Source organism: Helianthus annuus, chromosome 2 (assembly GCF_002127325.2).
Source record: "Helianthus annuus cultivar XRQ/B chromosome 2, HanXRQr2.0-SUNRISE, whole genome shotgun sequence".
Taxonomy (NCBI): Eukaryota; Viridiplantae; Streptophyta; class Magnoliopsida; order Asterales; family Asteraceae; genus Helianthus; species Helianthus annuus.
Window position 1 is genome coordinate 55,216,022 of NC_035434.2, and position 72,089 is coordinate 55,288,110.

The 72,089-nt window shown below is 35.6% G+C and overlaps 1 protein-coding gene and 2 long non-coding RNA genes across 3 annotated transcripts; 2 read left to right on the forward strand and 1 right to left on the reverse strand.

Annotated features, from left to right (window-relative positions):
* The first annotated feature begins 2,866 nt into the window (after window positions 1-2,866).
* LOC110914980 (3-ketoacyl-CoA synthase 4) lies at window positions 2,867-6,768 on the forward strand. Its single transcript, XM_022159597.2, has 2 exons — window positions 2,867-3,572; window positions 5,714-6,768. Exons 1-2 carry the CDS (start codon window positions 2,937-2,939, stop codon window positions 6,698-6,700), a joined length of 1,623 nt encoding a protein of 540 aa, XP_022015289.1. The 5' UTR covers window positions 2,867-2,936; the 3' UTR covers window positions 6,701-6,768.
* A 5,977-nt stretch (window positions 6,769-12,745) lies between these two features.
* LOC118489346 lies at window positions 12,746-13,088 on the reverse strand. The gene is made up of 3 exons (XR_004887355.1): window positions 13,013-13,088; window positions 12,851-12,916; window positions 12,746-12,772 (listed from the first exon to the last, which is right to left on the reverse strand). It is a non-coding gene; the product is annotated as an uncharacterized LOC118489346 (long non-coding RNA).
* An 8,880-nt stretch (window positions 13,089-21,968) lies between these two features.
* LOC110903614 lies at window positions 21,969-23,500 on the forward strand. Its single transcript, XR_002572081.2, has 2 exons — window positions 21,969-22,068; window positions 23,034-23,500. It is a non-coding gene; the product is annotated as an uncharacterized LOC110903614 (long non-coding RNA).
* Window positions 23,501-72,089: the final 48,589 nt, after the last annotated feature.

Consider the following 72,089-nt stretch of genomic DNA (forward strand, 5'->3'; position numbering starts at 1 on the left):
TTCAAGAGGTGGAACACTCGAATAACTTCAAGTGCTTAAAACACTAATCTCGTATCTCGGAACAGTTGAAGTTTGTGTGAAAATTTAAGTGGATCAGTATACTGACAATCTAAGTGAATCATTTAGAACTTAAAATGTTTAAAGCTTAACGGTGTTAGTGATTTGTCTCACAAACTGATATGATCCTCTTACACAAACTCACAAAAATATTGTATGTAAATATTTCTTTGCTGTTTTTATTTCATTAAAATCAAAAATCCAAAAAGATTTTCAGTGTGTTTTAGCATAAAGTTTTGAAAATACAAAAAGATTTTCGACAACTGATGTTGGAAAGCTGACTTTCAAAATTCCGAGTGCTAAACATGATAAACAGGTTTGGGAAAGTTGTTTTTGAAAAGAAAGAGATGTTATTCTTACATCATCAGAGATTAAATCATTCTGAACGATACCTGCAATGTGGTTTCTAAATTTGTAAAATTTTAAATTTGAGAAATTTATTGTGAGATAGAGAATGTGCAGGAATGAAGCTTGAAAAGAGCCAGGTCCGATTCCTGAGGATCCTGTGGTTACAAAGAGCAAGACTGTGATCCCAGCTTACCGAAAGGGGGAGTCTGAAGACAGTCAAGAGGGAGTGGTTAGAGCCAGTGTTTGATTCTGGATCTGTATCCACGCAAACTGATGATGCTGAAGAACTTAAGGAATCAAGAGATCTGATCAAGAGAGTTAAAAAGCTCAAGAGCTAGATCAACATCCAAAGGGAAGATTAGCTGATAAAGAAGAAATAAGAGAAGAGAAAGTTTGAGTTTGATTGAGGACGCTTACAATGGAGAATCTTTGGAGAGAGCGAGAAGACTGATAAAGATTGAAGATTTCGAAGACTCGACACTGAAGACTTCGTCAACATCCAAGGGGGAGTCTGTTGGTGCATATGTCTGTCGACTTCGTATTGTATCGAGTCTTGTATTAGTCTAGATAGATCATGGCACGAAAAACGAGAAAAGTGAAATATATATAGGAAACATCCATTTCGCATGAAATGGGAAGTAAGCCATTTCGTGCGAAATGGCAAGTCCATTTCATTTGGACCGTTTCGTGCGGAATGGTGGTGCCTATAAATACTAGATCGTCCCATTTCGTTTGTAACTTGATATTCCGGTAGCGAAGCTTTGCCGAAGTGTCTCCAGCATTGTAAAACGATCTGATATCAATACAAAGACATTTTAAAGTGATTTTTTGTGCATTTCAGCTGAAATAATTCTGATACCAGGGCCGGCCTTTGGGTAAGTAAAGTGAAGCCCAAGCTTTGGGCACCACTTTTGAAGGGCCCCAATTATCTGTTTTACTCTTTTTTAGGCTTAGTCTGGAAACGAAGATAGAAGCTTAGAAATTGGGTTTCTAAATTGAAAAGGGTAGGAAATCTAAGCGTTCATCATCTTGAACATTGAAAGGTCGGAGATTGAAATCGCAACTGATAATCCTTCAAATAAACTTTGATTGCTATCAAGGTAAACAGAAGGCCAGAATCAAACATGTTCTTGCCTTTTGATATCGATAAACAAATTATGCTCTCTTGTTTTGTTCTTCAATCGAAGTGTGAAATTGAAATCTAAGCTGCTATTAATACGTAATTTGTAGCGAATGTTCTGTCTAAGTTGTTCATTCTTAAGACATAAAGGCACTTTTTTTTTTAATTTTACCCCATTCTGTTTGGTGGTTGTTCTTCCAAGTTTGTTGATGTAATATAGAACAAAAATTTATAATCTAATCTGTTAGTTGTTAGTTGTTAGTTGTTAGTTGAGCATGTCATAATCAATTGTCTGTTCAAAATTTCTCCCAGCTTTGTTAATTCAAATTAATATATGTACATTTGTAAATATTTATTTGTTATTAAAGTATGCATAATTCTGTAAAAAATGAATTGTGTCGGTGTAATTCGATTGCAATTGCCAGGTGAGTTACTCCATCATTTAGGATCCTTGTAGCAACATTTTTTTAAGGTTCGGATACTAACATTTCTCTTTTAGATAACGTTTGATTAAGGTACTCAATTAGCCAAGATGTTTGACCTAAAAATGAATAGGTTATAACACGCCACGGTTAGCACAAACATGATCTAAATATCTAGACTGGTCGAATTGAAGATTCAAATAGGTCAACTAGGTTGAGCGGTCTATCTAGCGTGAAATTTAAAAAAGGGCCCCAAATTTTTATTTTGCTTTGGGCCACCAAAATGGTTGAGCCGGCCCTGTCTGATACGTTTGTTTCCGCCACTCGTATTAGACGAGATCTCTTCTGAACGACTCGTTTGGGTCCGCAAAACGATCCTACATATAAATCGTAAACAAATAAACTACTAACCACATATGTTATTTTTTTTAGTTGGTTGTACCACATGCTTTATCATTTGCACTTCTATCATTTTTTACTTTTAACCCCTATACCTTTTTCAAATTTGTCAAAAAAAAACATTTTTCATTTTTAACCCTAATACTTTTTCGTTTTCAACTTTAGTCCCCTATTCTTTTCATCTTTTTGAGATTTTTTATTTCACATTTCGGTCTAAATGTTGTGAATCAGCACGCTGCAACCGGCGTGTGTGGTTCAACGTTTTTACGTCTTTTTCCCTGTTTAACGACTCGGTCACAACGCGTGTCTCCTAGGTCGACTTAATTATTCTTTTATATATTCTACATTTCACCCTAATTTGTGCGCGTCAACACACCACAACGAGCACACGTGATTCAACGTTTTTATGTTTACTTTTTGTTCGATTTAATAGTCGGCACGAGAACTAAATACTAGTTTTATATAACTTTACATCTAGATCACAAACATGATGACAAACACTTCAAAAAGGAAAACCCAAAAAAACACATGTAAAGCAAAAAAAAATATATAAAAGTGGGCCATTCCTTAGATTATGTTTTCCTCCATTCATGTACACCACACTCCCAATCCTCCACACATTTTCCACCATTATTATTTATAAATCTTGCCACACACTTTTGACTTCTCTCAAACCCCAACCCCTCACCATGGCCACCGGAGAACTCACCACCACCACCACCGTCCAAATCCACCACCGCCGCCTCCCCGACTTCCTCCAAACCATCAACCTTAAACACGTCAAACTAGGCTACCACTACCTAATCTCACACATACTAACCCTATGTTCAATCCCCATAATAATCATAACAATAATGGAGTCATATGATATGAGCCTTAACGACCAGCTGCATGACTTATGGCAAGATTTGCAATACAATGTTGTGAGTGTGGTGATATGTTCGGCTGTTTTGGTGTTCGGGTCGACTGTCTACATTATGAGGAGACCGAAACATGTTTATCTTGTTGATTACGCGTGTTATGGTCCTCCAAATGAATTAAAAGTTCCTTATGAACGGTTCATGAAGCATTCTAGATTGACTGGTGATTTTGATGAGTCGTCGTTGGAGTTTCAGAGGAAGATTCTGGAACGATCTGGACTCGGTCAAGAAACGTATTTTCCGGAAGCGATGCATACTATTCCTCCAACTCCCTCCATGGCTGCCGCTAGGGTTGAAGCTCAGCAGGTAATTACTATATTCTTTACTTTAAATTTAAATAAAAGATAAAATACAAATACTCTTGTCATACAAAATACAAAATGTACGAATATGGTGAAAATGTAAAAAAAACGCGGTGATATTTTCGTAATTATTTGCTCGTTGGGTAATTATCAAAATTACTCTACAAATGATCTTGTAGAGTAATTCTGGTCTTGTAGGGTAATTTTGTAAAATGTTATTGTAGGGTAATTTTGATCTTGTACAGTAATTTTGTAGAGTATTATAATTACTCTACAAATGATCTTGTATGATAATTTGATCTTGTAGGGTATCATAATTACTTTACAAGTTTCAAAATTACCATAGAAGATCAAAATTACCCTACAAGATCATTTGTAGAGTAGTTTTGATAATTACCCTACGAGCAAATAATTATGAAAAATGGCCATTGCGTTTTTTCTTCTTTTTTTTCATGCCTTTCGTACGATAAGGTTGTTTGTACGTGAATTTAACTCTAAATATATAATATGTTTTACGTTTTAAGTTATTATATTTGTTTGGAGATGATTATTATTACTCTAGGGTCAAAATGAGCCGATCCAACAAGCTTAGCTCGAGTTCGGCTTGTTTCAAACTGATCAGACTCGTTGATACTCATTAATTATTTATATATATTTATAGTTATTTTTACACATACATTTTAATTATATTTTAACATTATTTCATTATATATTTAAGTTATTTTTATCATAGTTTTGACATGTAATAAGGATGGATCAAGATCAAGAGAAAACCCTTTCGAGTTGTGAAAACTTAGAGAACTCGGTCTTCCCGTGCGAGCTTTGCCCCCATTTTTTTCACACCCCTAGATTAAAATGTTAGAAAAGACTGCCGTAAAAAAAATTAAAAAAAATATTTCGAAATGGTGTTTTTCAACCCCTTACAGCACTTGTAAAAAGTTGATGACATAAGCATGACATCACTTTTTACAGTATTTACGGCTGCCGTAAATAAAAAAAAACTAGTTTTTTTTTGGTAAAGTTATTTTTTTTTAGGATTTTTGGTAAAAAAAAACTTTTGAAAAAACCTTTCGTAGGACGAGTTCTCTATTTTCTCATAACTCGTATAAGTTTTCATTTTACCCTAACCCTTAATGTTAAATAAAAATACATAAATAATAGGCCTGTTTAGGTTAACTAGCCGGCTCAAGCTTAATACATGAAGATGGGGCTCAGACTTGTCTATTAAACAAGCTTAATGTTAGCCATTGAGGCTTTAGCCCCGTGGTAGAAGGAAAACCCTCTAGGTATTTGGTTTCAACTCTTGCGAAGTGCAATATTTAGCTGTTCAAAAAATTTTAAGTTACGTACATATATAAATATTTGTGTATATACATTTTAATTTTATTTTTTTATAGATAACATATTAAATATTTCTAATTATTTTCGTAATTTTATATATAATATTAATTTTTATAATTACATGGTTACAAATTTAATATATTAAATACAAAAAATAAAACTAATATGCGTATTTAGCTCGTGCAATAATGAAGCACATGCTCGTTCTTGAAACAAGCTTATTTTTAGACTCGAGATCAAACTCATTAAGCTAAGCTCAATTCGAACTTTTACCAAACGAATCTCGAGTAACTCATGAGCTAGAGCTAAGCTAGTTCTTGTATATACCCATAACAATAATTAGTTTCCATGGTTACAATTTAGACTATGTGTAGTGGTAAGGGTGAATAATGCCCCTACCTTGGGCATTTTCCGTCATGTGGCAGTACAGTCAGTAAGAGGTATTATTGGGTGTTTTTCTAAAATGAGTGTAGTGGGGATGTGGGCATTATGTTGAAAGGGTGTAGAGAATTAAATAAAAATAAAAAAAAACCAACCAAAAAAGCTATTGGCCAAAAAAATGAAGCTTCAATGTCAAAATTTCGCCCCAACAGCGTGATTTTAAACACGCCAAACCAAAAAAATCGGTCAAACACGCCCGGGGGGCGGTGTATGGGCGTGATCGGGCGTTTTTTTGGGCAAATTTTGGAAAAACTACGCCCACTACAGGTGGTCTTATAATAATGATGTTCATCATTCATTTAATATTGCAAGAAATATTGTTCATCAATAATGTTTCAACTCTCTCTTTAAATTGTATCACAGGTTATGTTTGGTGCATTAGACACACTGTTTTCTACCACTGGAATCAAACCAAAAGACATAGGAATTCTAGTGGTGAACTGCAGTTTATTCAATCCAACACCATCATTATCCTCCATGATTGTTAACAAGTACAAACTAAGGGGCAACATTAAAAGCTTCAATCTAGGAGGAATGGGCTGCAGCGCGGGTGTAATCGCGATCGATCTAGCAAAAGATATGCTACAAGTTCAACGAAACACATACGCTGTTGTGGTCAGCACCGAAAACATCACTCAAAACTGGTATTTCGGGAACAAGAAGTCAATGTTGATCCCCAATTGCCTGTTCAGAGTTGGTGGATCCGCGGTTCTGTTATCGAACAAATCTGTTGATAGATCACGAGCCAAGTACCAGCTCGTTCATGTGGTCCGAACGCATAGAGGATCGGATGATAAGGCATTTCGTTGTGTGTATCAAGAACAAGACGATAATGGGAAGACAGGTGTTTCGTTATCGAAAGATTTGATGGCGATCGCTGGTGGAGCGTTGAAAACGAACATTACGACGTTGGGTCCGCTTGTTCTTCCTATCAGCGAACAGTTGTTGTTCTTTTGTACGTTGATCGCGAAGAAATTGTTCAAGAAGAGTATTAAACCGTATATTCCGGATTTTAAACTTGCATTTGATCATTTTTGTATACACGCGGGTGGTAGAGGTGTGATCGACGAGCTGGAGAAGAATCTCCAGCTATCGCCGACGCATGTTGAGGCGTCACGAATGACGCTTCATAGATTTGGGAACACGTCGTCGAGTTCGATTTGGTATGAGTTGGCTTACATTGAAGGGAAAGAAAGGGTTAGAAAGGGTCATAGAGTTTGGCAGATTGCATTTGGGAGTGGGTTTAAGTGTAATAGTGCTGTTTGGAAGGCGTTACGGACCGTAAAACCAGCTGCCCATAGTCCTTGGTCGGATTGTATCGATAAGTATCCTGTCGAATTGGTTATGTAAGGTTTATGGTTTAGGGTTTAATCGAGTTATTGTTTCCCAATCGTCGGTTATAGTATGCGATTTGATTATCGAAGTTGAATATGGTTTTCAATCTTGTGTTTGTTTACGATTGCCAAATTCTTGTATGTAAACGGGTCGGAAATCTCTCGTGCTACATTGGACAAGAGATCAAATACAAAGTATCTTATCGTACAAAACGTACAATGAAGTGGAAAAGTAAAAAAGACGCGGTGACATTTTCATAATTATTTTACTCGTAGGGTAATTATCAAAATTACTCTATAAATGAGCGTAATTAACATATAGTTATGATATTTAATCAATAAACTCTTTTGGTTGTGAAACTATGACCCACACTTTTACCCAAATTCATTACACATCTAAACGGCTCGTAACTAAACAATACCTGTACCAAAAACCGATTAAACAAAAACTGAACGGTTAACATTATCTGATAATTAAAACTTTTGATTTAGACTTATAAAAAACTCAAAACCGAACCGAATCATCTAAGACTATGTGTAGCCGAATAACGCCCAACCCCACATGAAATTTTTTAATTGGCCAGTAAAATAAGTCCACACGCATATCCACACATACATGACTAGTGCTTTTTACCACACTCATGCCACAATAGCGCCCAGGGCCGGCTCTTGGGCCAGCCAACCCGTGCCGTCGTTCGAGGCTCAAAATTTTAAAGGGCCAAAAATGTTTTTATAAGCTTTTATATACATAGTAAATTATATATTTAATATATACATTCATAGGGTAAGGATCCTGTAAAAAGTGCCTAAAGTGTGAGAAGTGTATTATAACACTATATATAATACTACTAGTCTAAGTTCCCGTGTGTTACACTGGTGGCTAATAAGAAAAATAACTACTTTAACATTGTTGACATAAATATTTTAATTATATATACGTTGAAATATTAACGAAAATGATAAAGAGTACACCAAATAATTGAAATACATGAATAGAAACAAAATAAATATTAAGGGGGTGTTTGGGAGTGTTTATTTTAGTGACTTGTTAGTTTATTGACTTTTTAAAAAGTTAAAAAGTGTTTGGATGAAACTATTTTGTGAGAGGAAAAGTCAATAAGTTATTGTGACTTATTAACTTTTCCAAAAAGTTATAAGTTGTTTTGAAAAGCTAAGCCAAACATGGCCTAATATCATAAATATATTAATACTGAATTGATACGGATTTGTTGATGCATCGTTTAACACCTAGCATTACCAAAAGGAAAAATGGAAACACGCAAGAGCACTGAATTCAATGACCATAGAAACTTTATCACATCAACCTACCTTTGACTCTTTGACTACTACATACCCGACTACACACTGAATTCAATGACCATAGAAACAAAACCTTTTGTATTTCAATAACCTTAAAAAGTAAGAATTTAAAAGCACAACCACAAAGACACCATTATCATGATTGCAACCCCAAACCCATATTATAGTTGTTGCAAGTTTTCAATAAAAGAAAGTCAAAGTACACTAAAAGGAAGTAAAACTTTAAGATGTAAAAACATAAATACAATAACAAAAGCTTTTCTTGCTACTGTTGTCGCTGATGGTGGTGGTAGAAGAGCTTATTCCCATTGATGCCATCATACTCACCACCAGGTCCTTACTCTTTGCAAATCAATCCTTGGTCTACAAAATAGCCATAACAAACTCAGTTTCCAGTAAATAAAATACAAATATAATCTAAAAACATGTTGACAACCCTTTGAATGAGGTGAATCATGTGAGTCGTAAACATTGATCCTTTAGCCTGTTTAGTGACATATGTTGGCTGCACATCTGGAAGCTCCTTATGCACATCTTGCACAAATCGTATGCCTATGGGTTCTTTTCAAAGATATTTTTTTTCATTTTTATGTTTCCAGGTAAAGTTATTTTATACAGGAACGACTTTAAGGTCCCTCAGTTATGAGTTTTTAACTTCTCGCTATGCAAATTACACATGAACTAAATGCAAAGTTAGATATTACTATTAATAATGTTGTTTTTATGATTATACTTACAACATCAAATATTTATAATTTCAAAATTAATGAATTGATCATACCTTGTCTTTCCTAATGAGCTTGCATCCTTCAAGAGCACCAGTGTTGAAATATTTGTAGAAGTAGGGGTTCAGTTACCTGAGGGCTGTTTCTGGTACAGGACAGAAAGTGATTTCTAGCAAGCATAGAGAAATATATATTTGAAAGAAACGCCAAATTTATGGCAAAAGTTAAGGATTATTAACACTTTATTTATATATAAGTATTTATAAAGAAGAGATAAAAAGCATTTGTGGGTCAACCTAACCCGGTACTAAAAATGAATCCTCTAAACCTGAACTCGATTTGACCGACGACCCATTAGCCAACCCACCCAACAATGGGTAAATAAGCCATTTTAACCGGTTTTCAAAGATCCAAATGTACATGTAACATTAGAACTAACTCAAAACTCTTGTATAAGCACAAACGAAAAGAAACAAATGATAAGAAGTAGCACATATTTTATTAGAATTAACCAGTTTTGAACGGTGATTAAGAAAGACACTGGAGGTAATAATTTTGACCCATTACGTATGAATGGTGGATTTGGGTTGTTTTCTATCCGAAGCAGGTCAAATAAAAAAGATAAAACTTAAAAGTTCATTTAGCAAGCATCACCAACATCAGGAGTCTACAATGTTATAATCCATATTTAAATATAACTTTATTGGTAAATATGTGAAGAAGTATTTAGTGTCAAACCGGCTCATACTGACCCATAGCTAAATATAAACAAAAAAAAAAAAAATTCTAAGCAACCCATCCATTTTACTGTGTGTCGAGATATAGATTTCGTACATGCACATCATCAAGAACATTGCTTAATATTGTTAAAAAAAAAAGACGAATCGTATGTTCACCATGGAGTCATTTGGTAAGAAATTCAAACTCTAATCGACCCATTTGAGTATTCACTAAATAGAGCCCCCTATAGTAGATGAGAGAATTTATAGCTCCACTACCATGGTATTTTGCCTCCAGATATTTTGTAAGGACACAAGGTATTATTTGTCAATGAAATGATCAGTTGAGTTAATGAGGAATATTTTGTAATCACTTGTCTATTGGGAATAATGGAATATAAAAAGGGCAAACTGCTTGAAAAAAAAAAGTTTAAATTCTTCTGATTTCAGCAACCAGCTATATATTAAGCACAAAAAAAAAAAAAAAAAAAAAAACTGACTTGAAACCTACCTTGTTTTGATAGATTTACTAAATTCTTTATGTGGAAAGGCTGAACGAAGTCGAAGCACCGATTGTCCTTCATTCCTCAAATGACGAACAACGAACAGAAACTCAATGGATCGAAGCTAATTGTCCTTCATTCCTTGCTTTTTGGCTGACATCAAAAATTAAAAAAAAAAATAGATCAATCGACACTCATGCTTTTCAAACTTATATAGCAATGACAGAAATGCAATTAACAGAAAGAATGCAAACCTTTCTCGACGGGCACATCAACCTTTAGCTCTGTTTCTTTGTCCACCCAAACAAACACGTAATTCGAAAGCTTACATGTTGCCGAATCCCTATGCATCTACAGCCAGATTCACCATTTCGGTTGAAAACCAATTAAAACCAAGCTAATCCACATGTTCCAGTTAAAAAAACTGAAGTTCACGTTTATGTTATTTGACTATGATATACAACTATACCATATCTCAACCTCAAATTATAATTACACCCATGAAAGAATTCATAATAAGTTAGGAATGGGTCAAGCATATGATTTATATCAGAGGAACTTCTTTGCAAGCAGTGCAAAACAACTTCAACTATGGCCTTTTCATTTGCTAATTGGTGCAACTTTGATGCAAAGCAAATAAGCTACAAAGTGATGATGTTAACATAACTTAATATCGGATACAAAAAGTATAAGTTTTGAACAAAAATGGTAACTAAATGGTGGTTTGAATTAGGATAAAAAGATATTTTTCTCGGAGTGTAATTATAAACATCACAAAATTCAAATTAAAATAGTGAATACGCATACAATAAACATCATACCAGAATTGAAACATTACAGAACCTTTGCCGGAAAAAAATATGGAGGCTTCAGTTCTCTTAGATTACCTCCGCCACTTGCCACTCTGGCTGCCAAAGGAGCACCTCCGCCACCACTCTGCAATACAACTTCTATCTCCCCCTTTGACACCACCCTGCAACGCCAGCAACTCACACCACCCTTTCGGTGACACCACCGCCACACTACCTACCACCAACTCTTGGTGGTTTTGCTACATCTCTAGATTGAATTTTCATAACAGGCAACTACTGATCCTTAATAATCATATTTCAGCAAAACAAAAATTAATTAGTTCTATTTATCCACTCATTGGTGTAATTTAATCATTTAAGTTTCAAAATAAACGAAAAAAGCCTACTTAGAAGGGTTGCCAGTTGTTGTTTGACTTCTGATATCATAATCAGATGCCAACGGGCTAGGTTGGCTCGAGTCAGGTGGATCATCACTATCACTACAACATTTACTAAATACAGAAGCAGAAGTAGTTGAGCCTAAGGTCTTTCTTGAAAACTTTGACATCTAGCCACATGTGTGTTCTGAATGCAAAAGGTTCGTATTTTGGAATACTAAACAAAAGATAAGTCAATTAGCTAATATGAAGATACGGCCAAAAGATAAATTACATACTTTTTTAAACATTTTCTGCAAAATGTAAGTCCAAGAAAACTTGAAATAAAAGTTCAATAGAAAAATGACAAAAAATGAATGTTCGATAGTATTGCTAACGATTAGAATTTTGACTTAAACATATTATGGGCCTCTAGTGTATTTCTTGTTTCCAAGTGGTAGTATAAGTGTTTGACCATTTGTTAATTACTTTCTCAAAACCATATTCCAGGTACAAATGAATCGTGAGACCGTTGCTTAAACAGATCCATTGCTTATATTGTTGTCCATTTAAGGTATAAATTGTGACCTCTTCTATCAGTAACATAAGATGCCTAACAATCTTTTCAGTTTCACACGGCATTTCATCGAGCAGTTGGTGTGCATTTATCAAAAACATTATAGAAATCCAATATTTGATTCACTTGAGCCCCATAATAATAAGTTTAAATAAGAATCATCCTAATATGAAACATTCATTGATTTAATTTAAACATTTTATTGTAAGATCGAAAATAATTAGAACCTGCAAGGATGATAGTCATTCAATTCTTTGAGTGTAGCAGGTATATCAGACGACACTTCTCCACCATTAGCATCTTCTTTCAACATCTCTGTTATGCATATCAAAATCAAATTAAGAAAATTAACTACTTTAACAATTTCTTCATTATCAAAGTTTTTATTTTTTTTCTTGAATCTTGTTTTGATACATTTTAATGCCTACCAATAACCAAAACCCAAAAAAAAAATCACATTTTTATAACTACCCTTGTAACCAATCATCAAAAAACACATTAAAAAACATGCAACTCCTCCATCATCAAACCATTTCAACTTAAAACTTGTAACAATACCTTAAGGAAATGCGGTTTAAGTCACAACTGGAGTTGTGTGTTAATTGAACACCCTACCTACACATCACATTGATTGTTTAAGAAGACCGGAAGAAAATGAAAAAGAACACCAAAAACACATCACATTGATTGTGTAGCGAATCACAATGTAAGTGTAATCAGCCATAAAAAGAGCTGAATTGGAGGCAACTGATCAAACACCAGGTAGGCAACCACTTTCTTAGACAGTTCTGACCCATTTAAGAGGCAACTTAGACCCTGGATTTGACATAAACACATAAGCAACTTCAAAACACAATATATGAAATAATACATATAAAATGGGAGGCAATTGATCAAACACCTGGTAGGCAGCCACTTTCTAAGACAATTCTGACCCGTTTAAGAGGCAACCTAGACCCTGAATCTGAAATAAACACAAAATCAACTTCAACTTCAAAACACAATATCTGAAATAATACCTATAAAATGGGAAGCAATTGATCAAACACCTGGTAGGCAGCCATTTTTTGAACCCACTGCAAAAACACAGAAACTTTTTTTGTTATTTAAATATATAATATAACATCATATGAAACATTAAAGAATTTTGTTACTTGTCCAATTTTCACTTGACCAGAGCATTTGTGTTGATGTGAGAGGGATCATCTCTCTTAATATGACTACAAACATATCAAACAAATTTCACAGAATCATCGGCTATTGTTTGAAATTAATCACTCAAACGTTACGAAAGAGATTAGGTCACTGATTCTTACCAGATTTAGCGAGAGAAGAATAGACAGAAGCAATCAATTTGGAAGATAATGATCTCAATCCGGTGTTGAATGCCATTAAAGAAACAATGAAGATTAACCAAAAATAAGATATCTAAAAAAATCAATTATGAAGGCAATTAAACATGGAAATATGTGAAAGAATGGCATTTTCTAAAAATACTGCCAATCAGATTACATATCCATAAATAGCTTAATTTAAACATTCATAAAGATTAGCATATAATAAATAAAATTCAAAAATTAAAAGTATAAAAAGAGAAAACAACTTACATATTATTTGCAACTGAATATAAATGAAATTGATCTCTATGATTTCACGTATCAACATAAGACTTTTTTCTCGGCATTTATCCGATGCTGTAAAATGCATATGGAATGTATTGCGGAAATATTAAATCTCAATAACATCTTCACATCGGAATCCTGCAACTACTATCATATAAAAGTTAAGGTTAAAACATAAAAAGTTAAGAATATTAAAGGATTCTGAATAAAAATGTTATAAACTATACAACAGTATTCTGCTAATTTTTTCTTTAGTAAACAAATCATCTGGACAAAAAGAGGGGATATTACATCAATGGATGTAGTAAAGGTTTTCCGATTGTTAAATTCAGGAATGACCTATAACATCGATAACAAAAAAATTAAGAAAGTTAGTTTTAATATCAAATTAGAACAACAAAAATACTTTAAGATAGATAAAAGTAGTTAATATTAAAATTTAATTGTTCGAAACAAATGATAAAGAAGGAAAAACCAAAGGAACAAACAATAAACGATTCAAGTTGATTAAATCATAACATGACAGATGGTATAAAATAACAGAATAATCATAAAAATTAAAAATAAATTCACAAATTACACCAAAAAAAAGATACCTTGATGAAGAAGATATAGGCATATTGCAAACCTACAGAAAAAAGTTTGAATGACAGCAAAATAATTCAGGATTAATAATGGAAGTCATGCGTAATGTTAATACTCAAAAAGCAACAGATCTTGAATGACAATCAGATACAGGCTTAATATAAAATAAGAATGATCAATAAACCATACCAATCAAACACATTTAAAAATAAAACATTCAAATGAACACAAACTATTTTATGAACAAATAGGGTTCATAGAATACAGATTCAATCAAAATTAAACAATTTTTAAATGAAAATCAGATATGGAATTTGCATAAAAATATTTTATTATAACAAAATTATTTGAAATAACACTTTTTAAACATTAAAATCGGATTCATGACTATGAGTAAACATCAAATTCAATAACAATAACATAATGTTAATAAACATAAAATACAGATCTGGAATTACAATCAGACTTAGGGTTTCAATAACATAACAATATTTCTTCAAAAAATTTATCAAAAAACAGAAGAAAAGTGATTATACACACATATATGGATAGATAACATTAACATACGAAATAAAAGATATTATACATTACAATCGATTTAGGGCTATGAGTAAACATCAAAATCTATAACAAAAACATAAAGATAATAAACATAAACAACAAATCTATAATGACAATCAGAGCTAGGGTTTCTTGAACAGAAGAATAGTTTTTCAAAAAGTAAATCAAATTCCGAACAAAAAAAGAATGATTAAACTAAGAAATTAACAATCTACACTTACAGCTTTCGATATGGATCAAAGAACAATTTCAGAATTGAAGAAGATGAAGAAAAGGACGAAGTATATGTTGAAGAGAGAAGGCGGTGGTATTCGAGAGAATTGAAGAGAGAAGGCGGTGAAGGTTTTTGTGTATTTAATAGCTTTGAAGGAAATTGAAGGAAATAGGTAGAATATGAGAATGACGCCCAATTTCACAATTCTCTGGCCAAAGAGAATAGCCACATCAAAGTCAAAAAGTCAACCATTATTTTGCTTTAGTATAATAGATAGATATAACACCATATAAACACCGTATAACAATATGTAACACCATATAATACCATATAACACTATGTAACACTATATAACATTATATAACAAATATAGCACTATACATCTATCATAGACATGCTATCAGACAAACTATAGTGTTATATTTGTTATATAATGATATATAGTGTTACATAGTGTTATATGGTATTACATATTGTTATACGATGTTTATATGGTGTTATATATTATTATATATAGTGTTATAATACACTTCTCACACTTTGGGCACTTTTTACAGGATCCTCTACCTACATTGGGTTACCTACATTCATATATTATAAATAAAATTCTTGGTGGTGGAGTGAAAAAGTCACCTCAAAATATTGTCTAGGTCTCAAGTTCAAGTCTTGCCTCAATCACAAAGGTCTTATTTTTTTTTTAACTCATAACCTTTTACCATAATTTTGGGCCCGGTTTTTTTATTCGCCAGAGACATAAATTATTTTGAGAGTTCTCGGAGACGGCTCTGATAGCGCCCCTTCGAAGCCTTATATGGTGACATAGTGAAGGGCGCTAGACCACACACACATTCTTGTAGCATGAGGGAGAAAGGTCTCCGTAAACACTTAAAACAATATTAATTGATACATGTTAATTGATACCTGAAGAGACAGTTTTGGATGTTTACTTTAGAGTTAACTTTCATTTTGCTTCCTATGATTTGGTCATTTTAACAGTTTTGCTCTAATAGTTTAAAAACAACCATTTTCCTCCCTGATTTTTCTAATTTATCGTCATTTTGCTCCCCGCCTCTAACTCCATCCAAAAAATCCATTAGCGCAAATGGCTCGGTTTCGGTTCACTTCGATTTAGGCGGGTTCATCTCGGTACGGTTCGGGTCAAGTCGGTCAAACCGAGTCAACTCGGTCAACACCGGAGTCAACGCGAGTCAACAGCTAGTCAACGCGAGTTAACAGCGAGTCAACACGAGTTAACAGCGAGTCAATGCGAGTCAAATGCAGTCAACTGATGAAACACGAGACCCGGTAAAAGTTTAAACGACGCGAAAATTTTATTACATTGTTTATATACGTTATAGTTTACGCGAACCGAGCTCGAACCATCCTAGTTTATATTTTGTGATTGTTTTCGTTTTTTGCAAACTTCGCGAAAAATTATATATATCGATGGAATTGCGTTGCGTTTCGACAATTATATCGACACTTGGTTGTCGGGTTATCCTAAAAACAGAGGAAACTGTGTCAGTTTTTCGTTAAAAACCCGAAACACGACATGTGATTATATTGCAAAAACGACAATTATCGAGGTTCAAGTAATTCTTATAAACTAAATATAAGAGTATATTTATTTTGGCGATGCTTTATAACGCGAGTTACTAGTTAACAAAACCCGACAACTTATATAAAGTAAATGTAATTATTTATATTCATTTCAAAAACGTTTAGAAACTCGAGGGTTTATATAAAAATAAATATAATAACTTATATTTATTTCAAAACGCTTTGAAACTCGAAAACTTCTTTAAAATGAATATAATTAGTTATGCTTATTTTAAACGGCGATAAACCGAATACTTTCGAATACCTTTATAAAATAAATATAATTGTGTATATTTATTTCAAACGTCCTTATTCGTATAATTTTTATAAAACAAATATAATTGTTTATATTTATTTCAAACGTCGTTATTCATATAAATTTTATAAAATAAATATAATTGTTTATATTTATTTCAATTTTTCAGAATCCGAATATTTTTATAAAATGAATATAGTTGATCATATTCATTTCAAACGTCAAGATTTCGAATACATAAATATATATACATATATTTACATCTTACAGAAACTACAGCGATACATTGCCGTACCATATATATATTATTCCGAATACACAACGTTTTATATATATATATATATATATGTATACGCGTATATATACTTTCATCGTACGAAAGCTACAACGAGACGTGCCACTATCGATCTACGTATTTCTTAGACATGACGACTAACACGACTTCGTAAATAGTTATGTCTATATATATATATATATATATCCAAATCACTCGGAAACTAAGTCGTTTACGAGACTTAGTATCTATTCAGATTAAAAGGGATCACATAACCATAGATTGGTTATTTCAAACCAAGATGATAACACTTCCCTAGAGTCGTTGGTTAATGATTCGGTAGAGCTCGGACACGCAGTTTAGTTATGTCGTCATATTTAGAAACTTATAAGTTATTTCATGGTAGGAATGTTATAGGTTGCATGCTAGCAAGTTCACGTTCTAGGAACGACACTACAGAATCACGTTAAGCTAGCTTTGCACAAGGATATCAAGGTGAGTTCATAACCCCCACTTTTTATGGTTTTACATTTCCGAAAACATTCAGATTTCTAAACCATGTTGCTAAGCGATTTCAACGAACTTGAATGATTTACAAAAGGTTTAAGCTAAACATACCGGTTTTACAAAACACACGCGTACACATTATTTCGATGAACGAAAACAACAGATTTCTAAACCATGTGGCAAATGGATTTCGACAAACTCAAATGGTTTATGAAAGGTTTATGCTAAACATACCGGTTTTACAAAACACTCGCGTATTTTCAAAACGTGCATGAGTTTCATGACTAGTGAAAGAAGGGTCCTAGTTATTACGGGACTGGTTTGTCCTGCATACAAGTAAGAGGGCGGGTTGGTCCTGCTTACAGACACAAACGGGCTAGGCCCAATAATACGGATGACATGTGCGAGGCCCAAGGACATGGGCTAGGCCCAATCTCGTGCGTGGCACGAAGACTCAAGGACTGGATTGTCCACTACTCAACTAAGGGCCGTAGGGTCGGTTAAAACTGTACAGTGAAGTCCTCGCTACACATTGGAACTATAGCCACCTGCTAGTCGGCTGTCTTGAGTAAACATTTTGGCGAGGCACGTTCTAGCATGTGGTGGGTTATAGGCTCACGCGGGCATGTTGTCTTTATCGTACGCGGACATTGACGGTTATACAATTTTTATAAACACAAGGTTTTCAAATGACATGCCAAAGAAAATGGTTTTATTACATTCTCTCAACAATACTTAAACCGGTTATCAAAAAGATTTATTTCAAATATTTTTCAAACAAACTATGAACTCGCTAACTTTATGTTGATTTTTCTCGCATGTTCTTTCTCAAGTTGCATTTTAAAAACTATGGAACAGCTGGAATAGGAGAACCCATGGGAATTCGAGTACTTAGCGGGCTTTCATTTTCTAGAAGTCTTAGCTCAAATACTTCCGCTGTGCAATGAAGATACCATTCAGATCACATCAACTCTGATTTTAGCGGGCGTGACAATGCAGTTCGAGGTCTGAAGACACCAAGTGGAAGATTGTTGGAGATGTTGTCTTTAGCTCATCCCGTTAAGGTTGGGTGAGAATTAGAGAGAAGAAGTGAAAGGGTTCGGCCTGCCCTAACCCTAATTGGCTTTACGTGTTTTAAGCCCAAATGTTTAGTTTCTTGTTTAGCAAGGGATTAACCCTAATTCTAGCCTATAAATATATCTCTTGTACTTGTAATCACTATCACTCGATAAACTACAAACCCTAGTTGCCCCCGTGGACGTAGGTTACACATTGTGACCGAACCACGTAAATCTCGTGTCTAATTTTCTTATTACTTTCATTTATTGATCGTGTGTGCTCTAAATCCTAACAAAGTCGAGAGTCTTAATGCGAATATCAAAAGTCGTTAGCCCCAGTGGCAAACAAAGAGTGTAAATAGGGGTAGCACGGGCTACCCCTCAACCCCGTCTCCGTAGTGTAAAAATACCCCTTAACTCCATTACCGTAGTGTAAAAATACCCCTCAACTCTATTTCTGTTATATAAAGGATACCCCTGATCCTAAAAAAAATTAGGATACCCTTAACCTTTTGGGCTAGTTCCGCCACTGGTTAGCCCTCAAGGAACGAACAACCGATGCCTACGTTCTCACGGTGCTTAGGATGAACACCGATGGTATGTTGGATTTGGACAAACATACATCAGAAAAAAGGAAAAATCAAGATTCACCAAAGACTTCTACGCAAGTTGGAGTAGTAGAACGAGGAAGATGACGCATAGTCTTTTTTAGTTGGTTAAAATTTTTCCTACTTTTTTAGGCATTTAGATTTTATTGCATTATTTTACTATTTTAAATTTTTGTACTTTTTAAAATTTAATGCACTTTTAATTTATTTGTCTAATTTGGATAACACTAATAATGAGATTTACATAATGATTAAATAAAAAAATAATAATTGAAAGATAACACGGTGTAGTTAAAACCAGTAAACCATTGTTAGTGATGCAAAAAACACTTTATGACGTCACAATAAAAAAATAAGGCCATTACGCTTGGCCTAATTTCAACATGCCGTTTTGAAAGTAAAATTATTATACTAAAATGGTTTTATTCAACAACTTATGAAAGTTAGTATTGAGTTTGAAAGGTCAAACTAGAACTTTAGGTGATGATTTTTTCTGTATACAACAATCTTTTCTTTCTATAAAAAGGTTTTATTGAACGATAAATTATTTTTACTGTGAGAAGTCAAACTATTATTTAGAGTTAACCTGTATACAAACATTATGATTTTTTGCATTCTTTTGTGTATTGTTGAGACAACGTAATGAGGCCTTATCTGAAGCTAAACATAGAGGCAGATTGAAACTATTGATCTTAGATAAACATGTTAAACATAGCAATAAAACAACTAAATATTGTATGACAAGAAAGTATTTACAGATTTGTAAGTTATAACTGTAATTTGCATTATTATATATAATACGTAGTTTTAATTATAAAAAAATATTTAAAGATTTCATAATTATATGGCTTTCATTATTTAACGCATATAATATATGGGTACATAACCTAGTTTCAATGTATGTATAACTGAAAGAAATAACTAAATACGAAACAAAATAAAAATAAATAAATAAATAAATATGAACAAAATAAATTATATAATTAAATACAAATGATTTTGGGAAATAGATTCGGTATATGAAAAAGGGAAAATTAGAAAGAAAAAGAATAAACGGAGTAAGAAATAAAATAAAGGAAAAGTGGAAAATCAAATTAAACAGCTGGATCTTTGACTGAATCCCAGACCTTTTGTAGAACCAGCCACATCGCCTTTCAACTCTATCTCACAAATATTGTTTATATATAGAGATATCTACGAAAAGACAATTATTGTACGAAGTACAGGAGAAAAGCTCGACCATTGATCTCACAAGATCAATGGATTAAAACTAAGTGGTGGTATTTTCGTGAATATAAGGTTCAAAGAATTGAAGAAACAAATAAAAAAGGGTATTCTGGTCCTTTCTCATTTATACTCTTTCCAACATTAATTTTCAAACGGTTATAACGTTTTCATAACTTAATATTTTTTTAAACAATTACATCGTATTAACGGGCATCTCATTCCCTTTAATTCAAGCAGCCCATTACTATAGTTTTCTTAAAAAAATTACATGATTTTGAATACCCATTATGTGATTACGTGATTTTGAATACCCAACACATGACTACGTGATTTTGAATACCCATTACGTGATTACGTGATCAAGGCCGGCTCAAGGGTAATCCAACCCAAGCGGCTGCTTTAGGCCACCACATTAATAAGGCCCCATAATTTGAAATAAATTATAGGTATATATTCTGCTTTGGCTTATGTCTTCGTCAGGCTTGAGTAAATCCAGTTTCCATTTACCTATTTAATGCTTTGAGCGGTGGTCAGATTGGAAAATCGAAGCGTCAAAGTCAAGTTTCAAAAAAATGGAGTGGCATAAATGGCAGTGGTCCTAGTCTCAGCCTTTTCAGTTGAATCATCGTGTTGAAGTCGTTTTATGTTTATGACCTATTTTTCTGGCCAGTTCATCGGTAGATTCGCGTCGCCTACTTGCTGAAAGCACAAATGGAATGGCCGATCATGAATTTCATTTAAATCCGTTCGTCGGATTCTATTCAATCCAAATTTTGTTCAGGTAAAACCCTTTGAATACTTGTAAGCTTGTTATATGCGTTGATACGATTATGTGTGATTTGTATGATTTTATCATTAGCATGTTTGACTTTGAATTTATTAATGATTATGCGTTGATACAATTATGTGTGATTTATATGATTTTTCCGGCCGGTTCATCGGTTCGTTCCATCGTCTTCCTCCATCGGTTCATTCACTTAATTTCAATCAATTCACAATAGTTGTTCGATGGTAATCATTTATGCTTTAGAATTTTATGCTATTTTGCTTTTGGAAAAAGGGCCCCGGAAACTCATGTCGCTTTAGGCAACCAAAATCATTGAGCCGGCCCTGTACGTGGTTTCATTATAGTATGCGGTACCACACTGAGTGATTACGTAATTACGTTACAATAGTTGACTAAGTATTATTACGTGACTACGAGATTTTGAATACCCATTTCGTGATTACGTGATTTCATTATACTATATTTTATGTGAAGCTACACGAGCGATTACGTTATAAGTATAATTGTAATAACATTAGTTATAACAAATCATATTGAATGTGTAATCACGTAATAGGTTTATATCGAATGTGTAATCACGTAATGGTTTATGTAGAATGTGTAATCACATAATGGGTATTCAAAATCACGTAGTGATGTGTTGGGTATTCAAAATCACGTAATGAACTAGTGGGTATTCAAATTCATGTAATTTGTTTAAGAAAACTATAACAATAGGCTGCTCGAATTAAAGAGAATGAAATGCTCGTATTTTTTTTAATATTAACATATGAAAAAGTTATAGCCGTTTGAAAATCAAGGGGAAAGTTGTTTCAAGTGAGAAAGGACTAAATTACCCTTCAAGCCAATACCACTTGTCCTCTCCTTTATGTCACGTACAATTCGTATAACAGATTTGTCTTGTATGGGATCCTTTCTCTATAAATACATACATGATATTTGCTAAAAGTTTTTTTCACAAGTAAAACAAATCTTTGATACCTCTCTTCTTCTTCTTCTTCCACGCAGCTTACACCAAACTCTAACCTGCTAGACTTTCTCAAGCTTGGATCTTCTCTTTCGTTCGCAATTAAGGTAACAATAGAAATGTAGTTGTCTGTTTTGTAGATCTGTAAATACTAAAACCTTATAAACTACTTCACTCACACTATTTTCCGTACAAGTTCATGTTACTATTTAAAACACACAGTTGAAGTAAACTTAAAACATGTATTTGAGGGAAACTTAAAACATGTTTTACAAAATATAATTTGTTACTAATTTTTTTAATGTGCTACATGTATATAATATATACTTGAAATAAAATAAAATCTGGTTTAAGTGGATCTAAACAAAATTACTAATTTTATTTCTTCTTAACAACGATTTATTCCACCTTCAAGTATTCAAATTGAAACATCTTTTGTAAAGGGCTAAAGTCAAACACCATACCATAACCATAGACCACCAAGTCATGGGTTATGGATTACGAAATCTGAAAAAAAATCATATAAACAAAATAGAAAATTTATGTTAAAAAATAGAGTAAACTGCCAAAATCGTCCATGAGGTTTGGGCATGTTTGTCAGTTTCATCCAAAACAACTTTTTGTATGATATTGCCCTTCACTTTTGAGATTTTTTGTCAGTTTCATCCAAACGTCTAATTTGTTTTGTTTTTTCTATCAGACATTTGGATGAAAATGACAAAATATCCCAAATCTCAGGGACGATTTTGCAAAAAACAAGTTAGATGTTCAAATGAAAATGACAAAAAAATCTCAAAAGTGTTGTTTTTGATAAAACTGACAAACATGTCCAAACCTCAGGCACGATTTTGGCAATTTACTCTAAAAAATAACTTACACTCTTAAAATAACTTATAAAATCTAAAAAAAAAACAATATAAACAAAATAAAAATTCATGTTTTAAGAAAGTTTTTGAAATTGGAGCCGGCCCAAGAATCAAGCGACAATACCTTTATTTTTATATGTAATATAATCTTTATATTTTAAATTACGAAAATACCCTTTTACATTTAACATACAATATGGATGCAGTTAAGGCCATGGAGCAAACTAGCGACAAAATCGAAACATCAGGGAGTAAAATGACTATTTTTAAAGGATTGGGGCAAAGTCGTTGAAACGACCAAACCACAGGGAGCAAAACAGAAATTTACTCAAATAATAATATTGGGCACGGTTTCTATTATTTTCTCATAGTACACTGGAAATAGGACTGATAAAAGATCTAACCTAAATATGTGAAGGGGTCCAAAATCCAAATGGTTTTGAGTTTTTGACTGCTTATGAACTACGCATGTTGTTTATGTAATGAATTATACATTTAGGTGCTGTTTGTTTTTCAGAGATAAAATGTCTGCAGTCTACGGACCACATCTGCAGCTGAAGAGGTGGACCAAACCTCTGCAGTCTTCTAGAAGAAGACTGTTTGTTTTTTATGTAACAAAGCAAAGATCTGCTGAAATTAACCACCTCATATGTGAACAAGGAACTAGTTTCAATTGAACTGGTAATTCAAATGTACAAATTCATGTGAGAGAACACTGATTAAAATAGAAAACAAACACTAGTCGACAACCCCCAAATTACAGTCACCTTTGTTTTATGAAAAACTTTAAACCCATTAGTGGTGATTTCTTGAAGAATTAAAGAAACCCAGAAGATATGGAACAATTGCGATTGAATTTGTGGTTTGATGAAGAAACGGGGAGAAAAACTTACGATTTCGATTGTGTTGGAAACAGTGAAGTTATTCCGTTCTTCCTCTATACCCCTGTTCTTGAAGCATCGAATGTAGGGGATGGAGATGCAAGAAATGAGTGAAACAAGTTAGATAAATAATAATAAGTTGTTTTGATTTATAATTGTAGTAGTTGTATTCTCTATTAATGGCAGATTGTAGTATTACTTACGGAGAGCTAGGAGAGGAGGCGGAAGCTGAGAACACGGTTGTCCGCCGGCGGCGGTGTTCACCGGTGGTGGAGACGGTGATTTATGATAATGGAGGTGTCGTTGTGGAGAAGAAGGGTGCTAGGGTTATGTTTTGGAGAAGAAGGATGTGGGGGTCTATGGAGAAGAAGGGTGCTAGGGTTTTTTTTAGATGTGTCTTGAAAGAGGAGGAAGTGGTTTGGCAGAGGTGTGAAAGATGTAAGTCCACATCTGCGCGAGGAAGAGCTCTAGAAGAGCTTTTTTAGTGAAATCTCTTCCAAAAAATAAACACGCTGCAGACCCAAAGGTCCGCGCGTGGTCTACACGGCGCAAACATAAGAGGTCAGGAAGTACTTCTTGCAAAAAGCAAACACCCCCTTACTGATATTAATAAATGAATCACATTTGCATAACCTCTATCCAAAGACTACGACAATTGGCATTGATGCGAGAAACTATCTTCGAGGCTTGATCCACAAGAAGAGTTTGAGAATTGTTGTTTTTGATATGGAGAACGATGATGAGCGTTACGTGGTAGATGCATATTTGGAAGGTGTTAGTCTTCAGGAAACCCTCTTATCTCACGGTTGGGCATGGACGGAAAAAATGCCCTTTGACAAAAAAAAAAAAGATTTCATGAAGATACCATCTTTATAAAGCTCATTCTCACTAGTTTCTTCCGATTAGGTTATTGAGCATTTTTCGGAAAAGAAATGGTTCCCTAAGGATGCTACGTGGTACCCCGCCATATGTAAGGAAGGTGAAAAAACAAAAAAAGACGTGACACATGCTACAGTTGCAACAATTGTTGCGTCAACCTTAGAAGGAAAACTTAACTTTGTGGTCAAGGTTTACCTTATTACTCTAATCACTTCAAATTAGCACCAACAACTTAGATTAACGCCAACCTTTTCGGTTGTGACAACTGGCACTTTTCCATGTATTCCGTACAGTATAAACAGTAATTTGTACCTTAATGACTGTGCATGATTGAGCTATGATATGAATGATTTTCTGATTACTGTCATAGACATACAAATGCATTACATGTTGCATGATTTCTTATCATTATTAAATGCAACCCGGAATAGTTCAATTAGTGCTCAGAACGGAACCGGTACACTGATCAGATAAACAAAAAATACTGATGGGAGTTCAGTACTCAGACAGACATGTTGCTAGAACACGGAATGAACCCCGGAACAAAGAGTTACACTAGAATATCATGTAGGAAAGTAGAGACTATAAAACTGCCTTCCGAGTGATGATTTAAGTGCCAGAAAGTGCCCGAAACACACTAAAACTACAGAATTCTGTAGAAAACAGCAAAATTCAGCATTTAAACCTCAAAATAAAGTGCAGAATTATGGTATAAGTGTCTAGAATAACTTGTTAAGTGTCGGGAATCATAAATGTCATAAAAGGTACCTCATAGCACACTAAACTGCGTAACTTAGCACCTTAACGAACCGGTAACCAAAGGAACAACCGGACACTACCCGAAACACCAAAACTTAACTAGAAACATTGTTTTGACATCATGAAGCTAGTTATTATCACCAAACATCATATTACATCTTAAAATCACTAAACACATAAAACACCTAACTTAATACTTGAAATGTAACTAGAATGTTTAACTTACCATTAAAATGGAACTAGACCCCCCCCTCTTAAGTGGACGGCCCAACAAGGGCCCAACATCTTTGATTTCTTTTGATTAGTTTAATGGACTTGTTATTTAGATATGAAACATAATAACCTTTGAGTAAACATTTGTTGCAAAACTTTTATAAAAACCACAAGTCTTAACCTTCTTATCATTTACCATCTTCAACAAAACAACTCCTTTCTCCCTTCAAGAAGCTCACTGCCAAACACCCCTACATCATCATAATTTTTCTAGTCCATTCTCAAGTAAACTAAGGCATTCCCAAGGGTTTCAAGCATAACTAAGGAGGTTGGAAGCAAAGGAGCTGTTGGTGCACTAATGTCTGTTAACTTTGTCTTTATCGAGTCTTGTATCTAGATAGGATAAACCGATGCTCAGTATTTCGATAAATTAGGTTTTGTATGTTAAGAGTCATTTCGCACGAAATGAGATAGGTATTTCGTACGAAATGTGTTCATTTCGCACGAAATGAACTCTACCTATTTCGTACGAAGTGACACCTCTATAAATACTGAGCTGGTCTTGTCATTTGTAACGTTCAGGATTTCAGAGCCGAGGTGCTGCCAGTTTGTCAAATGATCTGTAAAGCTTTGAAATCAATAAAAACAAGATAATTAGGGAGAATCAAGCTGTAATCAAGTCTATATCATTGATTCCGCCTTTGATATGGATTAAACACTCTTTTGAACGACTCATTTAGGTCGTACGACGATCCAACAAGTGGTATAAGAGCTCAGGAAGACGAGTTCATACCGATTCAGCTTGTTTTCATCAAAATCTCTGACTTCTACTCATTCTTTTCAAAATTAATCAAGATTTAACAGACAAAATGGATTGAATTTCACATATATTACATAAAACACAGTTTTAACGAATCCTTGAAAGAATTGGACATAAAATCGACCTAAAACCAGATCAATTTGAGAAATTTGTGGCCGATATGATGAAATCAGCATCATTTCGCACGGAATAGTCATCATCATTTCGCACGAAATCAAATTTGATGAGTTCATTTCGCACGGAATCGTATTTGTGAACTTCATTTCGCACGGAATCATCATTTGGAACTTCATTTCGCACGAAATCAAGTTAGTGGAATCTATTTTGTATGAAATAGTCATCTGTTTCGTATCAAAGGTGCCATTTTGTACCAAAGGGCATTTCGTGTGAAGACCATTACCGACATTTCGTGTGAAAGCTCATTTCGTGTGAAATTCATTTCGCTTGAAGTCATTCTGTTTGAAGACTGTTCATTTCACTTGAGATTCATTTCGTTTGAAACTCATTCCGCGTGAACCATTTTGTTTGAAATTGTTTTCAAAATCACAAAAAATTTTTTAAGTGTTTGTTGATTGTTTCAGGTACTTGAAGATGGATGATTTTCTGAATCCGTTCAGTGATGTTTTTGCTTTCACGGGAAGCACAGGAGATGATACATCAAGTAACACAAATGAAAATGCTCCAAAACCGAGTGCGAAGAAAACCATTGCTGATTCTTTGAGTGTTGGCAGTGCCTATGGCACCTACAACAAACTGCCCAAGCTAATGGCAATAGAGGAATACAATCGATGGGCTAGTAGGTTTGAAGAATGGCTGAAAGCTTTTGCATACCTTAGTTGGAAGAGCATGAAGAATGGTTTTGATATGGGAAGAACAGATTATGAAAATATAGAAGAGAATGAAGTAGAAAGATTTGTTGCTGAACAGAAATGTGTCGCCTTACTTCATCAATCTGTGAGAGATGACATTATATCATTGATCGAGTACAAAGATTCCAGAGATCTCTGGGAGAAACTGAAAATAAAATGTGTGGGTAGTGCCGAAATTGTTAAAAACAAAAAGAAATTGTTAAGAAAAGTATTCGATTTGTTTGGGTGTTTGAAAAACGAATCTGTGACAAAGATGATAGAAAGATTTGGTCATTTAAAGATGGAACTTGCAAGACACGGAATTGTGTATACTCAGGAAGAATTGGTTGACAAATTGTTTGATTCACTGCCTGATGAGAAAGACTGGCAGTACTTTGCTTTAATGCTAAAGAACACAGTGAAGTCAACTGATCTGACAGTCGATCTGTTAATCGAAAGACTGGAGAGTCATGAATTGGAGATCAGGAAAACGAACAAAGTCAACAATTCCTCGTATCAGCAGAATGTAGAGTTGTATTATCGAGGAAGTATGATACCGAAAACTGTGTCTCCGAAGACAGCTTTCTATGCAGAAAACTCAAACACATCAAATCAAGAAAGTCCAAGCAGTGGTTATCATAGAGGATCATCTTTAACTGCTTCAAGTCAATCAGCTTCAAAGAATTTGTTCCAGTGCAATATAGCAGTAGACCTCAAAAATGCTCAAAACTTTAGTGAAGAATCTGCCAAGCAGCAAATGCTGTTTTTAGCATCTGTTTTAGAATCTTATGAAAACCTTGTTGCAGGAAAAATCAGAAACACCAACCTCACCAAGGAGGAATATGATCAAATTGACCCAGAAGAGGTGGAGTTGATTGATATAAGGTGGTGTATGGCGAGTGCAGTAAGAAGGGCTCAAAGATTCATGGAGATAACAGGCAGGCACTCCATTGGCGGACCTTCAACAAAGCTTGGTTTTGATAAATCAAAGGTCACATGTTTTAAATGTAAACAAAAGGGACATTTTAAACGAGACTGTCGAAATGCACCTGCTGATGATACAGCAAATACTTTCCGTGAAGATTATTACAAAAGAGCAATCTATCATCGAAACAAGTCCGAACCTCCCAGAATGAAACAATTAGAAGATGCTCCCAAAGAAAAGTCGAGAGCACTTGCTGTTATTCATGATGATGAGGGATTCGACTGGAATGAATTGTTTCCAGAAGAAGATGCAGTAGGGTATGCGTTTATGACAAAAATTGTTCCTTTCAAAGATACCAGAACAGAAGAAGTGAAATACATTAACAGAAAGGTGTCAGCCCAATTCATGAAAAATAGAATCTATCAAACATGGAAAGAAGCAAAAAAGGGCAAATAGATGGGATGCTGATAGAGAATGTTATCTAGATCCTAAAGGAAACATAGCTGTTGATCCAAATTCTGTCAGTGTTGAAACTCTCACCAAGCAAATTGCAGAAGAAGAAGAAGAAGCAAGACAGAGAATGTGGTGGGGAGGAGGAGAAGCTGAGGAAAAAGAAAAATAGAAAGAGCTGCAACCAAAGAAAGTTGATAACGGGAATATTGACACGTCAAAAGAATTCACAGCAGAAAATCTGAAGAAAATGGCTGACAAAGTGCTTGCAGCGAAAGAGTTAGAGGTAGTTTCTGAGTCTTGAACTGAGTCTAAAAGCAAGGTCAGTTCTAATGATTCTGTCAATGAGTCAGGTAAGAAAGCCAAAATTGAAAGCGACTTCAAAAATTGAATGAAAGACTGCAAGGTTTGTAGTACACTTGTTTACCTCAGCGGTAAAAAGACTGAAGAACTAACTGAAAAAGTCAGAAATGTTGAAAATCAGATCTTGAATCGTGACAAAATGTTGAAAGCTTCAAATGATCGATTAAAAGATCTAACTGAGAAAATTGAAAATGATAAAATTGACGTAGAATGAATCAGGAAAGAAAACGAAAAATTAATTCATGAAAATCGTCAACTTTTAGAAAATTATGAGAAGCTAAAAAGAACGGTAAAAGATTCTGATGAAAGAAATGCTAAAACGAGCAAAGAAAATTTGTAACTGACAGGAGTTCTTAGGTCAAAAGAAGAGCAAATCAACCAACAGTTGGATGAGATTGCTAAGTTGAAACTTCAGTTTCAGGAAGCTAAGATTGAGAATGAACGCATAAATCTGAAACTCAATAGTTACAACTCCGCAAGTTTTGTTCTTCAACATATCGTTCCTAAACCAATTGGGAAGAACAAAGCAGGCGAAGATGTTTACTCGGATGAAACTGGGGTTGGGTATCATCAGGTTCCACCGCCAGTTTTAAATAATTTTTCAAAGAACAAATTTGGGTTGATTAATGATGAAGAGATAAATGAAATTAAACTTCCAGAAATAATTGATGTCACATTCACTTCATCATCCGATGAAGACAGTGTCCAGTCTGAAATTGTTAAAAGTATGGCTGAAAATGTTTTGAAATCTGAAAAAGATTCAACTGAGGATGAAGAATTTTTGCGGATAAATACATTCCGAAATCAACATCCAAAAACAACTTAAATGAAGAACCTAATCTTGTGATGTACAAGATGTCGGGATCGGATAAGTTGTATTCGGATCTTGAATTGCCGTTGGAGAATGTGAATGTGGATAAACTGAAAAATGTGTTCAAGTTGGTTGAGATTGACGTTTGTGAAATTGAAGGTTTGAAACGTTCCAAGAGGCAATTAAACTCTGAAAAAGATAAAGCTTACTACAAAAAACCTATTATACCATCGCGTTTTTCTAAAAACAATCAAAACAGATGGTCGGGTGGTTATCAGGGTGGTAAGAACAATCAAAGAAGAAAATTTCAAAACAAAAAGTTTGTCGAGAAAAAAGTGTTTGTAAAAAGCTCAAGTTCACTTTCCGAGCAAGAATCTGAAATTTTTTCAAAAATAAATGAAGAGTTTTTTGAAAAGAAGGCCTCACAGCCTCAGACTGAAGGAACAAGTCGGGTAGTTGACACCCGAACATGCTTCAAATGCAATCAAGTTGGACATATTGCATGAAAGTGCACCAACTCGAAGCCTAAGTCTGACGTTGTTGAGAATCAGAAAAAGAAAGTTGTTGCAAAAGGAAAAGCTCCAATGGTTGTTGAGAAGAAAGTTTTGAAAAATGAAAACACCAAATTCAAAACTGAACCTGTAAAGAATGTGGTAACTAAAAATGACAAGTTTTACACACGGGTTGCATCATCTCAACAAACATGGAAGCCAAAATCTGTTGAAAAGAAAGCAAGTTCTCTAGAACCAAAGGTTTGAGTGTCTTCAAAACAATCGTCTTCTACCACACTGGTAAAGATGAATGTTCCTTTGGATTACTATGAGAGACTTGAAAAACAAAAGTCTACTCCTTATGAAAAGAAGTGTGTACCAAAGAAAGATCAATCATCTGGTCATCCTCCTAAAAATGATTTCTTTTTATACAAAGAGGTTGAGATTGGATCTGAAGAGAGTTTAAAAATGAATGACAAAAATTTTCCACCGTTGTACACAAAGACCTCACACATCAAGCTACCTGAGTCAAAAGAGGCTTGGGTGGCATCCAAATCTAAGTAATTGATTGTGATATGTGCAGGAGCTTCCAAGATCCGTTTCACGTTGGATTATGGATAGTGGAGCTTCTCGGCACATGACGGGGAAGAAAACCCTATTGTACGATGTTCGAGGGTTTAATGGAGGATATGTTGGATTTGCAGGCAATCAAGGTGGTAGAATAATTGGTGAAGGAACTCTATCTAATGGTATTGTCACGTTTGAAAGAGTTAACTACATCGCCGAGCTTGAAAACAATCTTCTGAGTATCTCTCAGATCTGTGATCGAATGTTTACAACGCACTTCACAGATAAGGAATGTTTAATATTGAAACCATGATTTGTTGTTCCCGAAGAATGTATTATCATGAGAGCACCAAGAGTCAATGATTTGTACGTGTTGCACATGAGTGTAGCAACTACTACCACGGGTCAGGCTCATTGTTTTATGTCAAGAGCAACGGAAAAAGAATCACAATTGTGGCATCGAAAGATGGGCCACATTCATCTGCGAAAAATGAACTACTTGGTACACAATGATTTAGTAAATGGTGTTCATTTGAAATGTTTTCATCTGGAAGGGGAGTGCATTAGTTGCATCAAAGGCAAGCAAAAGAAGAAGTCACACCCTCAAAAGAAAGTCAACTCAGTTTCAAGACCATTTGAAAGACTTCATATGGATCTTTTTGGTCCAGTAAATGTCAAAAGCATAACTGGTGATCTCTACTGTCTTGTAGTAACTGATGACTATTCCAGATTTTCGTGGGTATCATTTTTGAAGTCAAAGGATGAGACGTTTGAAAGTTTGATGGCGTTGTTCAGAAAAATTGAAAACTTGTACCAAACTCGAATCAGAAGAATCAGGAGTGATAACGGTACAGAGTTTAAGAACAACAAAATGGATGAGTATTGTGATGAGAGAGGTATATTGCAAGAATTTAGTGCTCCTTACACTCCACAGCAAAATGGAGTAGCAGAAAGAAAGAACATGACGCTAATCGAAACGGCCAGAACAATGCTTGCTGATTCAATGCTACCAGTTAAATTTTGGGCAGAAGCAGTGTCAGCCGCTTGCTATACACTTAACCGGGTTCTTACAGTGAAGAAATTCAACAAGACGTGTTTTGAGCTGATCGACAACCACAAATCGAAGGAATATTCGTGGGTTACTCAAGTCCATTGAAAGGAGTCTTTGTTCCAAGCATAAAGCGGATCATTGAAGCACACAATGTTGAATGTCAAGGTTATACAATGCCACCGCAGAATCCCGGTGACTCATGGCGTTTTCACTATGATACTCTGTGGGATTCATTTGACATGGAGGAAGAACCAGAGTTCTTTGATGAGTTGGATATTCTAAGAGAGTATGAGTCATCACAAGAAAGGTTTCCAGCAGAGTCTTCTAAACTTCAAGGGCAAACTTCAAGTGATAATGAAGCAGGTCCAAGTAATGCTGGAGAACATGATGATATTCAGCAATCTGCAGAACATGAACATGCTCCTGAAAATCAGACGGCAGTCAACGATAATCTAGAATTTGATGAAAGGCCAATATTTGATCGTGGTGATTCAGATTCTGAGGGGGAGCAAATCTAGATTTCAAGTCAAATAAATCCAGTCGGTGAACACGATGCAAATCAGAATGTCACAAATTTGGAGGGCGAGGTAGATGTTCCAGGCGAGGTTATGCCGAGAACTCTTTCATACCATCCAGAAGAGCTAATTATTGGAGAATTACAATCAGGCGTCCGCACTAGACGACAAATTGACCAAGGGCTTACTTGTTTTTATTCTACAGTTGCTCCATTACAAACTGAGTTCTCATTGAGTTGTTTTATTTCGCAGATTGAACCGCGAACATACAAGGAGGAATTAACTAAAGATTCTTGGGTCAACGCTATGCAAGAAGAGTTGAGTCAATTCGAGAAGTTGGGAGTGTGGAAGTTGGTAGACTTGCCTGATGGTCATAGGAAGATTAACACAAAGTGGGTGTTTAAATGCAAGAGAGACGACCGAGGGGTTATTATTCGTAACAAAGCTCGACTCGTAGTCCAGGGTTTCAGTCAGCAGGAGGGTATAGATTTCACCGAAGTGTATGCTCCCGTCGCTAGACTTGAAGCGATTAGAATCTTCTTAGCATTTGCATCGTGGAAGAGATTTAAAGTCTTTCAGCTAGATATTAAATCGGCTTTTCTCTGTGGGAAAGTAAAAGAGGAGGTATATGTTAGACAGCCACTGGGCTTCACCGACCCAATCCACAAAGACAAGGTCTTTTTACTGGATAAAGCGTTGTATGGTTTACACCAGGCCTCGAGAGCTTGGTACGAGACATTGTCTCAACATCTGCTTGCCAACAGCTTCATCCGAGGAAAAGTTGATGCCACTCTCTTCACCAAAGAAGTCGATGGACATCTTCTGATTGTTCAGATATAGGTGGACGACATCATATTTGGGTCAACAAATGAAGATTTGTGCAAAGACTTTGAAAGAGTTATGAAGCAAAAATTTGAAATGTCATTAATGGGTGAGATGAAATTCTTTTTGGGTCTTCAGGTTGAATAATTGCCCAAAGGAATTTTCATACATCAGACGAAGTATGTTCATGATATCTTAGAGAAATTTGGGATCTCCGGGACTACTCCAGCTTCCACCCCATTAGCAACGAACCATGGGATAAACTCTGATCTCACCGGAGAGAAGGTAGATGAAACGATGTATCATTCCATGATTGGTTCGCTAATGTATTTGACTGCTTCAAGGCCCGATATCATGTATCCTACCTGCCTCGCAGCATTGTTTCAGTCAAACCCAAGAGCTTAGCATATTGTGATTGTGAAACGGATATTGTGCTACCTGAAAGGAACTCCGTCATTGGGGTTGTGGTATCCAAAAGAAGGCGATTTCACGCTCGAAGGTTATTCCGATTCCGACTTCGGATGCTGCAAAGTTAACGCTAAGTCAACAACTTCGGGATGTCAGTTTTTTGGTCCACGATTGGTCACCTGGCAATGTAAGAAGCAGACCTCTGTAGCTTTGTCCACATGTGAAGCTGAATATGTATCTGCCAGCATTTGTTGTTCTTCTCAGATCTTGTGGATCCAGCAACAGATGCGCGACTATGGTTTGCAATTTCTTACTACCCCTATCTTTGTTGATAATGAGGCAGCGATAAATATAACGAAAAATCCTGTTCATCACGCTAAAACGAAACACACTGAAATTCGTCATCACTTCATTCGAGATTGTTTCGAGAAGAAGTTGATACGAATTGAGAAAATCCACACTGACGAACAAAAAGCTGATTTACATACCAAAGCGTTTGATAAAACTCGTTTTAAATATCTTTTAAAATTGAATGGTATGAAGCTTTTATCGGTGTCGGAGGAAATTCTTGGCGTAGATGAAGGTACCACTATAGATGATGTTGAAAAGCAATCTGCATTGGTTTGTCGATTTTTTACTTGTTTTGTATTTAGGGGGAGTTAGGTTATATTTTCAGAAAATAAAAAAAACAGTAAAATTCAAAAATACAAAACATGAGATATTTCTAAAATCCAAAAACAATAGAAAACTGAAAAAGAGCTTGTGTAAAAAGAGAAAATGATAGTACACCGGCTTGACAGTTACAGTATGCTAAAGAATTGTAAAGATTAAAATGAGTTAAAGAGTCTCGCTGATGATATGCCGATAGGTTTTTACACATTTAGTAGGTTTGTTCGGGATATAAACTTAAATCATCACTTGCTTATTTCGTGGGGAACATCTCTCGGATATATAGGTAACCCCTGAAATCCTGTTTGAAAAGCTCTATTTCTGACATACTAGGTCTTTGTACGTGATGATATCTAGGGTATTATACCAGGACTTCTGATTTTGCGGAAGCAATAGCCTAGTCCTTGTATAATATTCTGTACTTGCTTTATTTCTAAAGCTCACCCTCAGCATAAAAAATGATGAAACATTGCGAAATGCTAATCATGTGTTGTTGAAATAAAAGATTCCCAAAGGGAACCCACCTAAAGACGAGCCATCATCTCTCTGTACGAACGGAAGTTCTAGCCTGAGCTCTCATGGTCTCGCATCTACCCTTTACAGATATCATTAGTGTGCACTCACCTATAAGACTGAATATAGTAGTCTGGATACGGGAGTATCTTCTGAGATGGTACACGCGTATAAGTTAAGATCTTAATACACTAAATTCGTATCCTGAATAGATTGAAATTTGTGTGAAAATTTAAAGTAGATCAGTATATCGACAATCTAAGTGAATTGTTTAATTCTGTGTATGAAATAAAAGCTTAACGGTACTCGTAGCTTGTCTGATAGCTGATATGATTCCCTAACACGCTCACCAAAAATATGTTTGTAAATAGTTTACATTTACTGTATTTCATTTTCTGGTTATCATTCAAAATCCAAAAAGATTTCATAGCTTTCTAGTCTAGAAATTTTCCTAAAAAATCCAAAAAGATTTTTCATTTATGCTTTATTTATCGACAAATCAAAGTGGAAAGCTGATCTTCAGATTCACAGTCTGAAGCAAATGCAAGAAGTTTCTAAGTTGGAAGATGAGTTAGGAGCTTACTATGATAAACCTGAAAATTGAAAAGTCAAAACAAGTTCATTATGTTGAAACTTGTAATTTTCAGAAAATGTTTGAACAAAAAGTCAGTTTTGGTTTGTCTCAGGTCAACCAAGGCCATTAAGTTAGACTTGGTAGACAAATTAAGTATCCAGGGTCATTAATTTGGATCTAGAGACTTAAGTGGATTATTAAAACTGATAAAAACAACAAATGAAGTTAAAAGGTTATAAGATTTTAATGCCAAATTTTTTAGTAGCAGGAAACAGTTTGAACCTGTGAAAGCAACAAAGCAAGATCCCCATGGCTAAATTTGAACAAAGTTTGAGCCAGGACATTCAAGACTGAGATCCCAGCATATTGAAAGGGGGAGTCTAAAAGATGAAAGAGTCAGATGCAGATTCTGGATCAACGTTCAAGGGGGAGTGCTAGCTGCTGATAGTAGAAGAAAAGAGATTGAAGGAAGCTTACAGTGTCAAAACAGTTTGGAAAAAGAGCGAAGACAGATCAAGTGTCACACCCCGAAATTATCAGAGCATTGGCGGGACTGGACTGGTATCTTCATTACACAGCGGAAGCAAATAAGCTAAGTCTTTTAGAAAATGAACGCCACTAAGTACTCGACTCTTCATGGTCCTCCTATTCCAACCGTGCCTTGTCATAGAAATGCAACCTGAGAAAGAAACATGCGAAAAATCAACATAAAGTTGAGCGAGTTCATAGTTTGCTTGTAAAAGATTTGAAATAAATCTTTTTGAATAACCGGTTTTTGAAGTATTGTTGAGAAAACGAATTTAAAAATCATTTTCTTGTCAAGTTATATGGAAACTTTGTATAAATCAAGTATACTTGTATGTATCATGTATTCTTGTATGTATCATGTTTCCTTGTATGCATCATGTATTCTTATATGTATCATGTTTTCTTGTATGTATCATGTTTTCTTGTCTAGATTATGTATTCTTGTATGTATCAAGTTGTTAATGGGTTGCAAGGCCATTAACATGTGACATGACATAGGAAGTCACCAAACCATAGGCATTTTTCTGTAGTCGATTCACGACTGAGACACAAAAACACTACTCGGTTCTAGTTGTCACCAAGAGTGGGGCTGCCCTGACACCCGTTAGATCTAACCTTTTGTTCGGCGGTCTTAGTATGTACACGATTAATGGTGCTTATGGTACCCTATTCGTGACACGATTTCTCGTATCATTCCTCAGTTTTCGTATCGTTTCTCAATTCTTGTATCACTTCTCAATTCGTGTATCTCTTTGTACTTGTATTTTCCCGTAGTTTAGAAAAATTCGTGTATATGCATATTTCGAAAAATACGCTTGTTTGAAAAACCGGTATAAAAACATAAGCTTTTCGTAAACCATTTGTGTCAGTTTAAAACTTGCTTGTAAAATGGTTTAGAAATATGTAATTCTTGTATGCTTTGCAAAATGTGCATGTCTTTCCACCCCGAAAACATTTAGAAAAATGTAAAACAGTGAAAAAAGTGGGGTTATGAACTCACCTGAATATTCCTGTGTAAAGCTAGCTATATACGACTTTGCGATGTCGTTTCCAAGACGAGACTTGCTAGCGTGCATTCTACAATATTCCTAACATGGAATATCTAATAAGTTTCTAAATAAACACGGTAATTAACTACGTGTCATCGAGCTCTACCGAATCGTTAACTGAACGATTCGACGATAAGTTGTTAAGTTAATGAAAATGATTAAGTGATATTCGTTTAGCTTCGTTTTGTGAAGTCGTATGTTGATATATAGGAATATTCGTATGAAAGTAATATATACTAAACTTGTATTATATATCGCGTCTTGAAAATTATCGAAATATGTGCATATGCCGTTTAGGCGTTTGATATAAATATAAAAGAGTTATACTTATTCTACATAAGAATCGTCGAGTTGTATTTGAAAATAAATATATAACTATATTTATTTTTATAAAAGGGAGTCGTGTTGTTTGTCATTTGAAAATAAATATAATCTATATTTATTTTTATAGAAAGAGGTGTAGTATGCGATTTGAAACAAATATATAATTATATTTGTTTTATGAAACAACCTCGTATTGTTCGATTTTTGAAATAAATATAAACTATATTTATTTTTACGAAATTCGTATTGTTTGATAATCGAAGGGATTGTCGAAAGAAATAAAAGAATTGAAAAGATTATTTCACGTTTTATGTCATAAAAGCATTGTCGAAGTAATATCCAAATTGTCGTTTTGTTTGATGTTCGAAATAAATACATAAACTGTATATTTTTATAAAGGATACGAGTTAACGACGTTCGAAATAAATATAACATTATATTTATTTGTAAAAGCGTTTGGAAATATCAAGGTTTGAAATATTAGAAACTCGAATTCCATTAAGTGTCGTTTTTGAAATATAATACGTGTCGTGTTTACGGATTTTTCTCGAAAAACGGGCAGAGTTTCCTCTGTTTTGTTTTTTGGACGGCCCCGACAACTAGACGTCGATAAATTTTTGCAGATTCAACAACAATTGAAACAAAATACATGGCTAATTATGTACGCGTTGTGTAAACACAATTTATGTATGATTTGGTTCGGTATAAGCTCGATTTCACAAAATAATTAAAATGATATAACTACGTAAATTAATAAATCGCGTCGCTAATCTTTACCAAATCCTCATATCGAATCGCCGAACATGTTGACTGAGTTGACCCGACCCGTTGACCGTCTTTGACCAGGTTAACCAGGTTTAACCGGGTGTTGACCCGAACTACCACCTGACCCGAACCGAACCAAAACTCACCCGTAACAAATCTGAACCCGAGACCTGAACCACCACTAAAACTGACCCGATGACTGTGAAACCCGACGGACCAACGCAAGGACCACTGGTCCGAGACAGGGACCTCCGGTCACCACAACCGCCGACAACAGTCGCCGGAATGTCGTCTCCGCTGTTGATTGGTTCACCTTCTTCATCATTGTCAGCCGCATATCATTTTCCTCGACCAAAAATCAGCCGGATAATAACACCGACCACTGGGTAAATGGACCGACCGGACTTGATATCGACCACCGGACAAATTAACTGACCGGCGGTCCGAATCTCCGACAGCCGGTTCTTTCTCCCTCGTCTCTTGATCTCTCTTTCTTGTCCCTTTCTCTGCTTGTTCTTCGACGTCGCACCACCACCGGATGATGGTGGTGGTGATTGCTTTTAGATCGTAAAGGGGGGGGGGTATCGGTTGGAGATGAGCAGGGGAGGGGGTTTGGTGTGTGGATTGACGGCAAACAGGAAGATCAGAGGAATGGTGTGTGTGTCGGAGGGAACCACTGTCACACCCCAACCAATGGCGGAAACATCGGGATGAGACGAAGTGTGAAGATTGCTCGAGACATCCTAACACTATTTGTGATGATAATTAAATAATTCCCATTTCATTTCATAACTTTCAATTGTCAACATTACATAAACTCAAGTAACAACAACTTCAAAAGAAATACATGATAACATAAGCAAAATTGATACGACATATTAAACCTAACGTCTATATGTGTATCTAGGCATCAACGCTACTTCTTTTCATAGCATCGTCATCATCAACCTGTAACATGTTTAAAATACAATTCAATGCAAAAGCAAAGGCGAGTATACAAGTTTGATACATACATAGTAAAAGATAAGTTTTAAACAATTCCTCATAGCAAGCATGTGATTCAAGATAAACGTTTAAACATGGCATGTGTCTAACATATCAAACCAAGGAAACGCAATATGCTCATGACATTACCGATGATAAAGGGCGGGTCGTTAATCCTATAGCGCTACATATGTCACGGTTTGGCTCGTACGAAGTTAATGATAAATTCAACACATAAGTTTCACCCAAGTTTAAAGTATCAAGCCATCACGTATACAAGCATGTCATAGGAATGTTCATGTGTTTAACCAAAATGTTCATGTGTAAGTTTTTGATAAGTAAACATGTTATACCCCAAAAGTGGTAAAAGTAAAAAGGGGGAAATACGAGTATACTCACAAGGCTTGCATATGCTTTCCGATTATCCAATTGTTGACGAGTAGAGATTTAGAGTCCGAATGTATAAGGGTTAAAGTTCAAGTATGTTTAGAGTCGAGATTCGGTGTTTAAAACAACATGAAAATAAGATATGAGAATAACATGGAAAATAATCATTTAGTACTGTTGGTGCACTACATCTGCTGATTACGTCTTGTATCGAGTCATAGTCTTAGGTTGTTAGATCTGGGCACGAAAAACGAGAAATTGTGAGAATGTATAGAATTAGGTTTGTTGGATCGCTCATATGGACCATTAAGGTCATGGACCGCTCGAGTGGCAATGGGCTGAACCGCTCGAATGGCAACTGGGCTGGTCCGCTCGTATGTCAAAGTCATGGATCGCTCATGTGTCATGTGGACCGCTTATTGGGCCTGTCCAATAAGCGGTTCCAGATTCCTATATATACCCTATGAGCGATTTCATTTGTAACAGTTGCTGAATCTCGTACCGAAGTGCTGCCGGATCGAGAACTGAATGTAATTGCTGTCAAATCAATAAAGAAAGTGTTTAAAGTGAAGTGCAAGCTATTCCTACGTTGATTACTTGTTTTCCGCACCTGTAATTGACGAAAACGCCTCTGATCGACTCATTCGGGTCGCGATACGATCCTTCAATTGGTATCAGAGCTTCAGGAGGAGGAGTTCTACCGAGAATAGCTGGAAATCGTCAAAATTTCTGTCCTCTACACCTTCTTTTTCAGATTCAGACACTTTCAACGGTCGAAATTTGCTGAAAATCTCAGGGATTGTTCACGATAGTATAGAGACAAACCCTTGAAAGTTTGGAGCCAAAATTCAAAGTAAAAACAGGTCCGATTGGTTGAACCGCTCATTCGGACAGTTTTGGATCGCTTATTGGACCGTGTTTGGACCGCTTATTTGGTCGAGTGATCTGGATCGCTCGAAATTTCATCGTTGGACCGCTCATCCGGACGATTGGGAACCGCTTATTCGGTTGGTTGTGGATCGCTTATTCGGTCGGGTGACTCAGTCGGTTCGCTTTTCTGAACATCTTTGGATCGCTCTTATGAACACTTTGTGAACCGCTCGTTCGAACAGACAAGTAGTTGGACCGCTTATCTGGCATACTTTTGAACCGCTTATTTGAACCCATCCGGTTCGCTCATCTGATTATTTAGTCCGCTTTTGTGAACAGTTGACATCCCCAGTTCGCTTTTTAGGCTGTTTGTGATATTTTTTTCGCAAAATTGGAAAATGGACGAGGATTTTTATAATGCGTTCGCTACTCCTAGTACATCAATCACTGCTATTCAAACAACAATGTTAGAAAACGAAACAGGGACGATGCAAAAACCTCCCAAATTAATGAACATCGAAGAATATAAGGGTTGGGAAGGTCGGTTTGAAAATTGGGTGCAAGCGAATTATCTTGATGCTTGGGAATGCGTAGAAACAAAGTATGTTCGACCATTGAACGATGATGAAGAACCTGTTCCAATCAAAGATCTTACTGCTGATGCTCGGAAAAAGTACAAAGATGAAAAAATGATGCTTAGTCTTCTTCAACAGGCAGTCAAAGAAGATATCATGGTACTTTTACAGCATAACATCGTACTCGATTTGGAAAGCGTTACGATCAAAGTTTAGAGGAAGTGAGGAGATGGTCAAAAGCAAGAAATCACTTCTGAAGAAAGAGTTCGATTTATTCCGAGGATTGAAAAATGAGAGTACGAGAGAAATTATTGAACGATATTGTAATCTGCTTGCTAATATGAAAAGATTGAGTATTGAAAAGAGTAATGAAGAGTTGATCGATAAACTTGCTGATGCGTTGCCATATGAGAGTTGGGGCACATACTTGATGATGCTCAGAAACAAGAAAGGTTTTAGCAATCTGACGCCCAAGAAGTTCATCGAAAAGATTGAAGCTCATGAAATGGAACAGAGAAAAGTGATTAGAATGAAAGACTTCGATGGTGAACAAGAAATCGGGTTATATTATAAAGCTGGGGTAAATGAGAAATCATCAAATCTATCTCCAAAGATTGTTACTGGTATGAGTGCCAAAAGTTCATCTGAAAGTCCATCATCTGGATCAAGCAGCAAAACCAATTTTACTTCATTTCCATCATTTGATCCAAACATCTCAGCAACTAAGAATGGGAGAAAATTACAGTGTAACATTGTATTGAATCTTGAGAATGATCAAGAGTATTCTGAGGAAATTGCCAAAAACCAAATGTCTTTATTAGGAATGGTTTTGGAATCTTACACTTGTTTTGTTGCAGGTCGTATCGGTAATCCAATGTTAACCAAAGAAGACTACGACCAAATAGATGCTGAAGAGATGGAGCTGATGGATATAAAATGGTGTCTGGCTAGTATTTTACGGAGAGCTGAGAAGTTTAAACAAATCACGGGGAGAGATGATCTTCGTGATGCGAACGTTTCTACTTTAGGTTTTGATAAATCTAAAGTCACTTGTTTTCGGTGCAGGGAAAAAGGCCACTTCAAGAGAGAGTGCACTAACCGTGAAGCAAGTGGAGCTCAAAATCCGTTCAACAACAACAATGATTATTATCGGAAAGCCATCTATCACCAAGTTGGTCAACAATCATCTCAACAACAAAAACATCAAGCTCAAACAGCACATGGAAGAGATGTGATTGAAGATTCTGGAAAGAGAGCTTGTGTGAGCAGTTATGATTGTGGAAAAAGAAGGGATGGTAGTGCTTTGATAATTGATCAAGATGATAAGAGGTTACCAGAGGGTTTTAGCTGGGCAAATTTCACTTGGGATGATTATATTCCTGATCAAACCACAGCTTACACTGCATTTACAGCAAAAGATTGTAGATGATAGTGATGATGATACAGAGTATTGGGCAAGAAAATACAGAGAAGATATGAAGTTGCTTGCTGAGAGTGACAGTGAAGATGAAAGAGCAAAGAAGAAAAAGAAAAAGATCAAAACGCCGGTGAGTAGTGATGATGAAGAAGTGCCGGTGGTGAGAAGGCAAAAGGTGACAGAAGTGCCTAAGTTTAAAATAGAAGAACACATTAATGCAAAAGAAGTATCTGTAAAATATGAAAACTGTGAGATGGTGAAAAAGCAGAACAACACGTTGATTTACAACTTAAACAGTCTGAAGGAGTCATATGATGTGCTGAACAAGACAATGAATCAGTACAATCAAACAAGTGAAGAACAAGCAGTTGCTATGAAGACACTTCAGGGAGCATTTATGAATAAACAAAAAGTTGTAAACAACTATATTGAAAAATGTGCTGTTTTAGAACAGAAGCTTGAGCTGCAACGAATTGAAACTGAAAGAGTAAATCGTTTGTTGAAAAGTTACTCATGTACTTCCTATGTGATTGACAGGATTTATCCGACTGTTGAGAGCATGAAGGTATGGGAAGAGGATGATGTAACTGAAGAGAATGCAGCTGGAGTTGATGCTGGTGAAAAGGTTGCTGACAAGAAGAAGAGTGATCAGAAAAAGGATACTGAAAAGACGTCATCTGGTAAGAAGAAAAGTGTCAGTTATAACAGATGTCCACCTCCACTGGAAAATGGATATTTGCATAGACATCCTAACGATGAAAGAGTCAAAAAGGCCACAAATTTACAGTGGGAGTCAGAGTCGTCGGTCAATCTTCCAGAAAGTATTGATGTTGTGTTTACATCATCTGACACTGATCAACAGTCTCAATTAATGAAGAAAGTCGTGGATCATGTGTTAGAGAGTGATGATGTGGAAGAGTCAAAGTCTGGGTCATGCACACAGAGTCAAACAGAAAAACAGGGCAAATTGGTTTATGATAGAAAGTTTTTATTGTCAAAATCTAATTTGGATGATGGATTGTTTAAAGTGGCGTACACTTTGAATGATTCTGACAAGTTATATTCTGATGAAGAGTTTCCAATAAGAGGTGTTAAAACTGAATTGATAAAAAAGGTTTTTGTACTCACAGAAATTAGTATTTCTGAAATAAAAGGCTTATGTCTTAATGAAAAACCAAAATTTTACACCTCAAGAGTACAACAAAGGTTAAACAAGAAAAAGAATTACAATTCTGGTTCAGGCTTTACTCCTACAGAAAAACAGAAAAATGAAAAACATGTTTGTGATTTTAAATCCAAAATGTCATTTGTTTCAGGTACATCAACCGATGAAGAAGAAAAGACAAGTTTCTGGAGGGAAACAAACAGTGAATTTCTGAAAAAGAAACAAGCTGAGTTGAAGAAGGTAGCTGAACAAAAGAAGGACTCGAGAACCTGTTTCAAGTGCAACAACGTTGGACATATCGCCAAAGATTGTTCTCAGGCAATACAATCAAAACAGGGAGTTTTTCGCAAAATCTCAGAAAAGGTGTTTGCGTTCGAATCACCACTTGATAGAACAAAATTGTTCAAAGATTCTATTTTTGAAATTGGTGAGAGTTCGAACAAGTTTTACAAAAAGAGAGCCAAATCTGACAATCAGAAATGGGTTGTTAAGAAGGTTGGTGAAAGCTCTAGCGATGATTCTAATGGATCGAAATCAGAGGAGCTATCTTCGGGCGATGAAACTGATTCCACAAAGTCAGTTGAGCCACAAGTTGTCTCAAAATGTGAAGCTGATGTAAAAAATGAGAACTCAGTTCCGATTGTTAATGATGAGGAGTTTCCATTACTTCGGGCTGAGAATTATAAAAAGAAAATTGGTAAAGTTGAAATTTCTAACCAATTTTATCATGATGAACAGGAATTTGATGCTGAGAAGGTCTTTAATCCCAGGGTAAAACATATCTTTGGCAAGATGATTGATCGAAAAGTCAAAGGGGTTAAAGAATTTTATGAGAAGAAAACAAAGAAAGAAAAGGTTGAACCATCCCTAGTGTGTGACTGGGATGGTACATATTATGAACAGTAAGTCTCAGGACTTGCCGGAGCTCCCAGGTTGGTAAGCGTGGAGCATGAATCGGCATCTTTCTCAAAATTCTATTCGGTAATGTCAATTATGCAAACGGTAAAGAGGTTTGTTTATGATTGTTGATGTTTTACAATTGGTACAGAGGTTTCTGAACTGAAAATGGTAAATCAAGGACATTAAGTTGTACTTGTATTTTCCTACATTCGTCGATAGACAAGATGATGAACCTCAACCCCGAACACTTGTTGTTAAACCTACAATGGTAACCTACAATTGGTAAAATCAAACAAACTTATTTTCCGGAAAAACCATTTTGATTAAAACAAACTTAAGTGTTTTGAAATCTAAATGGGAAAATAGTTTGTTGATAGGGGGAGTTCTGATTGTTTATGCCTAGTGAATGGCGATTTGAGGTGATTTGATATCAGTTGTCATATTTTGTACAGTTTGTTTTCAATTTTCATTAGATGTATTTGAATTTTATGGGGAGTAAGAATTTTTTAGAAAATCCAAAAAATCAGAAAATTTGAAAAAGCCAAAAACATGATAAAATCAAAAATGATTATTTGTTGCATAAAAGAGGAAATGATAGTACATCAGTGGACTATCACGACACGCTAAAGAATTGGAAAGTCAAAATGTGATAAATAATCTTACTACGGATGTGTCAGTAGATTTTCGCACATTTAGTAAATTGAAACGAGATATAAACCTAAATCAAACTTACTTAATTCGTGGGTAACTATTCTTGGATATATGGGTAACCCCCGAAATCTTGTTTGAAAGGTCCCGTATTCTGAGATACTAGGTCTTTATACTCAGTGATATCTGGGGTATTATCCCGGGACTTCTGCTGTATGGAAGTACTGACCTAGTCCCCGGATAATACTTTCTGCAAATGCTTGAAAAAGCGCCGCCCTCAGCAATCTGATTAAACAATAAAATTGATAGTCATTGCTGTTGTAAAAAAGATCCTCTAAAGGGGACCCACCAAAAGTCGAGCCGTCATCTCTCTGCTGAACGGAAGTTTTGACCTAAGCTCTCACGGTTTCGCATCTACCCTTTTACAGATATCATCTGTGGTATACTCACCTGTAAGACTGAATATTTGGGATCTGGATACAGGAGTATATTCAAGTGGAGTGATACACAATTAAGTTTAAGTCTCTAAAACATTAATATCGTATCTCGAATCAATTGAAGTCTGTGTGAAAATTTAAGTGGACAAACATACTGACAATCTAGGTAAATTGTTTATAACTAAGAATGTTTAAAGCTTAACGGTGTTAGTGATATGTCTCATAACTGATATGATCCTCTTGCACGAGCTCACAAAAATATTGTTTGTAAATATTTTTTGTTATTGCATTTCAAGTTTCTTTATTTCAAAATCCAAAAAGATTTTCAGTGTGTTTTAGCATAAATTTTGAAAAAGTCAAAAAGATTTTCGACAACTGATGTTGAATAGCTGTTTTTCAAAATTCCGAGTGCTAAACATGATGAGCAATATTTGAGGGAGAGTGTTTGTGTGAAATTAAATGTTTTCATAATCTAATCTTTTCAAGTGGTTCATCAAAATCTGTGTTGAAGAAGAGTCTGAATTGGTGCAGTGTTATATGTTTGAAATATATGTGAAAGGAATTTACTTTGAGGTAGAGCTTATGCAGGATAAGATGAGAAGCTGTTAGACGAAAAGCCAGACAACAATCCTGAAGATGTTGCTGAAGATCAAAGGAATGTCAGCAAATCGAGAGGGGGAGTCTGAAGATAGAGAGATAGAAGCCCGAAAACTGATCAAGGCTGGAGATCTGAAGACACAGCATTGTTGTGACTCGATAGTCGACTCCATCAACATCTGAGGGGGAGTCTGTTGGTGCACTACATGTAACACCCCAACCCGGAAGGGCTGACGTGTCACAATAACGGTAGCATAACAAAAGTCATAATTCCATTTATTTATTTGATAAGGATACAACCATACGATTATTAAAATTTATACACAAGCGGAGATATTCATCTTAATTAACTTAATAACTTCAGATTTATTCCTATGCTTTATTCTTCTCTCTTTTCCCCTCCCAAAGTAACCTGTGGTCCTGTATGTACAAAAAGTTTACGAAATGAGCCGAATGCTCAGTACGGAATTATAGGCTCAAATAACAACTAAATGCTTCATATGAAATCTTATCCGGATTGAACTTTAGGCGAAAATGATACGATGCAAGAACAAAATTTCATAATCATATCTTACGGATGTACCCATGAGCAAACTTAAAACGTGACAATACACAGGTAGCTACTCCCGTATAGTTATCACATGAGATGGCGAATTGGCATACCCGTTATCCACCTCCTTATACTTAAATCCTAGGATCGATCCATACGCCTCCTAATAGCCTTATGTACCACACTTGTACTTAAGAGACGCCGTGAACTGATCTCTCCGTCACGGATGGAGCACATGATGTTGATGCCACAACAACATGCTCGTGGGACACTCCACGAGAAGCGATACTCAGGGTATCAGAGTACAAATGGTCTTATTCACATAACTTATAAAACTTATTTTCATAACAAAACGGAACATATATTGGAACATGCGATAATGAGTATAACGACATAATACTATCGCAGGACATGAAAGTTAAATCAAATGATAGGAATCGAACGGACTGTCAAATGAATCGATAATCAAAGACGTGAGGAGTTTCTAACATATATAGTAATTTAGTGGTTTTATAACAATTTGAATATGAAGCAATAAAGAGTGGGGTAAGGATCCGTACCTTAATAACTCCAAAGTGAAGCTACCTTATGCTAATATTTTAGATTTATATGGGCAGAGTTTAGACTACTGATTAATCTTTTAACCTAATTTCACAATAATGCACACAAAACAGAGTTAGTGATCAATACAACGATTACGATAATTCCCCGAGATCAATTTGGACAATGAATGTCCAAGTGCAATACTTCGGCTCATTTATCAAAATGACAAACGATAAAGTACAGTACTTCGGCTCGTATATCGAATCATCGACAACGATAAAGTACACTGCTTCGGCTCAGTCATCGGATTACCGATGATAGATGAAACATAACCCAAATATGGGCAGCACTTAGATATTCTTTGGGATATATTGATTCCGGACAATGAATCGTAATAGCGATCGAGTAATTATCCTGATTGCGGCAGCACCTCGATAATAGTGTGTGTGTTAATTGAAGTAAAACGACGATAACTCTGTGTATATTGTGAGTTTTTCCGTCGATTTTGTGCCAGAAATCAAGTCCCAGACTCCTCTATTTATACCCGAATTTTGACACCGTCGCGTAGCGCGAGGGGTATCACTTGTAGGCGTCGCGCTACGCTATTGGTAATTTATGTTAGGCGAAATTTGTCCCTGTCGCGTAGCGCGAGGGGTAACCCCTATACGTGTCGCGCTACGCGAGTGGTCACCTATTTTCTATAGGTAGCTTCGTGTCTAAGTAGCTTAGCTGAGTTGATAAAATTGTAAAATTCAAAACGGCCAGCAAGTTATTTAGATAATCGTAACTAGGGTTTTGCCCCCCCTGAGTTTTAGGGGCCCTGATCCTGATTCCGATTGTTCTAAAAATTTTTAGGGTTCATGCCAATTTACTTGGGTGTCTCATTTAGGGTTTCCTTAATAAATAATTACTATTATTCTTTTTATTTCTATAAAAATGATTTTAAATTTATGGGCATTACAACTATTACTCCCTTAAAAGAAATTTCGTCCTCGAAATTTTGCAAATAAGAATATAACCTATCGTATAAGTAACAGAAACGAAACTTTCCTAGCAGAGTTACTAACTTATATAACCCGAATTTTCTAACTATACATGGGTATTTGAAATTCATAGCTAAGGTTATGACTAAACTTGTCAATTACCTTATATATGTGCCTTAATGGTCCTTCTTACTAAGATATCTTACCGTATGAAAAGTTTAATAGAGATTTTCAGATACTTAGAGTGACTATTAGTACTGAAATTTTCTTCATAGATATACTTAGTTATAGCTAAAATATTTTCTCATAAGGTAAAGCATAAATGACCGTAAACAGAAACAAATGAACATATATCAAATAGCAAGATTTACCGTTACTCGACTAAAATTCTGTTGCGAGAATAGATTAGGGTATAGAGAACGAATTGATTCTTCGGATTCCCATGTTGCTTCGCGTTCAGAGTGATTTTTCCAAAGGATTTTAACGAACGGGATTACTTTCCTACGTAAAACCTTTTCTTGTCGATCTAAGATGGCTTCTGGTTCCTCTTCGTAGGACAAATCTTCGTGAATTGAAAGTAACGGATAACTAATGACATGGAGTGGATGATAATTATATCCTCTTAAAGAGGATATATGAAAAACGTTATGAACGTGAGAGAGTTGGGGCGGTAAAGCCAGTCGATATGATACTTCTCCAATTCTTTCAAGGATTTCAAACGGACCGATGAAACGGGGACTAAGTTTTCCTTTAATTCCAAATCTACGAATGCTACGCCAAGGTGATACCTTTAAGAATACGTGGTCACCAATTTTAAATTCGAGGGGTCGTCTATCTTGATCGGCATAGCTCTTTTGTCTACTCTGAGCTTCTTTCAATTTTTCTCGGGCTATAATGACTTTTTCATTTGTAATCTGAACTAATTCTGGCCCTTCGATAATCTTTTCTCCGACTTCATCCCAGCATATGGGTGCGCGGCATTTCCGACCGTATAAAAGCTCAAAGGGTGCCATGCCAATACTTGCTTGCCAACTGTTGTTGTAAGCGAACTCGACAAGACATAGGTATTCATCCCAGTTTCCAGACCATTCAAGTGCGCATGCTCGGAGCATGTCTTCCAAGGTCTGAATCGTACGTTCTGACTGCCCATCTGTTTGTGGATGGAAAGCCGTACTAAACTTTAGTCGTGTCCCCCAAGCTGCCTGAAAACCTTTCCAAAATCGTGAGGTGAAACGTGGATCTCTATCGGAAACAATGGAAGATGGTGTGCCATGGAGTCGAATAATTTCTTGAAGAAATATTTCGGATAACTTATTAACCGAAAATCCTTGCTGAATTGGTAGAAAATGTGCTGACTTTGATAACCTATCGACAACAACCCATACAACATCATTCTTCTTGAATGTCTTAGGTAAGCCAGTAACAAAATCCATTGTGATTTCATCCCACTTCCATATGGGAATATCCAATGGCTGCAACAGACCGCTTGCTCGTTTGTGTTCAATTTTCACTTGTTGGCAAGTGAGGCATTTACTTACGTATCGAGCAACGTCTTCCTTCATGCCATTCCACCAGAAGTTCTGTCTTAAATCTCTATACATCTTGGTAGATCCTGGGTGAATTGAAAATGGTGAGCTGTGAGCTTCGGCTAACAATGACTCACGAAGGGTGGAGTCATCGGGTACACAAAGTCTTTTGCCACACCAAATCACCCCCTGATGGTCTATACTAAATTCAGATTGCTTACCCACCTCGAGATTTTGCACAATTGCCCAAAGTTCTCCATCTTGCTTTTGTGCATCTTTGATCCGCGATATGAGGTCGGGTTCAATCTGCATTCTAGCTAGATATCCATCAGATTTACTAAACTGGAGCCAAATGTTCATCCTTTCAAGATCCCTCCTAATATGAGGTTGAATTTGTAGGCAAGATATAGTCCCGGAATTCTTTCGGCTTAATGCGTCAGCTACAACATTGGCTTTGCCTGGATGGTATTGAATATTTGCGTCATAATCTTTTAAAAGTTCTAACCACCTTCTTTGCCTCATATTTAGCTCTTTCTGCGAAAATATATACTTGAGGCTCTTGTGGTCGGTAAAGATATCACATCTTTCACCATACAGATGGTGTCGCCAAATCTTAAGTGCAAAGACGACTGCGGCCAGTTCTAAATCATGTGTAGGATAGTTAACTTCATAAGGCTTCAACTGACGGGAGGCATAAGCGATAACCTTCCCATGTTGCATTAGCACACAACCTAATCCTTTCTTTGAGGCATCACTGTAGACTTGGTAACCTCCTGTTCCAGAAGGGAGAGCGAGTATCGGAGAGGATACGAGTCGTTTCTTTAATTCTTCAAAGCTTTTCTCTTGTTCCTCATTCCAGGAGTACTTCACCCCTTTTCTTAGGAGCTTTGTGAGTGGTAAAGCAATTACCGAAAATTTTTCAACAAATCTTCGGTAATAGCCAGCAAGACCCAAGAAACTTCGTATTTCGGTAACAGAAGTGGGTCTTGGCCATTTTGTAATAGCTTCAACCTTTGTTGGGTCTACCATAATTCCCTCCGCTGATATGACATGACCTAGAAATGACACTTGGCTAAGCCAAAAGTCACATTTGGAAAACTTCGCGTACAACTTCTCATGCCGCAAGGTTCCAAGTACTATATGTAGATGTGCTTCATGCTCTTCGCGACTCTTAGAATATACCAGAATGTCATCGATAAAGACAATAACGAATTTGTCTAGGAATTGGTGAAATACGCGATTCATCAAATCCATAAAGACTGCGGGTGCATTAGTTAGCCCAAAGGGCATAACCAAAAATTCGTAATGACCATATCGAGTACGAAAAGCGGTCTTGGGAACATCATCATTCTTGACCTTTAGTTGATGGTACCCAGACCTCAGGTCGATTTTTGAGAAGAACTGAGCCCCCTGAAGTTGATCAAAGAGATCATCAATGCGAGGCAGAGGATACTGATTGCGAATAGTAATCTTGTTCAGCTCTCGGTAGTCAATACATAAACGCATACTACCGTCTTTCTTCTTCACAAATAAGACCGGAGCACCCCAAGGTGAAACACTGGGTCTTATAAATCCTAAATCTAACAATTCTTGCAATTGTTCCTTCAACTCCTTCAGTTCCATCGGGGCCATACGGTATGGAGCTTTAGAAATAGGTTCGGCACCAGGGATCAAGTCGATGGTGAATTCTAACTGACGGTCGGGTGGTAATCCCGGAAGTTCATCCGGAAATACATCAGGATATTCACGGACAACGGAGTGGCTATCGATACTCTTAATACTAGCAGAAATATCCTTAATCGATGCTAGGAATCCAGCACAGCCGTTTGATATGGATTTTCGAGCCTTAAGCGCAGAGATAATTTTAAGAGATTTATGAGCTTGAGTTCCCTGATATATAATATCAGGATGATGAAGATCACCGAAAATAACTCGGCGAGAATGACAATCTATAGTTACACGATGTCTAGACAACCAATCTATTCCTAAAATAACATCAAAGTCACACATATGTATTGGAAATAGGTCTGCCTTACACACAATAGATTCAATACGGATCGGACAATCTTTATATACGTAAGTGATTACGGATGAAGTTCCTATGGGAGTGGAAATGGTAAAGGTGTGATCTAAGAGAGTTGGTCTTATCGGAAGATACTTAGTAAATGAGTGGGATACTAAAGAATGAGTCGCTCCTGTATCGAATAACACATAGATACTATGTTCACCAATCTGAAGGGTTCCAGATACAGTACCTGGAACATTAGCAGCGTCAGTAGCAGAAAGTGCGAAAACTCTTCCTCCAACATTGGGTTGATGATTCTTCTTAGTATCTTTCTTAGGACATTCCTTGATCATGTGTCCAGTTTGGCCACATCTAAAGCAGGCTCCTGTACTTCGGTGACATACGCCTTGATGTCTCTTACCACAAGTATTACATAGAGGGTATGTAATCTGATTCGGGTTTACTTGTTGATTTAGTGGTTGAGCTCTAATAGGTTCTGCATACAACTGAATTTGGTTTTGAGCAGGCCTCGGGTTTTGAAGTCTAGGTTGCCATGGACGTGCTTGATTTCCAAAGTTTGGATTTCCTTGCACTTTGCGAGCTTGATGTGGTGGTGTAGTGGACGATTGGCCGATTTCCTGCTTAAATTGGCCTTCCCTATTTCTCTTCTTATTATCCCCAGTTCGAGATAGGAATTCTTTCCTTTCGAATTCAAAAGTTTTGATTGCATCAGCAACTTCGGTGATATCCTTAAATTTTATGTACATGATCGACTTCCGAATTCGATCATTAACTGCCCACTTGCATTTTTCAGCCTGGACTTCTGCTGATCCTGCAACATCTCCTACAATACTAGCCAATCTTGAAAATCGAGTAATGAACTCAGAGGCTGGTTCATCACTCCCCTGTCGAATCACTGCATACACCCTGATATAAGCTTCTTTATCAGCGGTCGAAAAATACTTGTCGTAAAAGATATTACGAAAGTCGACCCATGAAAGATTAGCGTCAAAATCATCCCCTCCTTTGACTTGCTTATATCCTTCCCACCAAGTTTGTGCGTCATCTTCAAATTTGTAGGTAGCCAGTCTAACTTTGTATTGCTCCGGAACTCCAAGAACTCCGAAGATCTTTTCAATGTGAGCTATCCAGTTTCTTGCTTCGACTGGATTAGTAGCGTGACTAAAGGATTTCGGTTTTTGTTTTTGAAATTTACTAATCCATATGTCTATAGTATAAGTAATATTGTTCGTGGTATTCTCACGGGTTTGACCACCAGAGATTGGATTAGTGTTAGTGTGTTCTGGATGACGAGTTTGTTGAATAACGGCCTCAGCTGTTTGGGCAACAAGGTTTGGAAGCAACCCAGCAACAGCCTGGTTGATAGCATTAACTATGTTTGGATCAACTGGAGTCTCATTCGAAGAAGTGTTGTTACGTTCATGGTTAGTACGAGTATTCCTACGTGGCGGACGACGAGGAGGCATCTATAAGAATAGACATAGGAGTTAAATCAAATAAGAGATCAAGTTGAATCCTATCATAGATATCTACCCATTCCTCACAGGTCTTAATTACTATCTTCAAGTTCTCTACAGGAAAGAGCCTTTGCTCTGATACCATAGCTGTAACACCCCAACCCGGAAGGGCTGACGTGTCACAATAACGGTAGCATAACAAAAGTCATAATTCCATTTATTTATTTGATAAGGATACAACCATACGATTATTAAAATTTATACACAAGCGGAGATATTCATCTTAATTAACTTAATAACTTCAGATTTATTCCTATGCTTTATTCTTCTCTCTTTTCCCCTCCCAAAGTAACCTGTGGGCCTGTATGTACAAAAAGTTTACGAAATGAGCCGAATGCTCAGTACGGAATTATAGGCTCAAATAACAACTAAATGCTTCATATGAAATCTTATCCGGATTGAACTTTAGGCGAAAATGATACGATGCAAGAACAAAATTTCATAATCATATCTTACGGATGTACCCATGAGCAAACTTAAAACGTGACAATACACAGGTAGCTACTCCCGTATAGTTATCACATGAGATGGCGAATTGGCATACCCGTTATCCACATCCTTATACTTAAATCCTAGGATCGATCCATACGCCTCCTAATAGCCTTATGTACCACACTTGTACTTAAGAGACGCCGTGAACTGATCTCTCCGTCACGGATGGAGCACATGATGTTGATGCCACAACAACATGCTCGTGGGACACTCCACGAGAAGCGATACTCAGGGTATCAGAGTACAAATGGTCTTATTCACATAACTTATAAAACTTATTTTCATAACAAAACGGAACATATATTGGAACATGCGATAATGAGTATAACGACATAATACTATCGCAGGACATGAAAGTTAAATCAAATGATAGGAATCGAACGGACTGTCAAATGAATCGATAATCAAAGACGTGAGGAGTTTCTAACATATATAGTAATTTAGTAGTTTTATAACAATTTGAATATGAAGCAATAAAGAGTGGGGTAAGGATCCGTACCTTAATAACTCCAAAGTGAAGCTACCTTATGCTAATATTTTAGATTTATATGGGCAGAGTTTAGACTACTGATTAATCTTTTAACCTAATTTCACAATAATGCACACAAAACAGAGTTAGTGATCAATACAACGATTACGATAATTCCCCGAGATCAATTTGGACAATGAATGTCCAAGTGCAATACTTCGGCTCATTTATCAAAATGACAAACGATAAAGTACAGTACTTCGGCTCGTATATCGAATCATCGACAACGATAAAGTACACTGCTTCGGCTCAGTCATCGGATTACCGATGATAGATGAAACATAACCCAAATATGGGCAGCACTTAGATATTCTTTGGGATATATTGATTCCGGACAATGAATCGTAATAGCGATCGAGTAATTATCCTGATTGCGGCAGCACCTCGATAATAGTGTGTGTGTTAATTGAAGTAAAACGACGATAACTCTGTGTATATTGTGAGTTTTTCCGTCGATTTTGTGCCAGAAATCAAGTCCCAGACTCCTCTATTTATACCCGAATTTTGACACCGTCGCGTAGCGCGAGGGGTATCACTTGTAGGCGTCGCGCTACGCTATTGGTAATTTATGTTAGGCGAAATTTGTCCCTGTCGCGTAGCGCGAGGGGTAACCCCTATACGTGTCACGCTACGCGAGTGGTCACCTATTTTCTATAGGTAGCTTCGTGTCTAAGTAGCTTAGCTGAGTTGATAAAATTGTAAAATTCAAAACGGCCAGCAAGTTATTTAGATAATCGTAACTAGGGTTTTGCCCCCCCTGAGTTTTAGGGGCCCTGATCCTGATTCCGATTGTTCTAAAAATTTTTAGGGTTCATGCCAATTTACTTGGGTGTCTCATTTAGGGTTTCCTTAATAAATAATTACTATTATTCTTTTTATTTCTATAAAAATGATTTTAAATTTATGGGCATTACACTACATCTGCTGATTACGTCTTGTATCGAGTCATAGTCTTAGGTTGTTAGATCTGGGCACGAAAAACGAGAAATTGTGAGAATGTATAGAATTAGGTTTGTTGGATCGCTCATATGGACCATTAAGGTCATGGACCGCTCGAGTGGCAATGGGCTGAACCGCTCGAATGGCAACTGGGCTGGTCCGCTCGTATGTCAAAGTCATGGATCGCTCATGTGTCATGTGGACCGCTTATTGGGCCTGTCCAATAAGCGGTTCCAGATTCCTATATATACCCTATGAGCGATTTCATTTGTAACAGTTGCTGAATCTCGTACCGAAGTGCTGCCGGATCGAGAACTGAATGTAATTGCTGTCAAATCAATAAAGAAAGTGTTTAAAGTGAAGTGCAAGCTATTCCTACGTTGATTACTTGTTTTCCGCACCTGTAATTAACGAAAACACCTCTGATCGACTCATTCGGGTCGCGATACGATCCTTCAAGTACATATGATGCTTGTTCTTGACACTAGGAAACTCGAAGGAGTTTAGATGTTTTCATGGAACAAGGTTCCATTAGAATCGTGACAAGTTATCATAGTCTAGGATGATGTAATCTAGTACCCCGACATATGAACACTAGTTCATCATGAAAGATTCGATTATTCGAATAATATGTTTAGGTTATATAATATATGTCCAATAGTTCAAGCATGAGGTAGAAGATTAAAATCTTCATTTTGGTACCTCTAAATGTCATAGAAATCATGTAGGAGGTAGGAAGATCAACTCTTCCATTTAGGCACCTCTATGTGTTCACCACTACACTTGATGTAAAAAAAACAACCAAGGAGGGTCATGAACATACAATAAAGAATAAGAAATATACACACTAACTAAGAGAAATCATCAAATCATGTGAGGATTGTATGTTTGGACAACCCAAGTTGTTCCATAATCACTCATGTATCAAAGACAAAGTTTGACATGACTTGTGGGTTAAAAACCCTAAACAAAACACCAAGTTTATGAGGTTTAATCCTCTGATTTTTAAGTGTCTCAACCTTGTTTTTAAGCCTAACCAACCACTAAAGTGTTGTAAGCATTAGGACATAGGTTTGAGATGAGATAGACTCAAAGTTGGTAAGAAATAACAAGGATTTCATGAAAACAAAAACAATCAGTGGACTTTGGAGCTTTTTGCTGGAGTTCCAGGGACTTATTTACTGTGAAAAACCCATGGAAACGTAGATAAGGTCAATACAAAGTAGTAGGAAAAAGAATCGAGTGAATCAGATAAGAATTGAGTGAGTTATGCTCATTTTCGTGAAGGGGTGTCAATCTGCTCGAACCCTTGCTTTCAGCTACGGTTTGGAGGAACTTTTGAGAGTTTTTAGTGTTGCAAAAGTGGTAGGGAGGCTGGTTATAAGTGGCATTTATAGGGGGAAGGATTAGGGTTTCAATGGGTTGGGCTTTGTAAGTGTTTAGAAGGGGTTACACCTTGAAACTAGCCCACAAAACCCAACTATATGGGGCTGAATTTTGCTGAATTGGGGCTGCCATATTTCTTTATTTTTTTATTTTTTTAAAACATTATAATGAGTTATTTTGTTAATTAAGTTGTGTAATAATATGCAACAATGTTTCCCCTAACTTGTAACAAGGTGAAATATGAAATAGAACATGATTTAACTAGGTAAAAAGTGTAATGTACAAGTATGTAACATGTTTGTAAGTTACAAGTATATGTCACATATTAGATGATTAATCATTGTATAAATAAGCATATTATTAGGGGTTTTTAGGTATCAACAATTTAAGGACAAGTATGGACATGCATCGTGAATAAGTATCGTATAAGTATGAATTACAAATAAGGATTCGATGTACAATGAATTCGAATGTATGAACATGTATGAATATGTAGATGGTGAATTTAAAGAAATACGAATTTTATTTATGATCCAAGTCTCGGATTTTACAACGAAAAGAAGACTACAATAATACAAGATTTCCAAAAATAGCATTACAATGCGAGCTTTCTAATTATGGAAAGTATGAAAAAGCAGGGCGTTACAGTCTCCCCTCCTTTAGGAAATTTCGTCCCGAAATTTATTTAAGAGGTAGATTTAAAGAGTTTTGGTAACAGTTCGAGACTTGAGATTTTGAAACGTTTTGAAAAGTACGAGATTTTGGGAAGATAAAGATAAGTTTGTAAAATGATTTGTCGAGCCGAAATGGGTTTGAGGCATAAGCAGGGGTAAACAGGTATAGGTAAAACGATTTGAAATGGCTAAAAATTAGAAAGTTCTAAGGGTAATAAGATAAGTTAGGATTTGAATGCTTAAACGAGCTTGATTGTGAACGAGGTTCGTATGAAAGGAAGGAAATAGGAGCATGGGGCGAACAATTGACACTAAATGAACGCAAGTATACGAATGATATGGGTATTAGATAGATGAAAGTAGCATGTTAAGGATGAAGTCTCGTCATGGATAATCGGGCATAATGTGTTTGTGAGTTGCTTAAAGCTTGTATTAGGTCCAAGAGGTCTGTAAAACACTGAATTTCCCATGGCACGTTTTACGAAATTTTGGTAACATGGTGAAAACACTTATATATAGGAAGTACCAACGGCGTATCCACCATGTTTTGACCATGTTACGTCTGTCGTATTCGGTGTCATGTTACGTTCCGTGTCTTACCATACATAGTAGTACACTCTATGGTTTTCATACGCCCATCACTATAATCCCGTGTGCACCCGCGATTATTTTGATCGTCGCATGATCCTCTTAGCTTGTACTAGTTGTGCATGAATCAGGGTATACATAATTTAAAAATAAGAACGTGTACGTGTAAGAATATATTATATAAGCAAGTCCATGCTTAAGTATGTATGGGACCCACGTAAGCGTATCCCTCGGATTACACTCGCGTACGGGTACGAATGTATGAATCATGAGTATGAATGAATGAATGTATGAGCATGAGTTTAAGTATGAAAATGCATGTAAGTATGAGTATAAACATAAAACATATAAGTAGTATGAGTATAAGTATAAACATAAAATGTATTGTCACGAGTATGAGTATGAGTGTTGATACGAATAATAAGGATTAAGTATGTAGTTGATGTTGAAACATAACGAAGCTAAGCATATAAAATGTTTGAGAAATTTGAGGATGTAAAACGTATGATATAACGAAGGCGTTGCGAGGTTTTGACTAAGACGTGTATGATGATATGCATGTATAGTTGTTTAAACGAAACGTTAGGTTCATCAAATCAAAATAGATCGAGTTTGATTGGGAAAGTAGAATATAGTTTGTAAATGTAAGTAAACATAAAGTACTTATTGGTTATGCATAATGTATTTTGTAATGAACGGAAATGCTACTTTTGTTTAAAAGGAAAAATTTACGTAAGTTGAAGATCGTCGGTCCCCATGAAGTCTTCTTGCCCACATGTTTAGGAAATTTGTGTTTAGTAGTGTAGGAAAAAGACCTTCGAAAATAATAAGTTTGCTTCATTTGTATCAAAATAAGAAATTTTGAATTTAGGAGGTTCTTGTATAAACGTTGATCTTTAGAAAAAGAGATTTAGCAAAAGGACTTAATGTTTATTGTAAAGGATTTTGTCAAATGATTTGTTGATGTTGAAAAGAGTCTTTGGTAAAACGATCTTATAATATCTATAAGATCTTATAAGCAATTAAGAAAGGTTGGTTTGATTTCGATTAAGATTAGATGTCTCTAGTATGAAGATATAATGTGAGTGTGTTTTGGTGATTAAGTCGAATATGAAGTTCATAGGCAAGAGTTTCATTGGACCGATTAGGTTGATAGGTAGCATTTCGTAAGCTTTTGAAATTCGCGTAATAAAACGTTTTAAGATATGATTAAGAATCTCGTGTATATGAGTTGAGTGAAAATAGATCGTAGAATAAGAAGTACATTTGATAAAACAATGTATTTTGAAATCGATATAAGTAGGTATTTTGAATAATGATAAATGATTTAGGTATAAAACATGATCGGGTTTGCATAATAAAACATTTTGAAAGAAAGTTTTGGTAACGATCACCTAGGTAATGGAATCACCCTTACCTCGTTGGTGAGGTCGTTTTAAGGAAAGAAGGAGCGGAGTTAATTATCAAGGTAAGGAAATCACTCCTATCTCGATGATGTGTCTCCATTTTGGTGTTACAAGGAATGTAAACAAAATCGAGTGACATTTTTGAAACCATGCATACGTATGAATGTAGGAAAAAGATTTAGTATGTTGTGTGTGAGAAGTAAATGTCGAAAGTAAATTTGAATTTGAAAGATTGCATAATATAGATAAATAGTAGAAACACATGTTTGATTAAAATTTGGATGGTTCCAAAACGGAACTTTGACTAACCAAAGTGGTCGAAAAGTCTTTTAAATTCGAGGAGCATGCTTTGGCCTAATAGGTGGAATACTCTCGCCGACAAGTCGGTTAACGGTATTTACCCTTCCGATTACTACATGTCCCAAATCAATCGAAATTTCGAGACTTGGCGGGATTTATGAAAAACAAAATATCAAGGAGTGGAACTAGTCGACAAGGTGCGGGTTTCACCCCTAACTTGACAATTTCGTATCCTAAGTGTGGTTGGTACTCGTCGGGTCAAAATTTAATTTCGACATGTTGACGAGGGTCCACTAGAATTTGAAATTTGAGATTTACCATTAAGATGTGGATTTCACTCCTAGCTTAATGGTGATATCTCGTGTAAAAAGAAGAATAGGTAGATTGTGAGTCGTTCACCAAATTGTGGGTTTCACGCCTATTTTGGTGAATTCGTCTCGAGTGTTTACGGATTTAGAATAGTCGAGTAAAATGCATGAGGGAAAGAGTATGTTAAAGGAATAAACAACAAATATAAACGCACAATGAAGCATATTAAGAATAGCACATAATGAGTGGGATAATAAAACATGTATTAGCACATAATAAAGCAAGTATAGCATGTCAAGTGTTAACACATAAGCGCCATATATGCTTAAAAGATCAAAAGAGAATGAATAAGAGCAAATAAGGTAGCATGCAAGTAGTTTCAAGTAAAACATAAGAATAAGGCTCTAAAACTATAGACTAGGCTAAAGCATTCCTACTTTTCCTAATTCCCTATAGTTATGGCTCTGATACCAATCTGTCACACCCCAACCAATGGCAGAAACATCAGGATGAGACGAAGTGTGAAGATTGCTCGAGACATCATAACACTATTTGTGACGATAATTAAATAATTCCCATTTCATTTCATAACTTTCAATTGTCAACATTACATAAACTCAAGTAACAACAACTTCAAAAGAAATACATGATAACATAAGCAAAATTGATACGACATATTAAACCTAACGTCTATATGTGTATCTAGGCATCAACGCTACTTCTTTTCATAGCATCGTCATCATCAACCTGTAACATGTTTAAAATACAATTCAATGCAAAAGCAAAGGCGAGTATACAAGTTTGATACATACATAGTAAAAGATAAGTTTTAAACAATTCCTCATAGCAAGCATGTGATTCAAGATAAACGTTTAAACATGGCATGTGTCTAACATATCAAACCAAGGAAACGCAATATGCTCATGACATTACCGATGATAAAGGGCGGGTCGTTAATCCTATAGCGCTACATATGTCACGGTTTGGCTCATACGAAGTTAATGATAAATTCAACACATAAGTTTCACCCAAGTTTAAAGTATCAAGCCATCACGTATACAAGCATGTCATAGGAATGTTCATGTGTTTAAGCAAAATGTTCATGTGTAAGTTTTTGATAAGTAAACATGTTATACCCCAAAAGTGGTAAAAGTAAAAAGGGGGAAATACGAGTATACTCACAAGGCTTGCATATGCTTTCCGATTATCCAATTGTTGACGAGTAGAGATTTAGAGTCCGAATGTATAAGGGTTAAAGTTCAAGTATGTTTAGAGTCGAGATTCGGTGTTTAAAACAACATAAAAATAAGATATGAGAATAACATGGAAAATAATCATTTAGTACATATGATGCTTGTTCTTGACACTAGGAAACTCGAAGGAGTTTAGATGTTTTCATGGAACATGGTTCCATTAGAATCATGACAAGTTATCATAGTCTAGGATGATGTAATCTAGTACCCCGACATATGAACACTAGTTCGTCATCAAAGATTCGATTATTCGAATAATATGTTTAGGTTATATAATATATGTCCAATAGTTCAAGCATGAGGTAGAAGATTAAAATCTTCATTTTGGTACCTCTAAATGTCATAGAAATCATGTAGGAGGTAGGAAGATCAACTCTTCCATTTAGGCACCTCTATGTGTTCACCACTACACTAGATGTAAAAAAAACAACCAAGGAGGGTCATGAACATACAATAAAGAATAAGAAATATACACACTAACTAAGAGAAATCATCAAATCATGTGAGGATTGTATGTTTGGACAACCCAAGTTGCTCTATAATCACTCATGTATCAAAGACAAAGTTTGACATGACTTGTGGGTTAAAAACCCTAAACAAAACACCAAGTTTATGAGGTTTAATCCTCTGATTTTTAAGTGTCTCAACCTTGTTTTTAAGCCTAACCAACCACTAAAGTGTTGTAAGCATTAGGACATAGGTTTGAGATGAGATAGACTCAAGTTTGGTAAGAAATAACAAGGATTTCATGAAAACAAAAACAATCAGTGGACTTTGGAGCCTTTTTGCTGGAGTTCCAGGGACTTATTTACTGTGAAAAACCCATGGAAACGTAGATAAGGTCAATACAAAGTAGTAGGAAAAAGAATCGAGTGAATCGGATAAGAATTGAGTGAGTTATGCTCATTTTCGTGAAGGGGTGTCAATCTGCTCGAACCCTTGCTTTCAGCTACGGTTTGGAGGAACTTTTGAGAGTTTTTAGTGTTGCAAAAGTGGTAGGGAGGCTGGTTATAAGTGGTATTTATAGGGGGAAGGATTAGGGTTTCAATGGGTTGGGCTTTGTAAGTGTTTAGAAGGGGTTACACCTTGAAACTAGCCCACAAAACCCAACTATATGGGGCTGAATTTTGCTGAATTGGGGCTGCCATATTTCTTTATTTTTTTATTTTTTTATTTTTTTAAAACAATATAATGAGTAATTTTGTTAATTAAGTTGTTTAATAATATGCAACAATGTTTCCCCTAACTTGTAACAAGGTGAAATATGAAATAAAACATGATTTAACTAGGTAAAAAGTGTAATGTACAAGTATGTAACATGTTTGTAAGTTACAAGTATATGTCACATATTAGATGATTAATCTCTCTATTATAATAAATCAAAAGGATTCTGGCTGAGGTGTCAACACCACAAGCCATCCTTTCTCCTTCTCTCCTACATGTCCATCCCAGGCTTCTTCTAGGCCACTTGTCCATTCCTCATTTTTTCGGTTATTTCTTTTTTTTAAACAATGCTAAAGGTCAAAGACCATTAATGAGTGCAGACAAATTGGCTTTCTCCCTCCTCTCTCTTCCTGCAAGTCAATGGAACCGTCCAAAACCCTAAGCAGTGAGACAACAGTCTTCTTTCTCTTCCCTCGCCTTCTTCTTCTTCTCTCCTTCTCTGTATCCTACAGATCAATTCCATTTCGAGTTTGGATTCGTACACGGTCTACTTCCCTTTCAAAATTCAAACCCTAGATCTCAAAATCTCATTTCAAATTTCAAATCCCTCTTCCTCTCTTTCTCTCTCTCAAAGATTCCGATCTGGATCTTCCTTCACGGTTCATGTTGTTCAGATATTCGCCTTATTCACCATCTGGATCTTCCCTCACGGTTCATGTTGTTCACGGTTCATGCTGTTCAGATTCCGATCTCGATCTTCCCTTTCAAAATTCATGTTGTTTTGTGGTGGAGCTTTCACATATTCTCCATCTATGCTTCTTATGGTTCATGTTGTTCAGGTATCATTTCCTAATTTTGCAGCCTTTGCTTGCATTGCATTTTCTATGTTATTTTTGTTCTGTCAGGGTTAGGGTTTTAATCGATGAATATGGTTTTCTTTTACCTTCACACATAGAGCTCTATTCGATGTAAACAGCTTCAATCAACACCACTATATTTGTTAATTTACCTTTTGTTGCATTTTTTTTTGTTTACTTTTATTCTTGGGGTTTCCTGTATATTGTTCTAGGTTTCGTGTTTGGCTGAATTCAAGAAGTTGGAGAGACTAGACCTCACCTTCAATAATCTGTTGTCACACGAGGTAATTTATAACCAGTTTATTGAAAATTTATTTGGGTCTTCATGTTTATGAACATGAAACTGTTTATGTCTTACTGATTGTTGAAGGTCAGGTATCAAATGATCCTAAATCAGTTTAAAAAACCTAACCCTAATCTATAACTAATTCATATAATTTGTGTTTTTCTTATTTAAACTAGACTGGATTTGCGAGATTATACATCCGACCGATGTTTGAATTGTTGCTGCAGATTAATGGATGTTCAAGCAAAGAAGAAGGCGTTGTATCGTGCTAAATTGAAAGCACAAAAGCAGGACAAACGTATTGATTCTCCTCTTGTAAGGTATACATATTTTCATTATTTTTAAATTAAATGATCTGGAACCGGAAATAGTTTTTTTTAAGAAAATTATAAATAGGGCATGGTATAAGCAGGTTAATCATTGTTTTTCATGAATTTGATAGGTTAACTATTTGAGGTGTGGCAGTGAATCGACCTTTTCATAGTTGTTGATGTTGGAGGTTAATGGTCAAACTGCAACATCTTATTGGCTGCACTTATCGGCCTGTTGGAATTTAACGGTCAACGGATGTCAAACAAGTCCTGCAAGTAAGCTAAGCTTCCACAAATATCATCATTTGTTTATGAAAATTTTAGCGTTTTTATTGATGAATTACCACGTCTACACAGATTTGCTTATGTTAGACAAGAGGACCTTCTCATCATCAAATTAACAGTGCGTGAGACATTGTCTCATGCAGCTGAACTATTGAAAGACACATATTCAAAGAATGGTAAAGAGGAACATGTAAACAATCTTTTGTTTAAATTAGGTTTGGTGAGTGTCACTTCAGTCGTCACTTTTTCTTTGATAATATAGATTGATATTTTGGAATACGTCAAAGGGTGTGTTTTTAAACGTTCCTTGATTTTTTCATCTGAAATGCTAGGTATATACATCTTTTACATTGATTGTGGTTTAAGTGTGTGTTTGTTCACTTGTAGCTTTTACATATGGTTTGCACTCATAGTGTTCGATGATTTGTTTCTAAGAGTTTGGTTTGAGAAATTTGTTAATTTTAATTCTAGATTTCTAGATTTCTAGATTTAATTTTAGGTTTGACGAACAATTAATCATATCAATCTTCTTATTCTCAGCTGCCTATTTTCATGGGTGTCCGGGTGAGTTTTGTTTGTCTAATGATTTGATTTTAAAAAGCATTTGTAATTTGGTTTTCGTTTTCGTTTTTGGGAATGAGTTTTGAGTTTTTATGTTTTGAATGATGTTTTATGTGGAGATATAAGAATATGGGAGTGAATGCTCTTGATATGTGGGGTTTCACTTTTTTTATGCCGATTAATGTTTTAGTGTTCATTATATTGCAGTTTATATGTTGAAAACTTCAAGTCTTTGTTGCTGCCATGGGTAATGAACTATGGCGTCTTACTTTAGTTCGTTGATGTTGGCTGCCAGAGAGGCTATGGGTAATGAACTATGGCGTCTTACTTTAGTTCGTTGATGTCGGGTTTCATTTTGACTATGGTTTTGATTTGCTTTATGGTTGTTACTCGTACCCTGCAGAAGAGGAGACAAATGGCTATAGAAGACACCATTCTTACAGTGGATCTATTGATAGTGGAAACATACATGATGACGGTACCAAAACTGTTTATTTTTAAGATTTTTATTTGATCAAGTTGTGTAGCTCCCATTTAATCTCTTTTAATACCAACTGAAATATAATTATCCTTCCAATTACAGCCTCAAAGCTTGCTGGTCAAAGGTTTTCGGTGACACCGTATATCAGCACACGTGTAACTCCAACTGCAACCCCCAAAACAGCCTCTGCAAGTGTGTGTCCTAGAAGGTATTCTGCTTCTGGCACTACATCCCCAACAAAAATTCAATATGAAAGCCATATAACAATGTCTTCATGGTACCCATCAAGTCAGCAATCTTCAGCTGGGAACTCTCCTCCTCGTGGCCCCCCTATACCAGGTTTGAAGGCTTTACACCTCAGCAAAGGCTTAACACATTGTTTTATTTTTATATTTTGCTGTAGTTTAATGGGGTGTGAATTTCTGACACGACCCGACCTAACACGAAATGGGTTCGGGTCAGTTTCAGATTGAACCCGTGAACCCGTTTAGCCAAACAGATCGGGTTTGGGTCAATCCGGTTGGGTTGGCGGGTTGGCTCTTTTAACCCATTTATATTAAATTATATTTATTTTACAATATGTTTTATGCCATAAATTAAATTGGCTTTGTACTTTATGCCATACTTATCATACAAAATAAATCTTTAATTTTGTAATTAGTTTCATTTTTAATGTTATGTTACTTATCAAAAACATTGATTGATTGTAGTTAAAATAAAATAATTGAAAATTAAATGAAATTTAACGTTTTCGTAAATTCAAAGATCAAACTAAACTGGTCTGCTGAAAATTAAATTTCTAACTATCTAACTAAGTAATTTTTTTAAGAAAAAATAATACTTCTATTTAAGGTTAATTATAAGGTTATCATTAACTGATTGTAATTAAAGATAGATGTTTCTGATTTAAAAAAACTAATACCGAGATTAATGTAATTGTAAAATTTTTCAAATACAGTTTCCTGAATATATATAAAGAAAGAATACCAGAACTATCGCTTCCTTAGATTAAGCTTTTATCATCACCATATATCTAACATATCTTTTACTGATGCTATTGTCATTTATGATTCTTTATAATATTCTCAAATATTATAGTTGATCTAAGGTTATAGCAGGCTAAGTTTCTTTATAATATCCTCATTCTTTTTGGTTTTGGTTGGTTGTTTTTGTAGAAGGGAGTCAATTTACTATGGGAAAAGTTTTGCCAACTCGAAGGATATGCATCTTTAAAGGAGGGACTCGACTATCTTTAAATTGTATTTCCTCTTTATCACTAATTTATGTAACATGACACTTTGTTTGTATCTTGTATTGATGTACATGACACAGTTAGTTATAACGGCATCAAAACATCATTGCGCCAGTTATTTTAGTGCTCAAAGGTTGGTTCTTTTTTTTTCTTTAAAAATCTTTCCCCCTTTTAGCCTTAAAGTGACACCAACATTATGTCTATATAAAATTTTGATTGCAAATTTATCTATTATATTTGTTAAGGAGTATTGTTTGATGGACATAATTGGAACGATTAGACGTAGCAATGATGGTCTTATATTACATGCCAACACTGATTCAGATGTTATAATAGGGGTGGCCTTATAGATTGCATCATGACAAGTAATTTGTTTTCCTGTAATATTCTATTTAGGTGTTTTTAGTCTTTTTATAATATAAAATTACCATTTTTTATTTTCAATAGGTAGAAAGAGTTGAAGAAGCTAATCAATGCCCATGCTTAGATCGAGTGTAGCTCAAAAATACAGAAGGTGACATTTCATATAATCATATTGGAAATCTTTATAAGTTAAATGAAACAGGCTTCAACCTGGTTTATAAATGAATGAGTTCGTCTAGATGCCAAGAAGAATATGCATATGCTGCTATAGACTCTAATTCTTCAGTAGAAATCACACCTAAAAGGACTTCATTTGATGGCAAGCTCGAGTTGACAGTGTCTGGTGCATTCGGTAGTGGGTTAGGTTTCTGTTGGAACAACTGGTCTCTTTTGAAAGTGATTTTTTTAGCGTGGAGGGTTGCTTTAAATGGGTTACCCACGTTGACAGCCTTACAGCAGAGAGGAATTGGTTTGGTCTCGGTCCGATAGCCCAAGTCTCAAAATATATGTAACAATTTCTTCTTCGGGTTGTCCCAAAATAAATGCACTGTATGGTACATTTTTTGTTGGTAATGTTTGCCAAACATGAATGGTTATCCAGTTATAAGAAATCATATAAAAAAAATTGTTTTGTAAATATTTTTTTAACACAACCCATAACCCGTGAAGCTCACGGGTATATAACCTAGTCATTGTATAAATAAGCATATTATTAGGGGTTTTTAGGTATTAACAATTTAAGGACAAGTATGGACATGCAACGTGAATAAGTATCGTATAAGTATGAATTACAAATAAGGATTCGATGTACAATGAATTCGAACGTATGAACATGTATGAATATGTAGATGGTGAATTTAAAGAAATACGAATTTTATTTATGATCCAAGTCTCGGATTTTACAACGAAAAGAAGACTACAATAATACAAGATTTCCAAAAATAGCATTACAATGCGAGCTTTCTAATTATGGAAAGTATGAAAAAGCAGGGCGTTACAGTCTCCCCTCCTTTAGGAAATTTCGTCCCGAAATTTATTTAAGAGGTAGATTTAAAGAGTTTTGGTAACAGTTCGAGACTTGAGATTTTGAAACGTTTTGAAAAGTACGAGATTTTGGGAAGATAAAGATAAGTTTGTAAAATGATTTGTGAGCCGAAATGGGTTTGAGGCATAAGCAGGGGTAAACAGGTATAGGTAAAACGATTTGAAATGGCTAAAAATTAGAAAGTTCTAAGGGTAATAAGATAAGTTAGGATTTGAATGCTTAAACGAGCTTGATTGTGAACGAGGTTCGTATGAAAGGAAGGAAATAGGAGCATGGGGCGAACAATTGACACTAAATGAACGCAAGTATACGAATGATATGGGCATTAGATAGATGAAAGTAGCATGTTAAGGATGAAGTCTCGTCATGGATAATCGGGCATAATGTGTTTGTGAGTTGCTTAAAGCTTGTATTAGGTCCAAGAGGTCTGTAAAACACTGAATTTCCCATGGCACGTTTTACGAAATTTTGGTAACATGGTGAAAACACTTATATATAGGAAGTACCAACGGCGTATCCACCATGTTTTGACCATGTTACATCTGTCGTATTCGGTGTCATGTTACGTTCCGTGTCTTACCATACATAGTAGTACACTCTATGGTTTTCATACGCCCATCACTATAATCCCGTGTGCACCCGCGATTATTTTGATCGTCGCATGATCCTCTTAGCTTGTACTTGTTGTGCATGAATCAGGGTATACATAATTTAAAAATAAGAACGTGTACGTGTAAGAATATATTATATAAGCAAGTCCATGCTTAAGTATGTATGGGACCCACGTAAGCGTATCCCTCGGATTACACTCGCGTACGGGTACGAATGTATGAATCATGAGTATGAATGAATGAATGTATGAGCATGAGTTTAAGTATGAAAATGCATGTAAGTATGAGTATAAACATAAAACATATAAGTAGTATGAGTATAAGTATAAACATAAAATGTATTGTCACGAGTATGAGTATGAGTGTTGATACGAATAATAAGGATTAAGTATGTAGTTGATGTTGAAACATAACGAAGCTAAGCATATAAAATGTTTGAGAAATTTGAGGATGTAAAACGTATGATATAACGAAGGCGTCGCGAGGTTTTGACTAAGACGTGTATGATGATATGCATGTATAGTTGTTTAAACGAAACGTTAGGTTCATCGAATCAAAATAGTTCGAGTTTGATTGGGAAAGTAGAATATAGTTTGTAAATGTAAGTAAACATGAAGTACTTATTGGTTATGCATAATGTATTTTGTAATGAACGGAAATGCTACTTTTGTTTAAAAGGAAAAATTTACGTAAGTTGAAGATCACCGGTCCCCATGAAGTCTTCTTGCCCACATGTTTAGGAAATTTGTGTTAAGTAGTGTAGGAAAAAGACCTTCGAAAATAATAAGTTTGCTTCATTTGCATCAAAATAAGAAATTTTGAATTTAGGAGGTTCTTGTACAAACGTTGATCTTTAGAAAAAGGGATTTAGCAAAAGGACTTAATGTTTATTGTAAAGGCTTTTGTCAAATGATTTGTTGATGTTGAAAAGAGTCTTTGGTAAAACGATCTTATAATATCTATAAGATCTTATAAGCAATTAAGAAAGGTTGGTTTGATTTCGGTTAAGATTAGATGTCTCTAGTATGATAATATAATGTGAGTGTGTTTTGGTGATTAAGTCGAATATGAAGTTCATAGGCAAGAGTTTCATTGGACCGATTAGGTTGATAGGTAGCATTTCGTAAGGTTTTGAAATTCGCGTAATAAAACGTTTTAAGATATGATTAAGAATCTCGTGTATATGAGTTGAGTGAAAATAGATCGTAGAATAAGAAGTACATTTGATAAAACAATGTATTTTGAAATCGATATAAGTAGGTATTTTGAATAATGATAAATGATTTAGGTATAAAACATGATCGGGTTTGCATAATAAAACATTTTGAAAGAAAGTTTTGGTAACGATCACCTAGGCAATGGAATCACCCCTACCTCGTTGGTGAGGTCGTTTTAAGGAAAGAAGGAGCGGAGTTATTTATCAAGGTAAGGAAATCACTCCTATCTCGATGATGTGTCTCCATTTTGGTGTTACAAGGAATGTAAACAAAATCGAGTGACATTTTTGAAACCATGCATACGTATGAATGTAGGAAAAAGATTTAGTATGTTGTGTGTGAGAAGTAAATGTCGAAAGTAAATTTGAATTTGAAAGATTGCATCATATAGATAAATAATAGAAACACATGTTTGATTAAAATTTGGATGGTTCCAAAACGGAACTTTGACTAACCAAAGTGGTCGAAAAGTCTTTTAAATTCGAGGAGCATGCTTTGGCCTAATAGGTGGAATACTCTCGCCGACAAGTCGGTTAACGGTATTTACCCTTCCGGTTACTACATGTCCCAAATCAATCGAAATTTCGAGACTTGGCGGGATTTATGAAAAACAAAATATCAAGGAGTGGAACTAGTCGACAAGGTGGGTTTCACCCCTAACTTGACAATTTCGTATCCTAAGTGTGGTTGGTACTCGTCGGGTCAAAATTTAATTTCGACATGTTGACGAGGGTCCACTAGAATTTGAAATTTGAGATTTACCATTAAGATGTGGATTTCACTCCTAGCTTAATGGCGATATCTCGTGTAAAAAGAAGAATAGGTAGATTGTGAGTCGTTCACCAAATTGTGGGTTTCACGCCTATTTTGGTGAACTCGTCTCGAGTGTTTACGGATTTAGAATAGTCGAGTAAAATGCATGAGGGAAAGAGTATGTTAAAGGAATAAACAACAAATATAAACGCACAATGAAGCATATTAAGAATAGCACATAATGAGTGGGATAATAAAACATGTATTAGCACATAATAAAGCAAGTATAGCATGTCAAGTGTTAACACATAAGCGCCATATATGCTTAAAAGCTCAAAAGAGAATGAATAAGAGCAAATAAGGTAGTATGCAAGTAATTTCAAGTAAAACATAAGAATAAGGCTCTAAAACTATAGACTAGGCTAAAGCATTCCTACTTTTCCTAATTCCCTATAGTTATGGCTCTGATACCAATCTGTCACACCCCAACCAATGGCGGAAACATCAGGATGAGACGAAGTGTGAAGATTGCTCGAGACATCATAACACTATTTGTGACGATAATTAAATAATTCCCATTTCATTTCATAACTTTCAATTGTCAACATTACATAAACTCAAGTAACAACAACTTCAAAAGAAATACATGATAACATAAGCAAAATTGATACGACATATTAAACCTAACGTCTATATGTGTATCTAGGCATCAACGCTACTTCTTTTCATAGCATCGTCATCATCAACCTGTAACATGTTTAAAATACAATTCAATGCAAAAGCAAAGGCGAGTATACAAGTTTGATACATACATAGTAAAAGATAAGTTTTAAACAATTCCTCATAGCAAGCATGTGATTCAAGATAAACGTTTAAACATGGCATGTGTCTAACATATCAAACCAAGGAAACGCAATATGCTCATGACATTACCGATGATAAAGGGCGGGTCGTTAATCCTATAGCGCTACATATGTCACGGTTTGGCTCATACGAAGTTAATGATAAATTCAACACATAAGTTTCACCCAAGTTTAAAGTATCAAGCCATCACGTATACAAGCATGTCATAGGAATGTTCATGTGTTTAAGCAAAATGTTCATGTGTAAGTTTTTGATAAGTAAACATGTTATACCCCAAAAGTGGTAAAAGTAAAAAGGGGGAAATACGAGTATACTCACAAGGCTTGCATATGCTTTCCGATTATCCAATTGTTGACGAGTAGAGATTTAGAGTCCGAATGTATAAGGGTTAAAGTTCAAGTATGTTTAGAGTCGAGATTCGGTGTTTAAAACAACATAAAAATAAGATATGAGAATAACATGGAAAATAATCATTTAGTACATATGATGCTTCTTCTTGACACTAGGAAACTCGAAGGAGTTTAGATGTTTTCATGGAACAAGGTTCCATTAGAATCGTGACAAGTTATCATAGTCTAGGATGATGTAATCTAGTACCCCGACATATGAACACTAGTTCATCATCAAAGATTCGATTATTCGAATAATATGTTTAGGTTATATAATATATGTCCAATAGTTTAAGCATGAGGTAGAAGATTAAAATCTTCATTTTGGTACCTCTAAATGTCATAGAAATCATGTAGGAGGTAGGAAGATCAACTCTTCCATTTAGGCACCTCTATGTGTTCACCACTACACTTGATGTAAAAAAAACAACCAAGGAGGGTCATGAACATACAATAAAGAATAAGAAATATACACACTAACTAAGAGAAATCATCAAATCATGTGAGGATTGTATGTTTGGACAACCCAAGTTGTTCCATAATCACTCATGTATCAAAGACAAAGTTTGACATGACTTGTGGGTTAAAAACCCTAAA

Bases quoted from the DNA above. Each gene is read 5' to 3' on its own strand.
- LOC110914980 (XM_022159597.2), top strand. From the start codon at position 2,937: ATGTACACCACACTCCCAATCCTCCACACATTTTCCACCATTATTATT. The intron at 3,573-5,713 runs GTAATTACTATA...ATTGTATCACAG, and splicing joins CTAGGGTTGAAGCTCAGCAG to GTTATGTTTGGTGCATTAGA.